At 30.6% G+C, this 71488-nt stretch overlaps 7 protein-coding genes and 2 long non-coding RNA genes across 13 annotated transcripts; 4 read left to right on the top strand and 5 right to left on the bottom strand.

Moving 5' to 3' along the window:
- Positions 1 to 488: 488 nt before the first annotated feature.
- LOC112710155 (protein MAIN-LIKE 2) lies at positions 489 to 3892 on the bottom strand. Of its 2 annotated transcripts, none has more exons than XM_025762274.3 (6): positions 3767 to 3892; positions 2885 to 2992; positions 2143 to 2709; positions 1889 to 2053; positions 1418 to 1810; positions 489 to 948 (listed from the first exon to the last, which is right to left on the bottom strand). In XM_025762274.3, exons 2-6 carry the CDS (start codon positions 2972 to 2974, stop codon positions 739 to 741), a joined length of 1425 nt encoding a protein of 474 aa, XP_025618059.1. In that variant the 5' UTR covers positions 2975 to 2992; positions 3767 to 3892; the 3' UTR covers positions 489 to 738. The 2 variants fall into 2 exon arrangements, with proteins under 2 accessions (XP_025618059.1, XP_025618058.1); XM_025762273.3 differs by having other exon boundaries at positions 2143 to 2778.
- A 707-nt stretch (positions 3893 to 4599) lies between these two features.
- On the top strand, positions 4600 to 7570 carry LOC112710158 (uncharacterized). The gene is made up of 3 exons (XM_025762276.2): positions 4600 to 5009; positions 6330 to 6426; positions 7138 to 7570. Exons 1-3 carry the CDS (start codon positions 4760 to 4762, stop codon positions 7208 to 7210), a joined length of 420 nt encoding a protein of 139 aa, XP_025618061.1. The 5' UTR covers positions 4600 to 4759; the 3' UTR covers positions 7211 to 7570.
- A 453-nt stretch (positions 7571 to 8023) lies between these two features.
- Positions 8024 to 11242, bottom strand: LOC112710157 (protein IQ-DOMAIN 6). The gene is made up of 5 exons (XM_025762275.3): positions 11039 to 11242; positions 10704 to 10958; positions 9791 to 10018; positions 9360 to 9473; positions 8024 to 9162 (listed from the first exon to the last, which is right to left on the bottom strand). The coding sequence occupies exons 1-5, from the start codon at positions 11102 to 11104 to the stop codon at positions 8458 to 8460; spliced, it is 1368 nt and encodes a 455-aa protein (XP_025618060.1). The 5' UTR covers positions 11105 to 11242; the 3' UTR covers positions 8024 to 8457.
- Positions 11243 to 16752: 5510 nt separating this feature from the next.
- On the bottom strand, positions 16753 to 21953 carry LOC112710159 (IQ domain-containing protein IQM1). Of its 3 annotated transcripts, none has more exons than XM_025762278.3 (9): positions 21809 to 21953; positions 20760 to 21214; positions 20204 to 20318; positions 19736 to 19801; positions 19058 to 19146; positions 18857 to 18944; positions 17969 to 18199; positions 17773 to 17874; positions 16753 to 17610 (listed from the first exon to the last, which is right to left on the bottom strand). In XM_025762278.3, the coding sequence occupies exons 2-9, from the start codon at positions 21206 to 21208 to the stop codon at positions 17194 to 17196; spliced, it is 1557 nt and encodes a 518-aa protein (XP_025618063.1). In that variant the 5' UTR covers positions 21209 to 21214; positions 21809 to 21953; the 3' UTR covers positions 16753 to 17193. The 3 variants fall into 3 exon arrangements, with proteins under 3 accessions (XP_025618063.1, XP_025618065.1, XP_025618066.1); XM_025762280.3 differs by having other exon boundaries at positions 21613 to 21898; XM_025762281.3 differs by lacking the exon at positions 21809 to 21953 and adding an exon at positions 21310 to 21466.
- A 6148-nt stretch (positions 21954 to 28101) lies between these two features.
- LOC140175036 (serine/threonine-protein phosphatase 7 long form homolog) lies at positions 28102 to 29331 on the bottom strand. The gene is made up of 3 exons (XM_072201934.1): positions 29235 to 29331; positions 28625 to 29126; positions 28102 to 28399 (listed from the first exon to the last, which is right to left on the bottom strand). The coding sequence occupies exons 1-3, from the start codon at positions 29329 to 29331 to the stop codon at positions 28102 to 28104; spliced, it is 897 nt and encodes a 298-aa protein (XP_072058035.1).
- A 12790-nt stretch (positions 29332 to 42121) lies between these two features.
- Positions 42122 to 43711, top strand: LOC140175266 (uncharacterized). The gene is made up of 2 exons (XR_011865303.1): positions 42122 to 42254; positions 43289 to 43711. It is a non-coding gene; the product is annotated as an uncharacterized lncRNA (long non-coding RNA).
- Positions 43712 to 49966: 6255 nt separating this feature from the next.
- On the top strand, positions 49967 to 50910 carry LOC112712873 (EPIDERMAL PATTERNING FACTOR-like protein 3). Its single transcript, XM_025765753.3, has 3 exons — positions 49967 to 50217; positions 50363 to 50415; positions 50519 to 50910. Exons 1-3 carry the CDS (start codon positions 50103 to 50105, stop codon positions 50753 to 50755), a joined length of 405 nt encoding a protein of 134 aa, XP_025621538.1. The 5' UTR covers positions 49967 to 50102; the 3' UTR covers positions 50756 to 50910.
- A 3289-nt stretch (positions 50911 to 54199) lies between these two features.
- On the top strand, positions 54200 to 58546 carry LOC112710160 (coatomer subunit zeta-2). Its single transcript, XM_025762282.3, has 6 exons — positions 54200 to 54437; positions 55419 to 55578; positions 56266 to 56413; positions 56524 to 56601; positions 56940 to 57024; positions 58297 to 58546. The coding sequence occupies exons 1-6, from the start codon at positions 54426 to 54428 to the stop codon at positions 58354 to 58356; spliced, it is 543 nt and encodes a 180-aa protein (XP_025618067.1). The 5' UTR covers positions 54200 to 54425; the 3' UTR covers positions 58357 to 58546.
- A 728-nt stretch (positions 58547 to 59274) lies between these two features.
- LOC140175267 (uncharacterized) lies at positions 59275 to 62175 on the bottom strand. Of its 2 annotated transcripts, none has more exons than XR_011865305.1 (4): positions 61060 to 62175; positions 60287 to 60809; positions 59957 to 60136; positions 59275 to 59558 (listed from the first exon to the last, which is right to left on the bottom strand). It is a non-coding gene; the product is annotated as an uncharacterized lncRNA (long non-coding RNA). The 2 variants fall into 2 exon arrangements; XR_011865304.1 differs by having other exon boundaries at positions 61047 to 62175.
- Positions 62176 to 71488: the final 9313 nt, after the last annotated feature.

Consider the following 71488-nt stretch of genomic DNA (forward strand, 5'->3'; position numbering starts at 1 on the left):
ATAAGTACACATTAAAAATTAATAACTAGCTTAATTGTATCAACAATAATTCAAAAAAAATTTATAACTTTATGATATTAAATATTAAATTAGAAATTATTAGAATATCAATGGTGTGAATTAAATTAAAAATAAAACCACAAGTAATAACCAAATAACTTCAATTTATATTTTAAAAAATTCTAAACATAATCGAAAAGAACTAAAAAAAAAAATAACAACTCAAGAAAAGACAATGTTTTCACTAAAATAAACATATGATTGGCATTATTCTATTAGATAGACTCTAAAAGGGATTCCAAAATATTTGCATCCAAATTCTCAAATTTCATTTTCAATCTTGATCTTTTTGCAAGTTTAGGTATCTCCTTCCACCTTCGAATCTTCCGACTCCGATGATAGTTGCTTAGTTGGTGTAATAACACCAATTCGGTTTAGTAATTGCACACATTCCAAATCAGGAAATAAAACTAAAAAGAACAAGGAAATGAACAATAAAACATTTAACAAACGCCTATAACATTGAAACATGGAGCTTTACAGTAGTTAACTATCTGCATCCCAATGTCTCAAATCTGTGTTCCCTAATAATAAATTTCATAATCTTCTATATGTTCTGGTAAAATGGTGTTGACCATTTGATTGTATAATGTATATCTTAGCTCCTTTTCTACCCCTAAGTTCTAAATATTAGTGACCAAAGTAAGAATTAGCTTCAGCAACTCCTCTATAATGGTTCTATTCATACTCCACACTCAGGTGGTCTTTTTGCCTCCGTTTTCGATTACCTTTCTTTGTCATTTTCTCCTTTGGTGTTTCGTCGATTTGCTCAGTTAAACATTTATGCACAATGTTCTTAACCCCATTAAGCAATTCTGTATTATAAGAATCCAATCCTTCTGTTGAGACTAAATCAGCAATGCTTGCAATTTCCCTCATTGCAGTAACCTGTAAAACATTTAGTTATCGATACATAGCATATCTTCTTTTAAGGAGTAAAACCTTAAAACAAATGACTTGTTAGCCTATGAGGAAAACTAGAAAACCAAATTCCTTTTTTAAGGGAAAAAAATAGAGCTTAATTTCTATACATTCTAAATGTAATATTTTTACATTGACATCTAATTAAGTGTAGTCATATAGACAAAAACAGTTTACTTCTCAAAAAGAAACCATTTTTATCATCTATGAGACAGCAATTTCCGCATTAGATGTCAGTATAAAAGAGTTTTGCAAAGTGAGTGTGTAGAAATTAAACTTGTAAAAGTATCTTATAAGAACTTATGGGACTAATAATTTTTACTTAGTTTCATTTATCCAACACCACTTTTTTCCTGAAGATAAACTCTAGGGTTTAGTACTTTAGTTTCATTCAAGTGAAAGATGAGTAATGATAAATAATTCAGCCAAGACTTACTGTTCTTTGATACTCTGACTCGAGAGATGATGTCACTCTTCCAATGAATTTACGAGTAATCTTCTGGTACCACTGCATATACCTGTCCTCGTCAACAATATCAACACCTTTGGCAATAGTATGCCAACGCTCTGACCATTGTTTGATAGCCAAGTCCATTTTTCCTATTAAATCGATCCCATGATCCACTATACGACCCTTCCTCTCCCACCGCTCTATATCTTTGGGGATTGTTTGATGCATGCCAAATTGCCTTAAGCATCGATCTGGAAGGTGTCTTTCTGCCTTATCAAAACACAACAGCATTGTCCTAGAAGCCCGTAAAATCAGACTAGATTTTATATCCTCTGGTATGGTCGTATAGTCCATATCCTTGTAAGGCAGCCAATGGACCTGTGCATTAAAACTAAAGCAGATTTACTCTCGCCTTCTACACAATTTACGAAATAAGCCACGTTATTAAGGACTTACGTCAGAAGCATTAAGAGAATCTAAAGCCTTTCTGTAGGATAATACATTACATTTTGTCCGGGTACAACTTTTCCCTCTCCATTTAAGCACATATGGAAAGGAGTTAATATAAGGCTCTTGATTAAATTTTGGCTGTCCAACGTTGAGGTGAGAATAACTCCAACACTAACATGATTAGAAATCTAGTCAGTACTCAAACTGAACCAAAAATGTGGGAGGAAAATCTCAATAGTAATGGAAGTAATGTTTGTAACCTGTACAAGAGTTAAACAGCCACTAATGGTGCTTTGAGACTTAAGGGAGGCATTGCCAAGTGCTCTGTACAAAAATGCCAATGCTCCTGCACCCCATGCAAACTTCCCTGCCTTTTCAAAGTTTTCAAACAGAGGAAGATACATAACGGGGACTTTGTTCCCCGTCGTTGTAGAAAATATTGTACTGCCAACAAGGTATAGAAGGTAAGCACGAGTACAGCGCTCAATTTCTTCCGGTGGTGCATCTTCAGGACACTCTGAGAAGAACTCCTTCAGCCAGGTAAGCTTCACCATTCCACCATTCAGGTCGTCCGGTACTCTCCCTAATAACTTTTCACAAACTGAACTTGGTGCGCTTATCGGGCCTATAACAGGTTCTCCATCGATAGCCAATCCAAGTAACAGCGCCACATCTTCAAGGGTTATGGTCATTTCTCCAACAGTTAAGTGGAAGGTATTCGTTTCTCGCCTCCACCGCTCAACCAAAGCAGCTATTAGTGCATTGTCAAGACTCATTGGAGGAAGTAACCTCAGGTAGCCAAAGCCAGCCTTCTCAACTAACTTAATCTGTATAGGCATAAGCTTCCACTGATCAAGCATTGAAGTGTGTTCATGACATCTAAGAACACCACGCTCCTATGAATTTGGCATGAATAATATGATCATACTACTATACTAGCCACTAAAACGAAAATTTAAAAACAAAACATAACATAACATTACAATAAAATCCATCATCCACCTGTCCATCCCATATTGCTGAAGAAACATGATTATCTTGATCATAAAGTACATGACTATCAATCGGCCCAGGATCTTCACTGACCTCCATTTAGAAAAGCAATAGAACCTGTCCATGATACATTAATAGCTATGGAATTAACTTGCTAGCATTAACGTTGACTTGAAGAATACCAAAGATATATGCACAAGGATCTATATCCATGCAACATTCATGAATCACAATGATAGTGCACTGCTACCTTATATTCCAAGACAACTTTCCTTTTAGTTTGACAAGCAATTTGTGATTGTAAATTTTGCCTAAGCCTCAGAGCATTAATCTATTTATCTACTCAATTTGAATATTGACTATCACTCAGTAAAACGCATCCAGAATAATTCCCCTGAGACATGGCATGATCAGTTCTTAACCTCCAAGACATTACTATCTCATGCCATAGAACATCTCCATTCCTTACTCCTAGAGCTTGCAAGTAGTTACAATGCTAAAACTCAGCCAACTCTATTTTCACGATTCCCTCACAAGTAATAAGGACCTCTTTCATAACCTTTTGGTTTTCCCCTTAACAAAAAGAAGCATGAAAATCCCCACATGTTGCTGGTAATTAACATGTTAAGCAAGCATAATCCCTCACACAGTTCTCTAAACTATACAGTAAATAGTTCTCATTGCCCATCAACAAAATCACTAGAAGTTTCAAATTCCATGGCATGCATTCCCTTTTAAAAACATTGAATCAATCAGACATACCCAGAAAGCCACAACAGTAAATTATGGACCTAAACTGTTATCAGGCAATCTAGTTTCTGTCAATAATCCAAACTCCCTACAACAAAAAAGCCAATACTTTATCCAATACGAGAGAGAGAGAGAGAGAACCTGAGGCGAGGGAAAAGTGGTGGGTGGTGCCAATACCGATAATACTCTCCGATTGAAGAATGAAGATGGTTGTTTATTCTTCCCAGCTGAACTATCATGGTTAGTTTCGAAAATGGAGAAATAAAAATACAATAATAAATAAAAACTAATATTTAATATTTCTCGGGTAAAGGATTTCAATAAAATACATGAAATTCTAAATTTTAAATTTTTTTTATGTAAGATGATAAAGATGAGTTTTTATAATTAAATTCTGTTGTCCTCAATTTTTCTAAAACAAGCTATAATCTTGTTAAACACATTTAATTGTAACAAAAGATGATCTTTTTCTTCTACTAAATATAACATCAATATTTCTTTAATCTCACTATTCTCTTTTAAGCTTAACTAGAGAATAAATTATTTAACAATAAATTTTAGCTAATTTTTTAAAGAATAAGATTTTATCTTTTACATTCACAATTTTCTTTTTTTATTTTTCTTTGTTGAAATCACAACACTATTAGTGACTTTAAAAAAATCAAAATAAAAAATTATCACATTAAAACGTTAGATACTTAATACACCATTAAAAATCTTCAAACTATTTATTTGAAATTAATAGATATTAAAATATAAAATATACATTAAAAATAAGTTAAAATTATATTAATATATATTTATATATAAATATATAGTTACCGATTTAGTAAGTCATTTTTAGTATGTATGAGTGAATGAAAGCGTGGGAAAGAAAAATAAGGAAGTGAAATTGGCTAAAATTGATTAAAAAATAGTCTGCTCTAGAAACTTTTTCTTTGCAAAAGACAAAAAATGTAGAAGTCCAATCTTCCGCTTTGGACCATTCCGGTCCAAGACCACAGCCCGATTGGGCCCAATTGTTCTATCATCCAAAAAAAAAAATGAGCTTCTTTGTTCTTCATCGTCTCCTTCGATGCAACACTCTCTAGGGTTTAGTTATCGCTGGCTCTCTGAAACTCCACGCACTAAAATATGGCGTCGAAAACCCTTCTCAGAAGCGGAGCTTCTCTCCTAAATCAGATTTCGAAATCGCTTCTCAATCAAACTCCACTACCGCATCTCAATTACCCTCAAATCTCGCCGCAGCTATTCCCTTCCCTCACTAGGATCCCGAGCTCTCCACAATTTCCCCAAAACGACGCCGAATCGATCAAGAAGCTTTACACCGAAGGTTTCGTTTACCCCTGCGGCCTTCCCTCTCTCCGCTTCTTCTTACCAAATGGTACACTTCACTCTCTATCAACTGTTTCTTTCTTTCTTCTTCTTCTCTATCACTTCATTTTCATTTGAAATGTGAATTCTGATTCGGTTCGTTTATTTTATCGAAGGATAAAATCGGTTCTGCAACACATTTTGTTCATTTACAGTCTTTTTCATCGTTTAATTTGTTCATTTTGTACACATTTTGTTCTAATCGGTTCAGCTTGATTAGAACTAGAAGACTAGAAATATTTGACTCTGGTTTTTCCTGCTGTGGCTTGTGGTTGGTCGAAATGTCACTTGAAGATGAAAAGATATGATAAGAAGAGGATCACTTCAATTCTGGGTTTTAGTTGTGCTTTTTAAGACAAAGTATATGAGAAAGGATCTTCAATGCTAAAGTTTTGGGGATTTTATTTTTGTTATGCAACAAATAAACCTTGTCCCACTTTGTGTGCTCTCAGTTACATTGATCAAATGATGCCAACCGTACTATCATACATCATACCAATGTTTAAACCATTCATTTTTTAGATCTCTGTTAATAGTTTCTTTTGATGTTTTGTTCGGTCTCCCTCCTCCATGTATGTACCTCTAGCTATAAGACTATCATCCATATGATCCAATTTCATAACTAGAGCCTTTACATGTCTTATCTGAAGATGTTCATACTTAATACCACCTAAGGCAAGATATTGTGGAAAATAGGCTGCTGATAGTTTGGCTTTTTTGGATTTATGTTGACGGTATGTGCATCAAAGGAGTATCCATTTTTGATAGAACAGAGAAGGAAATCTATATGCACCTGGAGCTGGATTGTGTATCACTGGTTTACTCAAATACAAATTTTATATATTCATCCAAGATAAGAGGCATGCAGCTGTGCCATCTCTTCGACAACAATAATTTTTGTGTACCAAGCAGATGGGGTAATGCCTCCTTGGATGACAGTTACTTTGGCTTCAGTTGCATTTTGGGAAGAAAAGACTGACGCTTTTTCTCATTATCTTCATGTCAACGTAGTGTTTGTTATGAGGAAGCACTCGTGGAACTAAAGTCATTGAGTTATTGTTATTTTGTTGGTTTAGGTTGCAAGCCTTGAGATAAGTGGGGTTAAAGGAGTTCTTATCAAGGAAAAAAGGGAATAATGTCACATTGGTGATCCAATTAGCCTTTATCACGCACTCCAATTGTCATGTCATGCTTTGCATATCTATTCAGAAGTATATTTCCCACACTAGGTTGACATTAACACTTGTTTTCTGAAAATTTTAAAGCAGTTGGTTACACTTATTCCAGCTTAAAAGATTTCTTTCTAATTAGTGTTTATTCTGTTCTGTAGGAGATGCTTCTTCAGATGATCCAATGATTTTATTCCCCAAAAGGACATTTCAACCTAGCATCATTAGACGAAAGAGGAATCATGGTTTTTTTGCTCGGTAAATACTTTTGTGTATGTCTCCTTTATAGAGATGGGAAAATATGACTATTTATCCTTTCTTCTTTCACATGAATGTACATACTCTATGCTAAGGCTAATGATGCATACACAAAGAATTTGGATGAAGTAGATTGTCACTGAATTTTGATACATCGTTCAATTTCATTCTATGTCCTTCTGCATATATCTGTTAGAATTCTTCAGTTGTATGCAAATTGTTTTATGGAATATGACACCACATTGAGTAATATTTTTCCTTGTGTTGCTTGTGTCTCTAGACTGTGATTGCTCTGTTTTTGGGCAAGCATAGGTTGATATTGGCCATGGGGGGCATTTAATATCATCCCAATTGTTTTTCTTAACTAAGAAAACAAAAGGTTAAATAAGTATAACATTTTAGATTATGACCACATAAGGTGGCATACCTGGTGTATGTTACTATTCCCAACTGCCAAGTACTACCTCTTTTTATTGTGTTTGTCATTGTTATTTAGACCCTTCCGAGAATCCATTCCATATGTGACTATGTGTGGCTCAACTCGAGACCATTAGTAAGTGGACAAGCCTGTCTTTCACACAACCAATCTAGTGTTGGTCCAATACTACTTTCTAAAATTTTCTTTATTAGAATTGTTTCTGAAAATTCACTCAAGTATCCTCAACAGATCTGTGCCGTGTTGATGAAATAATTTTTCTTCTACATGATCAGGAAGGCAACCAAGGGTGGCAGAAGAGTAATTGCAAGAAGAATAGCTAAGGGTAGGTTTAGGATTACAGCTTAACGTCGTTGACTTGGAGCAAGACATCAAATTTAGAACTTAGTGCAGTTCATGATATGATCCAGCAAAAGATGCTGAACTTTGTTATCTTCAGATCTCTTTTGAACAGGGATGGGGAACTGGGGATGTTTGTTGGTGCAGTATGCAAATGAGCAAAATATTGAGGCATCTATTATGTATGGATATTTTTATATTGTGGTTGTGATTCTCGAATATAGATGCAATAATTTGCAAGTCTAGAATGGACAAATTCGATAGTGATTTCATTTTTCGGGTCTCCCTTTTCTTATTGGACTAGACTTGTATCAGATGAATGGACGATCATGGTGATGTATTGATGTGTGAACATTTTTCATTTCCAAATGTGTAGTTTAAAAGTTAAAATTGTACACGCTTTTCGATAAAATGGCCATTTTTCATGTGATAGTTTTTGGAAGAAGAATGGCTCAGCCATAGCCCCCAGAGCCATGCAAGACATGAAAATAACAATAGTCATGAAACTTGCTTGTAGATGCTAATATCATGTTCTAGTAAACCCAAACAATTTAGGATGAGCCAAACGATGATATATGCTGAGGATGTTCTAAAGGCATGTTCTCTTTTTTGGTGTCAAAAAAAAAGAGAGAGAACAGAGATCTCTGGCAAGGAAGTGAAACAGGTGGTAAAGGCTTGGAAGTTGAAACACATCGTGAAAAATGATATGGATGTTGAATCTTGTGTCGCTGTGAGCATGTATTAGTATCACGCTACACTGAGTCCAGTGCATTCACATCATTGGCAAAATATTTCTTAGAAATAGAAGTAAGAAAGTGAACATTAACAATGAAAACAGGGCTCCATTTCATTCAACATACACACAGTCATCCTTACATCCAAACAAAATTACACAAGCTTCTAGTAATTTGAGGTAGGGAAGGGAGGGTTTCATCTTTTGCAGATTTTTTTTTTTCAAAAGAAAAAAGGGCAAACATAAGTTTTTTCCTAAAACAGAAAACTTGAAACAAAATGCTAATTTTCACATGTGAACTTGTGCACACATTAAAGGTGACAATGAACAACAAGCTGTTGGACTCATCAAAAGAACACACTTCTAACAGACTTATGTCATGCTTGGTTTAGCTTTCAAAACTCCAGAATCCTTATTCAAGCAAACATTATCATCAAAGACAATCTTTTTCCTGAATCATGGTTCAAAGCTTTCTGAATGCTAAACCAAACATCCTTTTATCACCAGCCACTGGAATGTCAATTTACTTATCATCCGAATTTAAGCGTTTCTGATAACTTGCTCTTGAAGGTGTTGCGTAGAGATCCCTCCACGAATTGACTGAAGGATAGGATCCACAACTGCTTCTATTGTCTCCATTTAGAAATTCTGATCTTGAGCAATGAGAATGACAGTCATCCATTAAGAGTCTCTTTGAATTCTGAGAGGAACACCTACAAGATTTCAGTTTAGCTTTGGTTGATTCTGTCAGATTCATGTAGGTTGGTTTATTAACACTTCTATCCTCTGCTGCTTCGTCCACAACATTGTTGATCGATGGCAGTGATCCAGATGTACAAGAGGTTGAGGCAGGGCTATCATCATACATGCATTCGGAGCTAACACCCGAAGAAGATGGAGTTGATTGAGTAGTTGTGAGAGACTTGGAAGAAATTCTTGTTATTGCACCGCTGCTTCTTGCTTTGGATAAGCCTCTTTGTTGATGTGAATTGAAGGTTTGTTGATGTGAATTGAAGGGAGCAACAAGATCATCACATTTTCCAGACACTGGAGTCATGTCAAGCGAGCCGAAATTGTTCTCCTCCATTAGCCTGCTCTCCCATGGCTTTGTTGCCATCCAGCGCTCTAACATGCTCAATCGTGAGCTCTTATTGTCTAGGCTGCCTTGCTTGAGAGGTGTGACTGGCTTGGAAGCTCTCGAGCGTGGACTAGCACACACTGTTGATTGCTGAAAGCAAACAATTTTAATCGAATTAAGTAATGAACTGTATTTCGTTCACCATTTAATCGAATTAAGTAATAGAAATCTAGAATAATGGAAATTATAATGGATAGTTAGTAGTATGATTTGAAACTTTCTTGAATTCTGAAAGTAACTTGAATCTCATCACATGTATATTTAAATTCTTAGCTCGAATACATTACCTTGGTATACATTGAGTATGCCATTGCTCTCTCCCTCTTAATTGCTCCTTCTTGCCTCATTTGAAGTTTTGCTTTAACTTCCTCTGCTGTTCCTGGAATGTCGCACCAGCCGTCCTGAAAATTTTCATACATTTGAAACATCTCAATATCAACTTGAATTGGAACCAAACATACAAGAACAAATGTGCCAACTGCCAAGTGATCCGCGAAAGATGTTAGTTTTGAAAGAAATTTGCATCAATTAGAACAAATTGATGTCTAAGAAAACTAAAAATTTATATCAATTTCAAAAAAGAGAGACTACATTGACATTTAAGATCAGTGCAGGACTAATTTGAGTGTTATGTATATATATCTTTGGATGACATGAGTATTTTTCTCCATTAGAGAATCTTTTTTGGGGGGAGGAATTTAAAAAGCTTTTACAATACCTCAGCCTCCTTAATAGGATCAGCTTGGTTGCGGTACTGATCTAATAGTGTCTGCACGGCTTTCCCTTCTGGAGAGTTCCTCACATTCCTAGCGCGGACGCGAGCTTGAACTCGAACAAGAGCCTGCATGCACCTTAGAGTAACAGCAGCTTGCTTCCTCACTAGCCTTCCGCGAAATATAGCTTGCAGCCTCACCACTGCCCTCAACGCCCTCAAAGCTTGTCTTGCCTGCAACATTCATCGCATAATTAAGGTAAAAAACTCAAAATAAACAAGTAAGAGAAATACAAATACAATAACATGGAACACAAGTTTAACATACTAACACAAGGATCAAGTTTGCAACTATGAACTACCTCTCTCTCTGGTCAAATCGAACCCCACCAACATTGTCCTCAAGCATTCCTTAGGAAACTAGAAAAAATTGTGGCTTGATGTCTTACCATGGACTAAGCTTCAATAGGTCAAAGTCTTACCATGGTTGAACTCATTCAAAATTAGGATCTAGTTAGTAATTCTTCTGCAAAAGATCATGCTGTGATCTTAGGAATCCTGATCCTTACCTGATCCGGAATTTTAGTAATTTAACATCAACTAACTATTGCATGTTAAAGATACTAGAATTAGAAGTTGAGAGTTGTGATTAAAGGAAAAAAAAAAAATTCAAACTTTCAATGCATTGATGGATTGGAAGATTTTGCCTTTTTTACGCAATAGTGTCCCCTAAGGCTACAGTCTAAATAGATGTGAGGCCAAATCAATGATTTTCATATTAAACAAATCAAGATTAAACACACATAATAACTAAAATAAATAAAAATTCCCTCGAAGAACAAGGAGCATCAGGATCACCATCATACAAAAAGTTTGAAATTGATCAAAAACATCAAAGCGTGTGGACACGGTGACTTACCAAGAAGCCTCGAAAAATAGCTTGAATGCGTATAGCAGCCCATTCCTGCTTGATCACCATGAAATTTTTGTGGGGCGCTCTCACCACTGTTGCCACCGCGGCATTAAAAGCAACTTCATCATCCACCAAAGAAGAAAAAGCCTTGTGAGAACCGTCACCCTTCTTCGTCGAGGATCCAAAACCAAACCCTTCTGAAGAACTTCTCCATAGCTTCCATTTCTTCTTGCTCTTATCACCACCACCACCACCCCTCTCCTGTAAGAAAATGATAAATAAGAATCACAAAAGCATAACCAAACACACACAAAGAAGAAGATTGTGATGAAGTTGCAAACTTGATCGCTGGTGGAGGGCTTTCTGTGAGATATGAGTGATTTAAACCATTTTCCTGAGCCACCCATTTGAGAAAAAAAACTTGAGAGCAAAGGACAAAGATCAGATTTTTATTGATGGGGTTGTGAAAAATGTGAAGAATGCAAAATGTTGTTGAGTTTGGTTGGTTTAATTAAGACTTAAGAGTGAAGAGGAGATGAGAAGAATGAAAGAGAAGTTTTTTTGAAATTTGAAATGTGTGCGAAAAAGTGTCCAAAAGAAACAAAAACAGAACATAACGGATACGAGGACTTTTCTTTTTGTTTTCTCTGTCTTACACCTTACGTGTACCGCTATGAGTTGACCTTTTCATGAATGCGACCTCTGAATGGTGAAAACGGTGCCGTATAACGCGAATATCTCGTACAAATATTCTCAGCTCAATGGGCTTCAAATTCCAACCTCAAAATCGAAAAACTCATCTCATAATTATCAAACACAAATGTTAAACAAATGTTAAACGGTCCGGTTGTATACTAATTGAGAAATGAGAAGCATTAAATAATTTAATATATTTAATTAAATTATTATTTAACTTTTTTAATTATTAATTTTACATAAACATCTGCATATAAATATTTACTTTATTAAGTAATCGATCATTTTTTCCATTCATCTTATATTTGAGTTAAAATTATTTTATTTTATTTTATTTTTAACTAAAAAAACTGACCTTCTAGCATTTTTAACAATAAACTCAATTAAGGTATTGAGTCATTACTTATTAGTTATTACAAGAGTCTAATTAAAAAAAATAATAGCTAACCTTAACATATTTTTTAAAAACTTTTTTTATTCTTATAATCCAATTAGGGAATTAATAAAAAAAAGTAAACTATCATTTCTACCTACAAAAATTGAAAACGGTGATATATCTATTTATAAAAAAAATTACTATTTGTATTCATCAAACATAGATTTTATACAACAAAATTATCCAAATATTAAAAAATTACATAAAAACTCCAAATTATCTTTATCATTCATCTACATCATCTTTTTCCTCCTCATTAACCACTCCATCATTCTCATATGCTCATCACCTTACCACCACCACCACCACCACCACCACTAACCCCATCTGTTGCCGTCCTCCTTTCACCGTGGCCACCCCTCCTTCTCTCCTTTCCTGTCTCGCCCTCGCCAACAAGGAGATCTTCGCACCAGCCCTTGTTTCGCTGCCGCCAACAATCCTAGAGCCACAGTGCCCTCCCTCTCATCTCTTCACTTAACGTGGCTACCTTCTCCTCATCACTAAATTATTGCCGTCGATGGGCCACCGCGCCAGCCGCCACCACCTTAGTCCCCTTTGTGAACTAAAACCACGGCGAGCTCTCTCTCTCTTTTTCTGTCTCTTCGCCATCTGTTTTAAACCACTGAACCCTAATTCACTTCTCCTTCTCTTCTTCCTCTTCTTCTTTCCTCTTCAAAAACCAGAGACCTCTGAACCACCATCACAGCCCTGTCATCATCGCCGTCTGCACTTCCAGCCGCCAGAACTGCCACGAACCACCATCGTCTCCACCATCTACAACGAACCCGAGCCACCCTCACCGTCCTAGTCGTTCTTTCTCTCGATTCAGACCACTGCTAGCGAGCCACTCACCAATCTCGCACCTCCTCCACCGAACCCTAACTCAGCCCCTATTATCACTCTCTCTTCTACTCCAAGGAGCTGCCGACGACGTCACCATCATCATCAGCTTCTCAATCACTGAATCTTTAAAGTAAATATCGTAATTAATGTCTCTTTTGCCGAAACAGAACAAGCTCACTCCTGCCTCTCAGAATTTGGCTTAGGTGAGGGTTGTTTAATTTTCCACATAGCGTGTTTGAGTTTGACAATTGATTTGTTGTATGGGTATTAGATGATAGCACTCTGTTCTGAATTCAATGAAAAGTTAAAAATAATGATAATAAGGGTAATTTAGAGTTTTTATGTAATTTTTTAGTGTTTAGATAATTTTGTTGTATGAAACCCATATTTCATAAATATAAATAGTAATTTTTTTTTCTATAAATAGATATATCAATATTTTTAACTTTTTTAAATAGAAATAACAGTTTACTCTAATAAAAAAACAACAACAAACATCAGCAAATAAATAGGCAAATCTAATGCAGTTTGCACTTTTTAAAATGTTTCAACAATCTACTCCCATCCATACAAGTCCCAATTCTGATGTCAAAAGACACCTTGCGATTGAGGAATGGTGATGGACGTGCCATCATATACAATGACAATGTGGATGATGACGATGAGATCTTCGCTCCTCCACTTCGATCAAACTCAAAATATCAGCATCTTTATCATTGAAAAAGATACCTAAGAATCGATGAACGCGCATATGAATTTGTGAACATAATCGAAAGATTTTTATTTTTGATTTGGATTCGGTTCTTGATCTCTATAATCATTTATTATTTCTAATTTTAATGTGGAATGCTTTAATATTTTTCAATAAAAATCTACTAAATTCTTATTGAGGTTGAATAACAATTCTCTTATGAGTAAGAGTCGTAATTTTAGTATATATAGAGACTAAAATCTTATTTTACTCTATTTATATTAGACTATTAATTTTTATTAAATTTTAAATTTTCAAATAAAAGAATAATATTGATTTTATTTTTATTAAGACTCCAACGAATAAGTAATATTGACTTATTTTTTTATTTAAAATTTAAAAGTTAAAACAACTAAGCAGAAAAAAAAAGTCTTAAGAGATTTAAAAGGGATCTCTAACTTTAAGCACCAAACAATTTATACATTCGACATTAGAATTATTAATAGGAATAAAAGTCTCCAGATAATTTATTTTACAAATCATCTCTTTACCATAAATTTTAGACCAAAAAAATCTTCTCCATATAACAAATAATTTTTCTTAAAAAATATTGTAACTCTCTATTATTCCAAATAGTTTCATTGCCAAATTGAATAATTTCTATTTCAATGTCTGTTAATACAAAACTAATTCGATCTCTAATTTTTTATTATTTAAATCAATACTAATATTACTTTATATAAGTCAAAATATAAAATAGATAATGAGACTTGCGAAACCCAATCAGGCATTGGGCATTGAGGCCGATTCCAGACCTGGTGCACAGATAGAGGAAGAAGAAACCAAGAGTGAGAGAGAGGAGAAAGAAGGGATGGAGCGAAAAGGGAACATAGATATGAGTGTGAATAGCAAGAATAATTGTTAAAAAAAAAAAGTAAAATATCGTTTTTGTCTCCAATATTTGGGATAAATCATATTTGTGTTCCTAATGTTTAAATCGTCCTATTTGTATCACTAACGTTTGTAAAAGTGATTCAATATTATTCTCCCGTCAATTACACATCATAAACGCTTTAGTTTGAGTTTTAAAAATCTCTTCTTGAAGTTAAAATCCAAATATCTGATATAGAATCGATGATCCACTCCGAAAAATAACCCATCAAAAGTTAAAATTAATTCCTACAATATTTACATAATTCACTTTTCTAGGGATATAATTGAATCTAAACACAAATAGTGGGTATAATATTAAAATCGAACACATCCAAGTGAGACTTAATTGAAAATGAATACATCCAAGTAAGAATAATTGAAAAATATAATATGATTTGTTAGTATAATTGATAGTAGGATAACATTGAATCACTTTTATAAACGTTAGAGATACAAATAGGACGATTTAAACGTTAGGGACACAAATAAGACTTATTCCAAACGTTGGAGATAAAAATAATACTTCACTCAAAAAAAATAATGTTAACAAAAAAGAGAAGAGTTAGCCAAGTCAAAAGTTAATTTTCTATAATTTTACGACGAAATATTAACAAAACAAGGACGATTGACTAATTAAAAATTAAATAACTATTATCTAAAATGAATATAAAAACATAATTCATTCATGCACCCTAAGATTCCCATTGTTAAAGATTGGACTATTCTCTTAGCAGGATGAGTAAGAAACATTAGTCAGGTTCTCCATCTAATCTGATTACCAGCTTTGACAATGGGAGATGCCAAAGTCAGTGCATCTAATCTATTAATCACCTTCAAACACGTAGCTAATAATTAAAGTTATGTAATTGTTCTACAATTCTAGTCTAAACTCCTATTAACGGATCACTAAATTGGTAGTTAAATAAATAATTCAATGCATGCTTTCATATATAGACAATTGTAGAGTTGAATGGGACTCCTGAAAGCCATAATTTGGTGTAAGACAACTCATACCTTGTGAATGTAAAAATTTTCTTTATTAAGTAAAATTCCCATGAATTAGGCACTAACAAGGGAAAATTACTATTTAGCATGTGAAAAAGAAGATTAAAAATAATATTGTGTCTAGAATCATTGGCAGCACAATGAGAATTTGCCAATTTGGTCAATTCAGCTCATGACTATGAAGGGGGGTTTTATGTCATTATTGAACCAAGCAAAATGTTGATCCACTTTTTAAAAAAAAGGTTTCTTTTTGGTTTGTCTTTTGGAAACATGAGCCAAATCTTGACTTCGATATGCTGAGTGAATTGAATGCAAATAAGTCGCATGTAACAGAGGCAGATGCAGGGTTCCAAGTTCCTTGTTGGTCTATGTTATTCGAATGTAGAATGTGAGACCAATTATGCGCATCACTGACGCAATCCCTAACTGCATGCGTGCTTAATGGCTACAATACTTACCTTCATCACAAAGAAAAGAATGGATAACCCCATTATTCTACTAAAAGCTGAATTATAGAATAAAGATGTAAGTTTACGAATTTTTTTTTATGGGATGAGATAATATTTGAAAAATTATGGTCTATACTTTAAATAATAATAATATAATAAAAAATAACTAAAAAAAATTATATTCTCTTTCTATATAATTTTAATCTGTATAGTAGAGTGTTCTTTACTAAAATCGGACGAATTCATTTTTTTTGTGTCCCGGTATTTTTTAACTCAACAACTAATGACTATTCTATCGCGTATCTGAAATTTATTTAAAGGTTTGTCACTGGCTAATAAATTGCTGCATGTGTAAAATAAAATTCAAATCAACGACACTTACTTAAACAAACGACTAAAATGAGTAAGATGGCCACACAAGTAACTCAAATTGGTTGGATAATAAATTCAATTTAATCAATTTTAGTATTTAACACATAATCTTGTAAAAATGGATTGAATTCGTTCTTATTTAGATTGGACATGATCAGGTTTCATCTTACAAATTAATTTTAAACGGATTAGATAAATTTAAATCCGAGTTAAAAAAAAGTTGAACTTGATCCAAAATTCACCTAATTAAATTTTAATTAATTTAGTACATTTTTTATTTAAATCCAAACCAAGTAACCAAGCTTTTAGGATTCTCTATTTGGTTAAGAATTGCATAAACAAAAGATATCTGTAAATATTTATGTATTATTGTATTTGTTTATTTAAAAATTTTTAAGAAATAGTAAATATATTTTTTCACTAATTTGCATGTGCCATAATACAATTTTTTTTTGCATAGTCAGTTAATTAAATTTAAACTTTGAAATGCCTATGCAAGTAATGAGAAAGAAAATAAAATAAATTATATTTACTAAAAAAAAGGATATTATCAACCCCTTTCATTAATTTATGCACCTATTTAAAACTAACCATTTATTTGGATTTGAATGGAGTACTTTGAGGCACAAATTAGAAAAACCAAAGGAAAAGTAATTTACATATTAAATTATTAATTGACTTACAAGTATGGAAGATTAACCCATCTCCTACAATACAATTTGGGGAGAAGGGGAAAAATGATACAATAGAAGCCGAATGACCAAAAGAACTAGCCAAGAAAAAACCAAATAAAAAAATCTTGGACCATCAAAATAAAAATAAATAAATAAAGGAAAAAATAAATCTTGTGTGGTTAGATCCTTTGTGCTGTATAAGATTTATGATCCTATTTTTCTGTACTAAATCTTATGGTCCAAATTAGAATATGGTTATTGATCACATTATGCCTAAAAAATGATGAATCACATAATGTAAAACCCTAACATATACAGGAATTAGGAACTAATTTTTTGGTTTCTTATCGCATTTTCCAACCCAACAAATTAAGAACTAATCCGTCGTGGATCGAAATTAATTTGTGGGAGTAGCATTTACCCTTGGGCTTGGAAGACCCATTTGTGCAAGTCTAGGGGATAGATGAACTTTTGGACTTGGTCTTGGAGATGGAATTGGAGCTTTAAGGTCAAACCTTCCATGGTTGACTCTTGGTGAAAAATTGAGTTGTTCAAGTGCCCTAACTTGGAGATTAGGAGGGTATTCTCTCACACAACCAATTCTAGGACCAACTCCTGTTGTCCATTTATTACCCAATAAATTCTTGCTATCTTTGGGTTTTGAATCTTCAACATTGGTACCAAAATGACCCACATTTTCTTGATTATTACAATTATTGTTGCCATTGGATGAGTCATCACTTGAATCAACATTTCCTTCTTTGGACTTAAATTGAGGTGTAGAAGGTGGGACATCATCATCAATTGCATATTTCTACAAATCAAAAACCCATCAAATTAACATTAAAAGGTTATGTTTAATTAAATTCAACAATATTGGGCTTGGTGACCTCAAATCAAAAGACCAAAATGAAACCAATGTCTATATACAAACAAAGGGATTTGTCTCAATAATGTGATTTAATGTATTATTCACCTTTACATTTGTCATGTCCACATTATGTTCCATCAAGAATCCTATGAATTCCTTGAAATTCTTCTCTGTAGGGCGGTAATGACCACTATAGGGCCAAATAGCCTGCATAAATATATAAGAATTATCATCAATTATACTTTTATATCATCATAACATTTATTAAAAAAATTACAGTTAATTTAAATGTATATCATACATGGAGAACTCCATTGTGGACAACCATTCTTCCAGATGCAATTGTTGCACCACCAGCTAGAAAACTTGAATGCTGAAATTGACCCTTTTTCTTCTCACCAACATACAAAATTCTTGATGAACTAAGAACAAAAATCCACTTTGATCCCTCAGCAGTGTGAACAAGCTCTTGGTTTTTTCTATAAATAAGCTTCCCTCTATTCAGAGTTACTTCATATGCCTCCCTCTCTTTCTGCAATTATAAAGAAATGAATTTAGCTAACATGTGCTTGATGTTAAAATTATTATTAGTAAAATTTTTAAATATTTTATTTTAATAAATAAATAAGAAATTCATTAAAAACTTAAATATTATTTGTTGTTATAGAAAAATTCATTAGTAATCTTAACATACATTTTAAAAGGATACCTTCATTAAATCCTTAAAAATTACTACTAAAATTTAAAAAGAATTTATTTGCTACTAAAATGCATCACAAAATCATTTGTCTCCTTGAAGCACTCAATACAAATTATATGTCATCATGTTGTTATTAATTAGTTACTCTAAGGTTTTTGTACCTAAATTGATTGAATAGTCAACAAAGCTAGTCTTCTGACTCTTTTCCCAAGCACCAAATAGCACTCTAGAATTGACCAAGCATTGCTTAGTCAACGCACTCAACTTCATCAATATAAAAAATGACATAATAATACTTAATTGCTTTGATTTGATAAATTACTAATTAATGCAAAAGTTTTATATATCACTCAATTATATACTACTTTCATTAAATTAATTAAAAGTTACTAAAATCAGACTTGTGGTTACACGTGATTAGTATATAATATATATATTTTTGTGGCATTGTGAATTTCATGAGGTCAAAATAAGTGATGAATAACTTACTGGTCCAAGGTACTTTATGCATTGCTTGTGTAGTTTACTTCTTGGGCACTCCTCAATATTTACTTCTTTTCCATCTCCAATATCCAACCTTCATTTCACCAATATAAAATTATGAAATTACAAAATTAATTAACTTATCACATAACAATAATAATAATAATAATAATAATAATAATAATAATAATAATAATAATAATTTACCAGTAGAAAAACGGTTGTGAACTCTGGCTGTGAAACCAGATGTCATAATATAAGTGTAAGTTGTGGCCATAACGATGACGAGGATCAATCTGCAAAAACAACATCAACATCATATTAATGAGACAAAATAGTTAAAAAATAAATAAATTACTTTTTTATTTTTATAATTTTATTAAATTTGTAATTAAAATTTTATATATTTTTAATTAAATTTTACATTATTTTTAATTTTATAATTAATTTTTTTAATATAAAAATAAAAATAACTGAATATTTATCTGTAAATTAAAAATATTTATTTTTAAAAATTTAATTAGATATTTGACTACATATATTTTTTTTTAAAAATATTTTATTAGTTTTAATATTTTTAACATAAAAAATATCTAATTATAAAATTAAAAAATAGTATAGAGATTTAATTTTTAAAAAAATATAAAAATTTAGTTATAAATTTAATAAAATTATAACAATCAAAAAAATAATTAAATTTTTAAAAAATATATTTTTAATAATTTTCACTTAATAAATATACTTGTTTTAATTTGTAGTCAAATCTTAATGCTTAAGCTAATAAGTAATAAGCATTGACCAATACCAAAATATAATAATATAGTATATATGGTAAAGTGAATTAAAAAGTCATATATAAGTCAAAGTTTGGACGTATGAGCTTACAGCTTCAAGCCAGTGCCTTAGAGCCAATTTTTGCGCCTTATCATCTTTGCATAAACCCTTTCCCACCTACCAAAAATGGAGCATAAACTTATATTATTGATAACTACATTAACCAAAGAGAAATTATGTCGGAAGAGAATGAAAACTTTGAATTCTTTTCTGTGGTCCCAGTCAAATATATAATTGTGATTTTAAAGGAAAAAAAAATCCGGACCCACAATTTTTTAAAATAAAATAAATGATATATATATTCTCTTAATAAATTTTTAATTATATTTTAAGTTTCTAAACATTGAAAATTTTATTTATTTATCATCATAAAAATAGAAAAAATAAATAAATAATTGTTTATTTTAAATATGATGATGATAATTTATAATATATATAAATTCCTCATGAAAAAAGAAAGATATTATTATAGTCATGTGACAAATTTATTCAAAGATTCTTAGGGGTTATAATATATACCTTAGCAGCCATGGTCCTAGCCCTTGCCCATTTTGAAACAGCTGTTTCCGATTTATCAGAGTCAAAGTGTGAGATTGAGCATCGGTTCAGAGCAGCAAAGTCCAAAGCTTTCCACCTACAATTTTTTCAAACAAAATAATATTAATAAATAATAATATGTTCTATATTCTTTATTAAATAGTAGTAATTAATCATGGTTCTATATATATGTCTCTCCTATGAAAATATATAAAAATTCGAATTAATAAGTTTTTATTCACTTAATGAATCTAAATGAATATATTTATTAGAATATGCAAGGCTTTCATGAATTTTAATACCCTATATATTTATATTATTAAAAAGTAAAAACATTTGGCTCTTATTTTAAAAAAATTAAAAAATAAATATATTTAGACACAAAATATTTAAGGTGGAATCATATTTTTTAATATAGCACTATGTCTAAGCAGACAATTAGTTAGAAATAGGAAGAAGACAAGGAGTATATATTAATATAAAACACTTAAAATATTGAAACTTTACCAAAATCAAGATTAAAATACTGAAACTTTACCATAGCTCTTCACAAATAACAGCACAATCTGCAAGATTTCTTCTGGTTCTGTAACTCTTATAAACTTTCTGAAGCTTTATTGCAGCAACATCAAGCTCCCTAATTGGCTTTGGTGATGAGAACCAAAATTCTGATTTTGGAACCACAATTGTTGGTTTTTGCTCATTATTATTTACAATAATGCCACCACCACCACCTCCAACTCTATTCTCATTTTTTGAATCATCACAATGATTCTCTGATGGGAGTAATAAGTACTTGAATGAGAATGTGGTTTGAAGTTTCAAGTTCCCAACTTTTCTTCTCTTCAAGCATGTTGTAGATTCTTCAGAATTAACAACTTCATCTTCATCCAAATCATTCCTTTGGGGCTCATAAAACTCATCAAAGTTTCTTCCTTTCTTGAAGCTCATTGTTCTTTCCATTGGTCTCAAAGTAACCATTTCCATTTTCCTCTGCAGAAACATTTAAACACAAGACACTTAGAAAATTTTCAAGCAATAACGTTCGTTAGTTTGCAATTTAATGAGAAGAGTTGTGAAGTACTAACTACTAACTAAACACATTGAATGCACCAAATTGAAGAAGGAAAACTTAGAATATATAGTAGCATTATTGTTTACATGCATGGAATACAATTCTTTTCCAGAATTTGTCAAATTATGAAACATATACAATACAATAATTCTCAGAAAATTCAATAAAAGAACCATTCACTACCCCGTAAGATAAGTAAATCAAGAAGAAGAGGAAAAATCAAACATGACCAAGTCAATCATTAGAATGAATAAAAAATAAATAAACATTAATGGCATTCGACCAACATCTTAATTAAATTGACAGCAACTCCTACCTCTGATCTTCATCACCCCATGATTTAATTCTCTATTAAATAATTACTCATTCTTTGATCATACCATAATGTTGAAGCTTTAGGTGACACGTATTATAATAAGTCATGTGAGGTTTTCAAATTAAAAGAAAAAAGGAAGGGAAATTTGACAGAAACAGAACAATGTAATGAAGTGGCAGAAAGAGAGGATAATCACCTTAGAAATTATACCAAGTCAGAATATTGTTCTGTATGTATGATTCACTTTTAGAATAGAAATTAAATGGGGATTGGTTCTATGTTTTATAATGCACGAGTTTGGAATTGGAAGACATATAAAAAGGGTTGGAATAGAAGTTCACTTTCTTGAGTTTGTAGTTTCAAATACGCAAGAGAACAAGACATTGCAGAAAATTGGTTCCCTCTTTGGAATTTTGTGGCACCAATGAACAGGTTTTTGTTTGAATGGAAATTTGTGTAAAGTTCTTAATTAGTCCCACTAAATGGGCTGTTTTGAATATAGGGAAAATTGAAAAAGAAATTATAGTGTGTCTTAGCTTGTAGAGCAAGTATTACACATAATATAATATATAATATAGAATTTAATTTTGATGTACAGTCACATGTGTAATGTCACATAGTTAAAATAATTATTTTACTACATGAATGGTCATCCAAAAGAACAGATGTAATTAAATGACTGTATAAAATACTTTATATTATTAGTACATTAAAATTAAACTCTATAATATAATATTTTTTTTTGGTGACTACTCTATAATATAATATAAAATAAATACTTAAATTGATAGTCAATAAATTTTAAATAAAATATTTGGTTTTTATAAATTTTTATTTTTTACAAGTCTTCAAAAATTATTTTTATTAGATAAATTGGTCTCTTTTGTCGTTTTGAATAGACATTAATCAATAATAATATTTTTGAGACTTAATTTTCCTTTAATAAATTTATTAGTGACTTGTTTATAAAATTGTATATTAAAAGTTTGATTAAAAGTGACTAAAAACTAATTTATCCGACGAGAATAATTATTAAAAACTTTTATTAAATAGAAATTTATTAAAAATTAAAATGTCTTATCTAAATTATTTTTAGGATTAATTTGAATATTTAATTTATAATATAATATGTTTTCGGTAATAGTGTTTTTATGAGTATGTGAAAAGCTTATGGTGTACGCGGAGATGTGAAATAATCACACAATCAGTCAAACTTAAAAGCTTAGAAAATAAAGAATTAAAATGAAGACTTTGTTTGTTCATGATGGCATTTTCTTTCACAGTTACTAGTGTAAGAGTGATGGAGAAAGATGTTGATTGAATTGAACTGTGTGTGTGTGTTTGCTTTTCGGAAGTTAAGTTGGTGAAAGATGCTAATTAAATAATTGAACATTAGTAATAATTAATATTTGTGTGTTTGCTTAATTTAATTTTGGGAATCAATTTTATTGATATGGAAGGAGTGTGCATGTCATTTCTGAATATGGCATTATGGGATTCCATACTAATATGTGGGGCAGCTTTTTTTCTGGTGTCAGATATATGAAGTCAGACTCTGTGATATGTTTGTTTTTCAGTTTTGGACCAACAAATCGGTTGGTCCGATTTGAAGAGGATGGATTTTTGAATCTTCTGATAGTGATAATCGGACCCTCCGAATTGTTAGTAGAGTGTATTTTTTTTAATTCGTTTAATCAAATCGGAGGGTACGATTAGGTTATTTTAATATATTTTTGAATGAAGCATACCTAATCGGAGGGTCCGACTTGTTGGTGACTCTAAACAAAAGTGTCTGAATGCAGGTGAGGACCTACTCGCGTCTTCTTCTCCTTCTTCAACGATTCTTTCCTCTGGTTTTTTTTTCTCTGTTTCTTCTTTACTTAGCATAATAGCTATAGATCTAGTTCTCAAATTTTTTATTTTGCTTATGTGATTAAGAGTAATAAGTGACAGAGTTTTATTGAAAGTGTATTATTTTAGTCAGATTTTGTTACAAACATCTGAAGGAGTAACATTTGTTTGTGAAAATCCGTTAGATGTTGTGATTCCTTTCACAATCTCATTTGAAGAGCTCAAAGGTGTGATCTGTGAAAAGATTCATTCTGAGAGGGCAAGATGAGTAGCATGTATTCTATATAGATACCCTATACAAGTGTTTAGTGGATTCGTCCAGTTTCAAACCAAATATGTAACGGACGAAGCGAGCATGCAAGAGATGTTTTCAATGTATATTGAAAATCGGAGTCAACTCGCGTTCATCGAGTTGTATGTTGAGTTTGAGCAATCTGAGGCCGACCGGAATATTCTGCGGGAACATTACAATAGCGACAGCGAAGAAGAGTTCGAAAGCAACTACGAAGTTGTTGGTTCAGATGGAGATGAAGATCAAGGTGACGGACCTGTGGCTCCGGATGTGTCAGATGTGGCAAATACACTGGCAAACGAAGTGCCGTTTGAGGAGCCATCATTCATGCGAGTTTTGGATTTGGAAGTCATGCATGTTTCGGAGTTTCCGGATTATACAAATACAGGTACGTAATTCTCTGTATTTATAAAATGTATTAGAATTTTTTAATAATTTATGTTGATAGTTGAACCAACTAGCTAAATAAAGTATGAAAATATACTGGATTAGTATTTAATTTTGTTTACCTGTTTGTGTATTTAAGTTTAAGAAAGTTTTTTTTAGCAAGTGATTGAATTAGTTGAATACAAATTAGAAATTATATAGAAATTATTAAATCAGTTAAATATCAGTTAGGATTTATGAATTAAGTTAGAAAACTTCAGTAAATATATAAAGGTGTATTTATTAGTAAATTAGTAAATTAGATTAATATAAATTAGTATTTATTAGTAAAATAGTAAACCAGTGAATTAGTTAAATAAAAATTAATATTTGTTAGTAAATTAGTTGAAAATAAATTCGCAGTCATTGTAAATAAGTCAATTAGTTAAATATAAAAAAATTGGAGCTAAGTCATAATTGATGCAGTAAAAAATTGTTTACGTTTATTTTCGATGTTACAATATTTGTTTTTTAAATATGTTTTGTATGGCTGTCTTTGTGGCAGAAATTCTTTTTGTCGCAGATGGTGAATTTGCTGTTGGTATGGAATTCAGTTTCAGGAAAGCTGTTATTAAGGCGATAAAAGAGTATACCATACAAAGAAGCGTAGACTACCGAGTGTATGAGTATGAGCCATTGACATTTTATGCTAAGTGTACACAGTATGGGTCAGGGTGTGATTGGCTTATTCGGGTTAACATGATCAGCCAGAAGTACTGTTGGGTTATAAGGAGGTATAATGGCAGTCACACATGTACTAGAGCAACAATTTCTCAGGATCATTTGAAGTTGGATTCGAATACAATTGCAGAAACAATAAAGCCGTTGGTTGAGGCTAACCCCGCCTTAAAGGTAAAATCGGCTATAGCAGAGGTGCAATCGAAGTTCAACTACATGGTTAGTTATCGGAAAGCATGGTTGGCTAAGCAAAAGGCAGTGAAAAAAATATTTGGAGGCTGGAAAGCATCGTACGAAGTCTTGCCTATATGGTTTGAGGCCATGTGTCATAAGGAGCCATCAGCTGTTGTTCATTTTGAGACTATGCCTGCATATCAAGGTGATTACTTGGTGACTGATATTCGGGTATTGCATCGGGTCTTTTCGAGTTATTACCCCTGCATTAGAGCATTTAGACATTGTAAGCCAGTTGTCCAGGTGGATGGGACACACTTGTACGGAAAGTACAAGGGTTGTCTACTAGTGGCAGTTTCACAAGATGGCAACAACAATATCATCTCAATTGCGTTTGCTATTGTGGAGGGAGAGACTTCTGATGCATGGTACTTTTTCCTTAGTAACCTTCGTCAGCATATTGTAACTCGGGATGGTGTGAGACTGATATCCGACCGTCATGAATCCATAAATGCCGCCGTGGAAAGGAGTGACGATGCTTGGTCACCTCCAAGAGCTTTCCATATGTTTTGCATCAGGCATATAGAATCGAATTTTCTGAGAAAATTCAAGGCGCCGTACTTGCAGAAACTGGTCGTCAATTTAGGTAACGATCAGCAAAGCTAATTAATACACTAACAGATTTACCTTCTGTAAGTGTGTTTACCTCTTTATTTTCCTTTGTATATTTTTATCATACAGGATATTTGAGGACGGTGCGGAAGTATGAAGTACGATACCAACGTTTACGAGAACGGGGTGAGGCCTACACTAACTGGTTAAACCGAATCCCCCGAGAATAGTACGCGTTGGCTTTTGATGGTAGATATCAATGGGGTCACGACGAATCTAGTGGAATGCATCAACTCAGTATTGAAGGGTGCTCGCAAGCTACCCGTTACTGCCCTTGTGAATGCAATATTTTACAGGCTTAACGAGTTGTTTACACAAAAAAGAGCGGAGGCGGAAGCCCGGGTTAATGCTGGGCATGTGTTTTTTGATGTCGTGACCTTGAAGTTGCATGCAAACCAACTTGCAGCAGGAAACATACAGGTTATTTGCTTTGACCGGCAGAATGAGGTGTTTGAGGTTCGTGAGATGCCAAGTGAACTGGAGTTTGCAGTCGACCTACAAGGCATTCGATGTGATTGTGGTGAGTTCCAGGTGGATAGAATCTCCTGTTGACATGTATTCACATGTTGTGCCAACCAGCGACTGGACTGGCAACTGTATGTGCATGATGTGTATAAGATGGACCAAGTTTGGCGTGTGTACCAAGCAAAGTTTAGGCCACTAGGTAATCCTACTACATGGTCTGCTTATAATGGACCTCGGTTCATGCCAAATTCGTTCCTGAGATAAGTGACAAAAGGTCGCCCCAGAATGACGCGCTTCTTGAATGAGATGGACACGCATATGTTACGTCGGCTTAGGCGATGTAGGCTGTGTGGAGCTGAGGGACACAGCCGTAGCAGATGCCGTCAGTCCGATGGTGTAAATGCCGGCGGAGATACTCAGTAGGTTCACATTCTAAGATGATAATACATATGTAGCATTATATAATATGACATGAGTTATCCATCTTAGTTAACAAATTATTTTATGTAACTTGACCTGCTCTATATAGCGTTATAAAGTATGACAAGCTAGTATTATTCTCCATCTGTATCATTATATAATATGACATCAACTGTCCAAAATGACTTAATTTGATATGCCATTCGTAGTAATATATTCAAAATTTTGAAACACTAATACATAGTCCAAGATCTTAATACATAAATAAGTTCATTAATACTAAAATATTATGAACATACAAAGTAATGTTACCACAGTCCAGGTCATTCATACATAATGTCCAACACATATAAAGTACTCTAAACATAGTCCACATCATTAATACACAAATAAATTTATTACACCGCAACTACTTTCTCATTGTCCACTTTACATCATTCACAAATTTCTTGCATATTTTAGCGGCCTTTTTGAACATGGATGGAGTGTAGCGATTAGCGCTATGATGTGGCGAATCAATCCTCAGATTGTAACCTTTGACTTTGTCATCCGGAGTGTCACAATGACCTGCATACAATTTAATAAAAACAATTAAATTTATGGTTTTAGGTAATCAAAACAAGAGAGATACCACATATCATTTAATCAAATCAGATGGAGATACCATTTATGAACACAACATGAGTCACTAATAGAACATGTAAAGCAAAATACACAATCATATTACCATCATTGCGCGATTCCTCATCCTCATCGAACTCCTCTATCTCATTATCCTCATCATCATCCTCGTCATCCAGTTCATCTACTAGATAAGCATTGGTGTCCTCTTCGAGTGTGTTAGCATCTTCTTCAAGAGGTACCATGGAAACACGGTTAGGATTTTGACTATTAAGAATTTCATGTCCACCTTCACTTCTACTAGAGTCAACAGACACGAATTCTCCAGAAGTAACCGATGAGGTATGGCATGGAAGCCTCGCATCCAACGAATACCTACCTGCCATGAAATCAGGCTGATTGCGATATTGTGAATGTTCAGCATCTGCAGCCATGAACCCAAGCAATTGGCTAAAAGAACATCCTTCTCCTGTTTCAAACTGTAACATACCCCAATATTATTGATGCATTGGAAATGACGGGGTGAAATGTGTCTGAAGTACATATTGGCCTGAGGATTGTGGTTGCTCTTGTGGAATCGGATTTGGAGGTGGTGGTGGCGGCGATTGCATCTCCTGTTCCTCATTATCATCATCCGCATCCTGACTACCCTCATCCATATCCTCATTACCCTGATCCATCTCCTCATTACCCTCATCCATATCCTGATTACCCTCATCATTCTCTTCTATAACAAGGTTCGACAAGTACAAGCGGTCCCCAAATTTTGATCGGTACCAATCCATGTAAGACTCCAATAGATATTGTGAGGGCAACGGAACCTCAGAAAGAATGTGGTTATACCTATTTGTCCAATGCATCACCCAGTATGAATGAGTCGGTGCCGTGACCTAGTTAAGATTCTTAGGACCTGTCAGGACTTCTCCATGCACCTTGTCCAGATTCCGTTCCTGATTAGGTACTCCCTGGACAAAACTGAATTGTCGCCTAATCCTATCGGTAGCATGCCACTCGATGCATTCGAATGACACCAACGGCACTGTTGCGCTCCAGACAACCGATTGCATGTAGATTTTAGGAGGAATTATATTCGGATCTACGCGATCCACAGAATAAGCAGCCCACACAAACTGCCAATCATAAATGAAACTCATAATTACAACCCACATCACAGTTACAATACCAATGCTTCATCATATTTAGCTAAACACTAAATCCGAAAGTAATGCATCTTTAATGAAAACTAACCTGGCCTTCCTAAAGTTCATCAAAGGCCTTCCTAAAGTGACTTAGTGTCAGATATCTATATCGTCGGTCACCACGCTCCCAGTTACGCCACCTAATATGATATATTTATTTAGTGCAACTGAATTCTAAATATCAAGAAACGGATACATTGTAACATAATATTACCTGTTTGCTAGCGAAAAACTGCGGGGTTCCCTAGGAAGCGGCGATAGATAAGGCAGTCGGATCCAAGCCCATCCGAGCAGAAGTGTTAGTGGACCATCGATTTTCTTGCAGTTAAAGCGAGATGCTCTGCATAATGCCCTGTAGAGGTATGCTAAGCATGCTGATCCCCAGCTGTACTGTCCAATACTACCGAAATCACGAAGCAATGATAGAAACTTCCAGTGCACAGTTGCCCCAGATTTATCCCCAAACAAGATCGTCCCGATCAGCAACATAATGTGGCACTTCACATACCTACGTATACTTATCTCATCAGTCAACTGTAAATTTTCTTTTAGATCGCGCAGCCACGTCAGTTTTATGCAACATCCTCTACACTCTTCCTTACACGGTGCAACTCCAAATTGATCCAAACACTCAGCCTGCAACGCTTCAAAACTACTCATTGTCATCCCCGTGACTGGAAGACCATCCGTCAGAAGACCAAGAATTAAAGCCACGTCTTCAAGAGTTACGGCACATTCACCAATGGGAAGATGAAACGTATGTGTATCTGGGTGCCACCGTTCGATTAGAGCATTCACAAGTGCTTTCTAGCACTGTACTACACCAATCTGAGATGCATGATAAAATCCAGTAACTCGTAAATACTCCTCCACCCGATCGTCGTACCGATCAGGAGGAACTGGATGGTCACAGGTCAACATTCTTAATTTATACAAAAAATATAACAAATTATTAGTCAACTAATTAACCATTACTAACTTACTACTAGGAGGCAAGAAATTTTTAAATAGAACAAATCATTAACAGAATTTGCATAACTAACTCAACAACACATATTAGTGGAAAGCAGACAACATTCATAAATTATTTGACTAAGTCAAAGTAAAACAAATATTTACAACTTCTAAATTGAATTATTAATCCTTGAAATTTTTCAAAACTAACAATTAATGACATCAACTAATAAATACATTCCTAATCAATTCTCAATAATATGACAACATTAGATTAGACATGCTGGTTATTTATTTATTTTGGGTAGATTCCAATTTTTTTAATATATAACATTATAATTTGTATTTTTAATTATCTATTAACTATTACTTAAGTAAACCTAAACACATATATGTAAATTTTAAAAAATACTAATAATCATTCTCATTATCTTCCTAAATGCATTTTCTAATAACAATAATGAATAATGAACTTTCTAACAATTATAATTATAATTAACAAAATCAAACTAAATATCTGTTAAAAATTAATACTAACCGTTCATGTTTTATTCTTACATTCAATTACTGACAACCACAATAATATTTAATTTTCTAACAATTATAACTAGAAAAAATTAAAAAATTTTCAAAAAAAACGTTCTACAAAAAATTTTATTAACCATCCGATTTACATTTTATAATTTATTTTCTAAATACTAATATTCACTTCACTTCCTAACACTAATAAATATATTTAAAAAATTAAACAAATTTAAAAAAATAAACTGTGTTTGTTTTACATAAATATAACATCATGCTAACTACATTTCCATTTTCAGATTCTATGTTACAACAATAATAAAAATTCAGGCCATAACAATAATAATTTTCAAAAATAAATAATAAAAGAATTCAGCAAAAAATAAAAAAATTTAAAAAATAGTTCTAACCATTCTATATATATTTCTAAACTCAAATCCTAACAACAACAGGAATAACTAAATTTTAAGAACAATATTTATTATTATAAAAATTTAACAAAATATTAAATAAACTTACATAATCAGAATGGCTGAGATAGTGTCTAATATGAAACTCAGGGTGATCAACATCTTTGATTTTATATTTCTTTGGCATTTTTTTTATTTTTTCAGCAAACACACCCACTACCAGCAGAGAATGAAGAAGAAGAATGGAACTTGGAGGTTGAGAGTGAATGCTGAGAGTGAAATATCGAATGGTGAGAGTCCCTACTTCATGCACTATGTTGGTAATCAGGGCACCGTTTGAGGAAGTGAGGGTTGCACGATGCGTGTCTACATAGCCACAAAACGGATCATCCGTGTTGTGAGCTACATATCGCAGGGTCCGAGTTGAGAGCAGCTGCATGTTACACAGTCCGAATTGCACACACCTACTCCCACGGTCCGATTTTCTTCTTAACTGACACCACCCTTTTGTCTAACATCCCTCCTTTCCATAATCGAGTTCAATCCCAGCCTTCCTTCCATATAGAAATTAAAAAACAAATTTAAGTTGGAGAGAGATGTTAATAGTTGAATTGAACACTAGTAATTAATGTGGTGTGTGTTTGCTTAATTTAATTTTGGAAAGTTAATAAATTGGAGAAAAGATATTGATTGAATTGAACACCTAGTAATTAATGTATTTGCTTAATTTAATTTTGGAAAACTAGAATATAGTTGGTTTGTATTTGTATTTTTTATATTTTATAAAAACTAAAAAATAAAAATAAAAAATATTATAAATAAAAAATTAAAATATAAACCAAACTCATCACCTTTAAATTAACAATGTTGTATTGCACTATATATTAGTATTACTATGCATGATAGGAATTTTGTAACTAATATTTTTAGATATTAACCAAATTTTAGTGTAACATTTAATTATTAGATTTTATGGTATTTTTTAAAATTTTAAAAACATTAAAAACAGAACAATTCGCAAAAAATATATTATACTTTTAATATTTAAAATATATAATACGCAAGAGATGTATTGTATATATTAATATTAAATATAGAATATATAGAAAGCATATAATAATATATAGTGAGAAATTTTTTAAAATTTAAAAAATATCATAAAATTTAATAATAAATTAGTCTATTAATAAAAATTAACATCTAAATCATTTAACAAATTAAGTCCAATTAAGTTGCTATAAATTAATTCACCTCCACATGATACTATCTCTAATAAATTTTTGACTTAACGTGCGAATATATATAAATACAAGCTCTTCATTCTCTATGTTTTTTTCGTTCTTTGCATTCTCTTCATTGTCGTCTTCTTCATCTCCACATTTTTTCTTATCTTTCTCTTTTATTATCGTCATCGTTACTACCACCATCTTTTATTTTCTTCTCCTCTTTTTTTCTCATTTGAATTTCTTCGATCTCTTCTTCCTCCTCCTGTTCCTCCTCCATCATCATTGTTATCATTGTCGTCATCTTCTTCTTATATGTATAACAAAAAGAAAGAAAAAAAGAAAGAAATAAGGAAAAAAAAAGAAGAAAAAATATAGCATTATTAAAGAAGATATTTTTGTGCTTTTATAGCAAAATTTTGGTGTAAAAACTAAGAAACTTATGTGCTATTGTTAAGAAATTTCGGTGTATTTATATTTAGATAAATTCTGCATAATTCAAAACTCTTCCTCTTCCTCTTCCTTATCTTCTATTGATTCTTCTTCTTCTTTTTCATCGTCATCTTTTTTTTATTTAATTTTTTTTCTTGTTTTACCTTCTCAAGTTTCTTCTTATTTTACTCTCTTAAAAAGAATAAAAATAAAAAAAATCAAACAAAAAAGAAGAAGAAACATAATGTTACAAAATTACTAGGAAAATGATAAATCTACATTCACTCACTAAAAGAAAGAAAGAAATAAGAAAAAATGCAGTATCAACGAAATATTTTTGTGCATTTGTAGCAAAATTTCAGTGTAAAAACTAAAAACTTTATGTGTTATTATTAAGAAATTTCAATGTATTTTTATTCTGATAAGTTCTGTATAATTTAAAACTTTTCATTTTCTTCCTCCTCATCCTCTGTTGCTTCTTCTTCTTCTTTTTCATCATTATCATTTTTTTTCTTATTCGTTTTTTTCTTCTTGTTTTACCTTTTCAAGTTTTTTCTTGTTTTACTCTCTTAACAAAAAAAAAAAAACACATAATGTTAGAAAATTATTAGGAAGAGAATAAACCTATATTCATTCAACTAAAAGAAAGAAAGAAAGAAAAAAAAGAGGAAAAAGAAGAAAATGCAGCATTAAAAAAGATATTTTTGTATTTTTATAGTAAAATTTAAGTATAAAAATTAAGAAATTTATGTGTTATTGTTAAAAAATTTTGATATATTTTTATTCTCATAAATTTTGTATAATTCAAAATTATTTCTCTTTCTTCTTTTTATCTTCTGCTGCTTCTTCTTCATCATTTTCTTCTATCATTTTCTAATAATTCTTTTTGTTACATTCTCTTAAGAGGAATAAAATTAAAAAAAAGAAAAATTAATGTTACAAAATTATTAAAAAGAAAAAATACAATAATAATAATAATAAAAGAATAACAATAAAAAAATATGTAAAAAAATACAAAAAATGATATATTTATATTAATAAAGCACATATATGTATATATTACGTATAATAAAAATAATTTTTATTAAATTTAGACTAATTTAATTAGAATTAGTTGCCAACAAAATTTAAATGCGTTAGCTAATATCTAAAAAAATATATGAAATTTTGTTCTCTATGTCACGGACAACTACATCTTTGGTGGGTGTTCACCTACTATTTTTTGGGTATGGAAATTCTCAACTTTTGTATTTATAAAATTAGAATAATCTATTAAAACTCTAATTAATGTTAAAAAATAAAAAAGAAGAAAAATGAAATGACCAAAAGGTCCTCGAGTAGAAATGTCTTACAAAAGTTCAACCAATAAAAAGTGTTGTGATGTGTCACCACTTACGTTTGTCATTCCATTTTAATACCTGTGAGACCTTTTTTAATATTTAATAATAAAAAAATTAATTAAAAATAATCAAAATTTATTTTATTTAATATTTATTAATTATTATAATAATTAATAAATATTAAATATAATATTTTTATTTTTTTAATAAAAAAGTCTGTATAACGATTTTAATCAGCCCCAGTAAAGGGACACAAAAAAAGATTAATCCTATTAAATGGGTAGTTTTGAACATAGAAAAATTTAAAAAAATGAAAAACAAATTGTACTCTGACTTAGCTTGCAGAGAAAGTGTCACATACACATAGGCAATTATTCTGGAATCATTTAAAAATTTTTGTATATTATTGTATGATAGGTTTGTTTTATATATATTTTTAATATATGAAATAATTAGATATTATTAATTTAATATATAGTTAAAATTTGGCTAAAAATAAACTTTTAAAATATGTATTAAATATATTGTAGAATTATGTAAGTATATATGTTTCAAACTTCATAGTCTCGTAATAATAGAAATGATGGGATAAATTAAGAGTTAATTATTTTTTATATGATGAAGAAAATGGTGTATTACGTTGGTATGAATTGAAATAGGTGTATTTCATAAGTATGATGCACAATACAAATTATTACTTAGGATTTACATAACAAAAGAAATCGTTATTCACAATTTCATAAATCACATTTTTTTTAAATTAAAAAATTAAAATCGTGACTCATAATTTTTTATTTTTTTGTCTTATTTAAAATTATAATTCACAATTTATGTTAATTTTATTTAATTTTTTTGTCTTATTTAAAATCGTTACTCACTATTTCTTTTTATTCCATATCATTGCATTACACCAAAATATCATAATATTAATGAAAAATACCAATAATAATCCAATATAAAAAAAATAGCCTTAGTTAGGATTCAATTTTAATATAATATTTTATATTCAAATAAAATATTTAGAGATATTTATTTGAGTATGTGAAAATGTTATGATGTACGCGGAGATGTGAAATAAAGACAATTAGTCAAATTTATAAGCTTATTAGAAAATAAAGAATTAAAATGAAGACTTTCAGTTTAGTTCATTATGGCCTTTTCTTTCACAATTAAAGTGATGGAGAAAGATGGTGATTGAATTGAACACTCGTAATCTGTGCGTGTGTTTTTGCTACAATTATTACGCGTCATAGGAATTTTGTTCTATTAGTCAAGACAAGTACATCTATTGTATTTATTAATTTATTTTAAACAGAGCAAGTACAATGAATTTAAAAATAATATATATTATAATAATAAGTTTAGAGCAAGTATTTTATACATAGCAAGTATATCTATTGTATTTTATTTATTTATTTTTAAATATATATTATTGAAATAATTTTAAAAATAATATATATTATTATTTATTAAAATAAAAATATTTTAAATATTTTATATAATTAAAAAATATTAAAAATAGTTAAAAATTATTTTATATTTTAATATTTGTCGTATTTTCTTGTCTTATAAGATTTTAAAATTTGTATATCCGCGTTTCCTGTATTGTGTCCGTGTCTGTATTCATGCATTATAGGTCAAATTAATCTTTAAAAGATGAATTATTTGTCAAATTTATTTTTGAAAAAATTTACTCATCAAATTGGTCTTTTAAAATTACAAATTAATTATTTTTGTTCTTTCGTCGTTTCATTAACAATTTTTCGTCAATAATCTAATATGATCAATTAGATACTAACAAAATTATAAAAATCTATCATTTTTGTTTCTTTCTCTAATCATATAAATCTTAGTCTTAATATAATCTAACGACTAAATTAATAAATTTTTATAAATATATTTATTTAATATATAATTAGACATTATAAATATTATGTATGTTAACAGTTAACATTTTATATCATTAATTATTGGCGAAAATTATTAATAAAGTAATAAAAGAATAAAATTGATTAAATTATAATATTTAAAAGATTAATTTAATTAATAAAATATTTTAAAAACAAATTTAAAGATCAAACTATCTTTTTATACTAATTTTACTATTAATCTTGTTAAATTATTATTATTCTTAAAAAAATTACAATTCTGGAAATGAATTTTTCAATTCATATAAAAGGAATAAAGTATCGTTTTGTTCCCAATGTTTGGGGTAAATCCTATTTGTGTCCCTAACGTTTAAATCGTCCTATTTGTATCCCTAATGTTTATAAAAGTGATTCAATGTTATCCTGCTGTCAATTACACATCATAAACGCTTTAGTTTGAGTTTTAAAATTCTCTTCTTGAAGTTAGAATACAAATCTTTTGGATAGAATCGATAATCCACTCCGAAAAATAGCTTATCAAAAGTTGAAACTAATTCCTACAACATTTACATTATTCACTTTTCTAGGGACATAATTGAATCTAAACACAAATAGTGGGTATAATATTAAAATTGAACACATCCAAGTGAAACCTAATTGAGAATGAATACATCTAAGTGAGAATAATTGAAAAATATAATTTGATTTATTAGTATAATTGATAGTAGGATAACATTGAATCACTTTTATAAACGTTAGGGATACAAATAGAACGATTTAAACGTTAAGGACACAAATATGAGTTACCTCAAACGTTGGGGACAAAAACGATATTTTACTCTATATAAAAGTATCGATGTGTTTATTATTTAGTCTGTCACCTCATCTTTATAAAGCACTACAACAATTCCGACAGATAGCAGTGAAAATTTTGTGGCGGTTTTATAAAACCACTGCAAAACGGCAACCTGCGGTACATATAGCGACGGTTATTAGTTGGGCTGCAATCCGATGATACATATAGCGGTGGTTCCAGTTTTTTTCGAACCGCCGTTATATGTACTGTCGGATGAGTTATTGTTTTATATTTTGTGGCGGTTTTATTTAAACCATCGCAAAATGTGTATTACCACATATTGCAATGTTTTATTTAGTAATAACCATTTGGGTATAATCTAATTAAGTAAACACTACTATCTTAATCTACATATGTTTAAATCATTGTTACTTAAACTCGTAATACTTTTTCTACATTCGTTTTACGTAAAAAAAAATTCACAAGTTAAATAAGTTATATATGTTAACTTATGTGAATAAATTTACCAAGAAGATTTTCTTATTTACTTTATTGGCATTTAAATTTGCATTCAAACATAGATGTAAAAGAAGAAAATAAAATCATACTCTGAACTAATTAAAAATCAAACATTTTTTTAAAAATAATAATTATAAATATTTTCTATAAAATATAAAAAATAATAATTAAAAATATTTTATACAAGTCATTAAAAATTTAAAACTTTATAATTTTACCAAAACTATAATTTTAAATTTAAATTTTTTTATTTTAATGATTTGTTGAGCATTTATTAAAATAAAAAATTTAAATTTTTTTTAAATAAGAATCTTAATTTGTATTCTTAGATATAAGAATTCATAATAACTAAATTCAAAATTAATTAATGTTTTATCAAAATTAAATACTAAATAGAATAAAAATATTTTTATATGAAAACTAATCCATCATCTGCATATTATTATAGTTAATAGATTTAATAATACTAACTGCCCAATAAAATATAATGTTTTTGGCAAATATTCCACTAATTCTAAATATTAAAGACTAAATTCTAAATTTTAATAAATATTTTTAGAAAATATTTAATTTTTAATAATTTATAAAAAACTATTTATTATTATTATTTTTTATTTATGATTGAATGTATTTTTTATTGAATTCATTATAAATATTATTAAATGTACTATTTATTGTACTCTTTATATACGCTTGGATCATATATAAATAAATGTAAATTAATTCGATCTACTATGGTAAAAAATTAATTTAAAATTGACCCATTCGAATTACTAGGGACGTCCTAGCATGCATAATTCGAATCACCCTGATTCGAACTACCCTAATTAAGACTATATGCAAGTATAATTTAAATTGGACAAATTCGAATTATTAACATTACTACTAATTTGAATAGGACTAATTTGAATTAGTGTTGCTTTGTCTAATTCGAATGAAACTGATTTGAATTATATAAGAATGTGCTTTTGGGAGATCTTGGTAATATTTTCAATTTGATAGAATTGTGTAATTTGGTCTTTCATTTGATTTAATTGTGCATTTTACCCAACATATAAGGGGCCTATAATAACTATGATTAGATATAAAATATACAATTAAAAAATTGTGTGGCAATCAAATGTGTTCATATAATATATATAATTATTAGCGCTATATACATCGAAGAGACATTTGGCTTGGTAGTAACATGACATTGTTAAAACTTTTCCTTCTTCTAGGTTCCATGTTGTGAGTCTATTGGCGGAAGCGTGGGTTTAACGATTGAGTCGGTTGGATCGATTCTAATAACTATGAACGGAAATACTAAAATTTGGAGGCGGTTCTAAACCGCCGCAAAACAAATGTTGTTTTCCTTCATTTGGTATTTAGTGGCAGTTCTAAACCGTCACAAAATTGATAGACGTTTAGCAGCGGTTATTCCAGCAATTAGCTAAAACCATCGCTAACCATTTATCCGTAACCTATCTTTCAGAGTTTAGTTTAACTGCTGTAATATGACTGCATAACCGCCGCTATCTGCTGGAATATGTTAACCCTTTAGATTAATTTATTCAAAAAAACTTTAAATATTTGTCAATTGAATAATATTCAAACGTGTGTGGCTGCGGTTTTTTATTTTTTATTTATGTCTAAAGTGATCTATAAAATAAGCAAGTAAATTTTTTTGGCACAATAATGTATAAACTATTATTTGATATATTAGGAGGGTATATGTGAAATTGTGCTAATGAAAATTTCTTTGTTTTATTAATAGAAAAGTAGATAAACAAATTGATTTGCATACTATACTTGGTTTTTATCCTAGTTGATGGCTTGTACTTAAAAATTCCAAAACATGCATTAAGTATTTAATAATATAATATAAATAAAAGAATATATATATATATGTATATATATAAGGATAATATTAGACAATCAATATAATTTATTATTTTTGTATTTAAAAGTACTAGCTAAAAAATAATAATAAATTAATAAACTAAAAATATTAAACTGTTAACTAAAAATACTGATTAATATAAATTAAAATTGTTAACTTGGACCCTTGAATTTTTTTAAGTATGTAAAATGATAGCTCAATATATGAAGATATGAATCAGACAATAAAATCCAAACACTGCATGAAACATCAAACATTGTGTTTCCGTGGACCAACGCATGCTGTGCAATCCTTTTCATATTTCTAAATTCTAACGTATTGAATAGGATGTGATTTTGTGGAAAGTCATGAAAGTTGAAAAGAACAAGTCTAAATCCTTCCAATATGTTTTTTTAAGGTAAAATAAAAGCCGAAAATTTTTTCAGTCTCAGATCTTTTTTTCATACAAAATAATCTTTAAAATTTAATTTGATTTAAAATCGTCCTTATTTTAAAGACTAAAATTATACAAAAATGACGACAAAAGAGAAGACAGAGGTTGATTGTGGATAACTTCTTCTTGTTCTCTTTTCTCTTTTCTTCCCTTTTCTCTTTGCAATAGTAAAAACATTCTTTTTCTCGTAAATTTTTTTATAATTTTTTTATTATGAGTAATTTGGTCTAAAATTTTAATATTTAAATAAAAAGAACGATTTTAAAATTTAATTTTAAACCTTAGAAATAATTTTGTATGCAAAAAAATATTTAAAAACAAAATTTTTTTTTAACTTATATCTTAGAGACTAAAATCATACTTAACCATTTTTCTAATAATAGTTTCTTTTGTTTTAACAATTTAATTTCTAACTAATTTTTTTATTTTATTTGGCCGTATATGTTGCTCTTAAGTTTTGTTGTACTTAAACATTTTTGTTTAACAAAAGCAATTAAAAAAGATGCAGTCCTTCTTCTTAAGGAATAAATTGAGTTATATTCTTACATCGATCAATAGCTAGAGTTTGATATAATCTATATTGAAAGAATTGAAATAGATTGATTTGAATTTCGGTCTCTCACTCTCTTTAGTTATATATTCTTTATGAATTCTCAAATAACTAATTTATTAGTAATTTATAGTATCTATAATCTATAGTAGATCACATTATTTTGAATTTTTATATTATATAGAAAATAATTAATAAAAATGAGGCTTGAATCTGGATGGATACAGTATTTCTGCCAAAATGTTAATAGTAATTGTGGTGACAGGGTCTTTTCTATAATATAACTTATATTTTTTTTGTTTTTAATAAAATAAAGGCATAAATATATTAATTAAATATATTTAAAAAACATAAAAAAAGCATCCAAATTAAAAAATCATAAATATATTTTCTAACTTTAAAATGAAGAAACAAAGTATCTTTTATAATATTTTATAACCTTGACAAGTTAATAATTAATCTATCATAAATTAGAATTCTACTTAAAAAATTATTTTTAAGCCAATGAAAAATTGTATATCTAGAATAAGATTCGAGTGAGTTAACTAATCCAAATTGGTTTAAACGAAAAAACAAAGTTGATAATAAGGAAATAAAATGAAGGAGAATCACGTTTGAAGAGTATATACTTCATCATATCCAAAAATCTAATTTAAAAAGAGATATTAACATTGTGTTCATACAAAGGTAGAAATTTATTTAATTTTCTGTCTCTGTTTTTGTAGTATCTACGCCGTTTGAAATAAGTTGTTGAAGTTCAACGCGGTTCATGGTTATGGTCCTCATGAGACTGTTGAAAGAAGAAGAACATGTTTTTCCATTAAGAAACAAATAAAGAAGAATGAAACAAGTACCCTAAACAAAAGGTAAAACCGTTCAACTGCGACAACGACCTTGACTCTGTTGTGTCTTGTGTGCACTACTGCGAACACAACACACACCGTCCCCTGTGAAATGTGAATAATATTTTTGTTGTTTTTCCATGAATCCCCTCTCTGTCTCTAGCTACTCTCTCGTGAATCATCATTTTTACTATTTAATTATTTAATAATGTTTACAAAATAAAAAAATAAGCTAAAACAGTCCAAACTTATTTTATTTAACTCTTATTAATTATCGTTATATTTTAATATATTACGTTTTACATGCAATTATATCCATTCTTTTGAATCATTATTTATACGGTCAACATGAAAAGTAGTTATTTTTAGTACATCAAAATTAAATTTATACTAATAAAACAAATTTTAGTTGTTTTTATTGTCCCCTAATATTGAAGCAACTATCAACTCTCAAGTGGGAAATTTATACATTGTTGTGACAAACTATGTAAGTGACATGATTGTTTACACATAGTGCTTTTTGTCCAGCATTATTGATACCTCTAAGAAGTTTTAACTTTTAACTTAAGTGCAAAATAATTTAATCATCATTATAGATCAAAGTGAGTAGGGAAGGGAATATACCAAGTAGAATTTTAACAATTTTATTGGTTAATAATATAAAAATGGCAAAGAATAATTCTTTTCAATGTAAAATATTTTAGTCATTATTGCTGAAAATGAATATCCTAAAAATATTTTTTTTAACAAAAAAATTGTTCTTACAATATTATTATAAAAAGAGAAAATACTATTTCCATCTTCCTTTCCATCCTAATTTTTAAAATTTTTTCTTCAAACTCATTAAAAGAATTGTGTTAACTTCAGAGTTAACCCCCTTTTTTTATCAATAATAATAATAATAATAATAATAATAATAAATTCTTTCAATTTTTTATCAAATATAATTTCTCAACATAGTTTATACACTTCTTTAGTAGGACAAAAAATATATACGAAAAGAATGTTAAATAATAAAAATCCACATTGTACTGTTTGGATCAATAAAAAATGCAAGGAAGGAAAATGCAAAGAGAAAAAATAGATGAAAAATTTTATTTTCTATTGATTGGATGACAATGAAAATTAGAAGGAAAGGAAAAAAAAGTGGCGTGGAACCACTCTCAAGTTTTCTTCTCACTCTTGCGATGAAAATGGATGATAATACACAAAGTGAAAGTCAAATTATTAATTTATCTATGATGTTAAAAAAAACAAAAGAAAAATGAAAAATTTTCATGTAATTTTATTTGGTTATGATTTTCTTTCTCTTCTTTTAGTCTCTTACTATTATTTATTTATTTTTTTGGATTGTGTGTTCTTGGTTTGTTAAGAGATTTTTCATTAGGTTAATAATTAGGTATTACATCTTATTTAAGAATTTGTTATTGATTAATAAATGATTTTTAAGCATCTTAGCTATTAATTTCTGGTGATTTCAATTTCAAGAAAAAATAAAAAAAATTTAAATTTTTTAACTCAAAAACACATCATTTTTGACTAATTAAAAATATAAAAATGTTTCTTACCTTTTAAAATATAAAACGTTTAAATTTTTCTGTCGAAAATATATAAGAATAAATAGATTCTCCAAAAAGAATTAAATGTCTCTCATTCTAAAATTTTTATATTTTTAATTAATAAAAAATTATTTATTTTTAAAATAAAAAATTAATGACCTATTTATTATTTTCTTGTTAATTTCTAAGTGAGCTCCGTCGGAGGATTCGTTTTGCACATGGGCTATTTTCCATTCACTTTTAAAACCAAAATAGTAAGACACCTTAAGAAAAGTACTGCTTCAGTTGAGAGCGGCTTAATAATTCATATTGGGCCTTACAAAAAAGCCCAAGATACAAGGTCCAATTCAGAGGTGGAAGGTCCATTTAAGCCCAGTTGGCTAAAAGCTACCGCTCCAGATGTAAAAGGAAAGAATAACAAATGCAAAAGTACATCGCCCTTTTCTTTCAACCAATCGTATCGTCGTAACTTAGCTTGTCGCTTCAATGGCAGAACCACATGACTCTCATTCAGGTAACCATCACCAAAACCTTCTTCCTTGCTTTTCGTTCCTTGCAATCAAAATTTCTGCATGCTATAATCATTCATACTGCTTTTTCCATCTATGGTTAAATATTCGTCCATAATCATTTTTGCCTTTTTGTTTTTTGATCTGTTTCAAGTTCTTGGTGAATTTCATTTCGTAAATGATCCTTTCTTTATTTGTGAGGGGGAATGTGTGGAGATTATTTGATTTTGATTTTTTTTTATTTTTTACGTTTTTCATTTTTTTCAGTAACATGATGTAATAGTTATTATTGCCTAATTGATTCTAGTTTTTCTTGTTATACATTTGCAGCATGTCTGGAATAGATTAATTCTCGGATATAATTGAAAAAAAATTTATTGAATTATAGGAAGGTTTAGATTATAGGCTGTTCTAAATTCAGAATAAACTTATTCAAACAAGGATTGAAGTACCAAAATGACCTTATGTTGCTGAAAAACCAGAGAAGAACAAAAAACAGATGTCCAGTTTATTCAAAAAATTTGATTCGTTCAACAAATCTACTTAAAAAGTAGGTAATATTGATGGTGACATGATTCTTGTCTAGGTGATTTTCTTTTAAGTGTTTGTATCTTTGTTCTTCTGTAGATAATATTGCTATCTACATGATATTTTTGTGGGTAATTTTGGTATCTTTTTCATTCTTTAAACAAGCGATTGTTGCACATGTACAAATTTAATAAGCTGGCTACTCACATAAAGATGACATAATTTGAAGATGATCTGACCATTACGTCTTAGCTATCATTTTCATATGAAGATGTTTTTATGTGAGTAGAAATCATTTAGTAACTTGTGTCTAGGCACAACAATTAACAACCACAAAGTAAGTAGGTCTCACCATTATGGCACTCACTTGTTTCTTAGTTCCATTAACTTTTATGCGAAATTGTGAATGTTTTTAAGTTTTCGTCTGCCTAAGATTTTTTTGAATCTTAAATACACCAATTAACTGGTTCTTGTAAGACCAATTAATTGATTCCTTTTTGAATCTTGAAAGAAAAAGATGTCAAATCACCAAACATCTTTGAGCGAGCGAAGGAGGAGATACAGGCGGTTTTCCATCACGACAAGATGCCTACCCATGACAAAGAAACTCATGGGAGAAACGATGACATTGACGAGGAAACAGATACTAGTGAGGTCAAAGCCCCGGGCGTTCTTGAACGGGTGAAGGAGGAGATTGAAGCTGTAGTTGAGGCCTTGCATCCAAATAAAGACTCTCAGGATCATGATTCATCATCAAAGTGAAGAGAATGGTGGAAGTAATGTCCCTTCAAATGTTTTGTAATTATGATTCTGAAAATTTGTGTCAAGGGTTTAACTGTTTAAGGTGTAAACCATGAAAACTATGAGGACTTTTGTGAGCTCTTGGAACAAATCATTATTTAATTTGCTATAATGTATCAATTACTCCTTGCTATATCAGCTCTGTTTTGGATTTGGATTCTCTATTAGTAAGGAATAATTGTAAAGTAAAAAAAATTAAGAAATTTATCAACATTAGATTAATAATTTCTATTACATGTATATTCCACCAAAATGATGCAGGAATGTTTGATCATTTACATTTTCATTTACAACTACCCTCATAACGAGGATCTTAATGTTCCAGCTTTGTGATAGTTGTCACAAATATGATGGTAGAAGTATTCAACAGATCAGAGTAATTAAGAAGTAATGTTTTGGATAGAGTGCATATGAGATTTTGGTCAAAAGTCAAAACTGTTATATACTTTTTTGGTTCAATTTCTTTTTAACGTGCTGAATCCATTCCTTAACAGATTAAGAAAGGCAGAGAAAGCTTTTACCCTTTGGGCAGGGACATTATTGATGTGAAAGTTCTATGGTAGATTCTTGCATGTAAATATGGTATATCTTCGAGATTCACGTTCATCTATATAGGCTGATAGCTGTAAATGGAATGAAATTTGGATATAATCATACTAATATTATTTAATTATTTGTTTGACAAAATTCAGCTTTCCCTCAATTGTCATAAAAAAACAAGAGTTTGCTCTATTTTAAAGGCTAGTGTTTGATTTGGGTATACTTGATGGAGCAGCTACATTCTGTTCTATGACCTATGTTTGGGATTATTATTAATAGCTCTATAGTTATAGGTTGATATAAGTTAGGTTTGTATGGAACTATGGATTATCATGGTTAGCCATCATTGCATAAATGTACTCATTCTATATTGATACATCTTATAACCTTTTTATATATTTATAAATGAATGTAACTAGATATAAATTGTATTTGTATACACTAACTTATAAATAGATAAAAAAGAATTAAAATAGGTGGAAATTCAGGTGCAGTCGATTTCACGTGAAGTTGATACTTGAGAGTTATTAGATGATTTAAATGATTTGACTAAATTTTCATTTAACGGCTCTCAGTCAACGTAAAGTCGACTTCACCTGAGTTTTCACCATTAAAATAACTTGTCAATATAAAATAAAAGGAGTATTATACATGAAATGAATAAAGTAGGATAGAGTTTTACTTTAGTTTTACTTTTATTATAATTCTATTTGCAAATTTAAAATATTTTTAAAATTCAATCTTATTCCATTTGTAAGTTGAAAATCTCTTAATTCTTTCTCCACTCTATCCTAATTCCTACCTGACTTTACCCACAACAAATTGATTTTTTTTTCAATCAAATACAATATTCAATTATTTCATATTTCATAAACATACTAATAAAATTATTATTGCCAACCCTAGTTGTAAATGAAACGAAATCTGGGTATGATCGTGCTAATATTATTTAATTATTCGGTTGACAAAATTCAACTTTCTCGCAATTGTCATCGAGTTTTCAATCAAAAACTACCTCGAGGTTCAGAAAAGAGTTTGCTTGATTTTAAAGGCTTGTGTTTGATTTGGGTATACTTGACGGAGCTGCTATATTCTACTCTATGACCTATATATGTTTGGGATTATTATTAATAGCTCTATAGATATAGGTTGATATTAGTTAGGGTTGTATGAAACTATGGATTGTCATGGTTGGCGATCATATCTTGTGCTCTCATGCTTTGCATAAATGTTCTCATTCTATGTTGATACATTTTTTTATATATTTATAAATGAATGTAACTAGAAATAAATTGTTTTCGTATACACTAATTTATAAATAGATAAAAAATAATTAAAATAACTTGTCAATATAGAATGAAAAGAGTATTACACTTCAAATTTTTTTTGTTAACTTGTTACCAATGAGTTATAATTCAAATGACATAGTCTTTTTATACTCAGTTAAGAAGTCGCGAATTCGAATCTTTCTATATTTGATGAAAAAAAAAACTTGTTATGATCATTCCCTTGGTCTAATCATTTATTTACATTGAGAATACTATCCCTCGTATATAAATGCAAAGATAATGAACAATAAATATTTAATTATGTAGACAGAAAAAGTTGATGCGAACAAGCATTTTTAAGAAATATATTATTTTATTTCATTTTTAAGATAAACAACACAAGCACAAGTTATTATTTTTATCTAATAGTTAATCAGTAACATTTAAAAGTATTAGATAAAAATATAAAGTTGAAAACTAGGTTAAAAATATTGATCAATATAAACTAAAATTGATGACTCTCTAATTTTTCTCTTTTAAGATATTAAACCTTACTTTTCAAAGGACTTGGTCTCTCTTTTTTGAGTTTTTCGAACATAACTTTTTACTTTATTTAAAAATTAAGAAAGTAATTGAGATAATATTGTTCCTTTCTAAGACTTAAAATTTAAGCCTATTTAAATTGCATGCAATGTCATGCATTAACGAGTTCTTTTCCTAGTTAACGTCACCCATAACATCTTAGACACTCTCATGCACAGGATCCAACCCATATATAACACCTCTATTTTATTTATTTATTTATTGGAATTTTCTCTTCCTTTGCCACAAATTCTCTTCTTAACTTCTTTTCAGCAGTCCTAAAAGTCTACACTATTTACTAGGCTTCTTTTCTGTCACTTTCTTTGGCACACTGTTTGTAGTGATCAGAGATAAGATAACATCTATCAATCAATACATCATCAGCTTCACACCTTGACCATATAACACATCAACTTCAACATATGAAAGACCCTTTTTACATAAAATCAAATCACACTGCTTCACTATAAGTAATAATTTCCAGTCAATAGTGCACACCCAAATTGCACATTACCACATAAGTGTTAAGTGTATATGTATGACTTGTCTATATATAGGTGGGTGCATTTGTTCTTTAGCTGTTCCTTCCTTCCCACAATTTCCATTTTAACATGATTCATTCATTCATGACCTAATCTTGTAATTTTGTTATCTTTTTTTATCTATTAAAAGGATTTTTTTTTTTAGTTTTATCACACAAAAAAGGGGTGCTCTCAATCAATTGGAGTAAGGGTTTGTTTGGGTGAGCTTCTAAGAAAAGATCTTTTTTCGAGTTATCTTTTTTTAAAAGATCTTATAGAGAAGTAAAAGTAATTTTATGTTTGGATATCTCATATAAAAAGGTCTTTTTATCTATTAATTATGTTTGGGTATAACAATATAAAAGTACTTTTTTGTTTATTTATTACATGAAAAACATCTTTTTTTTAAGGAAAAAAGATCTTTTAAAAAAAGATGTAAATTACAGCTTCTCAAAAAAGATTTTTTTTTTTTATTTTACTAGTCCTTTTATTTTTACTACTAGAAATTTGCCAAACACGTTAAAAAATAAAAAAAGATCTTTTTTCATTGGAAAAAGATCTTTTTTTAACAAAATAATGGCGCCCAAACATGCACTAAGAGATTACCGAATATTAATGGCATATTAATTAGCCTATACTAATTAAAGTTTGGTGTTTATTTATTTGACATTCAATTAAATTTAAGGGAGAAAAATAAGAAATTTGGATATTTGATTAAGAATGACACTAAAATTTAAGAATAATAAAGTGAATATTGACACATACTAAATGTTTACATCTATGATGCCCATGGAATTCTTTTTAATAATAATTCCTAAAAATAGAGAGATACTACTAAATAATATTTAGATCTTCTAAAATTTGACTTTTACTTTAGAAAGTAAAGTGTTATTTTTTATCATTTGTTTTATAGATGAAATCAAGAATAAATAAGAAAAAGAAACTATTAAAGAGTAGAAGATCACGCTTTATTTTCTAAAATAAAATTCAAATTTTAGAGTATTCAAATCTTATTAATAGGTATAACAAGCCTGATTTTGGGTGTGTTAGTTCGCAATGTTTGCGGTAAAGTGGATGTGGGAGTGTTCTAGTAAAGTGCCAGAAAACATCATTTTGAGAGCATAATTATTTGACATTTGGAGGGATTTAGTTATTGTTTGAAAAGTCAGACATCAATTCGTTCAAATTGATTGTCTGGACTCTGGATGCTTTTAATCTTGTCAGCTATTAGAAGTTATCAGAATCTCATGTAAAGATAAATGTTATCAGAAAAAATTTTGAGTTAAAACAAAAGAGATTATATGGTCAAATTCAATCTAATTCACTACAAAACTAATTCAATAATTTAATACTATTTTTAACTCGTATTACTGATTAGTAAAATCTTTATTAAGTACTTTATATAGTATTTTTTTTTAAAAATCAATAATATTTGAAAAATAATAAAAAATTAATTTAAAATTATTTTATTTAATATTTATTAATTATCGTTAGAATAAATATATAATTTTAAATATAATAATTATATAATTACAGATGTTATATGTATAAAATTATAAATGTTATATTATATAAAAACTTAACCTTTTATCACTAATAAACTAATAATTAATACTAACCTGATATTGTTCATCCGTACATGCCTTTTTTTCCGCTTAATTGGTTCTGATGAATTTTTATTTTTGTATATTTGAATTATAAGTAGTAAAATATTTAAAAATGATCTAAATTATGTATTATAAGTTATCGTAGATATTTATAAAATGTCAATCTTTATATAATTAAAATAATATTTTTTTTTTATAAAACATCAGTAATATTTTATTTTTTAATAATTAAAAAATATTTTTTTATACAATATCAATATCATCATAACAATATAAAATATTAAAATAATCAAATATTATTATATTTCACACTAAAATTATCTATATCTAAAAATTTTAACCGTCCTTGATGAATGTAAATTTAGATCACAATAAATGGTGTAAGTGGAATATGCTTTATTCATTGAATGCGGTAAAATAAAATATCCAGCAGGTGAAATGGACACCCGAAATTGAATGGCAACTGGTAAAGAGGAAATATGGAATAGCTGAAATTGGATATTTGTAAGAGGAGCTTTGCATGTTTCTCCAACAACCTACCCTTTTTACAATGTTGAGAATATTTAAGTACCTTATTTAATTCATTAACTAACTCATTAAATTATTTGCTTTTACCTGCACAACTGAAACTGCCTCAGAGCCTCATGCATTTTTCCCACTTCATATAAAGATATAACTGGCACTCTGCCATTGATTTCTTTCTTCCCTATGTGGCAATGAAATCATCAAGAAAAAGGAAAGGCTCTGTATTCTAGGTCTCTAAAGTTTTATTTTTTTGTCTATAACAATTAAAAACAAAAAAGTGAGATATTCTTCATGGTAAAACCATCAGTTTAGCTTCTAAACATTAATAATTTAGTTCTCAGAAGAAGAAAAGGAACTTGCAGTGCTAAAACGTTTTCTTAAAACTTTGTCTTAGTTTCATTTTCGGTATTTGTAAGAATTTAATATTGATGTATTGTGAATGTAAAAAATATACAGAGAATCAATTATATATTTTCTAATGTAATTAATTATTTAAAAGAATTTAGGAAATGAAATGCATATTATAGGTATTGGATTTGGATCCTCTAAAGTTTGAATTTCACTTTAGAGAGTAAAGTGTAATCTCTCACTATTTATTTCATAGGTGGAATAAAAAATAAATATAAAAGAAAAACTATTCAAGGGTAGAAGATCACACTTTATTCTCTAAAGTAAAATTCAAAATTTAGGTATTACCTACTTGTATAGTTATTTTGAAAACTAATTAATCATTTTGCTTGAAAAAAATATTTTCTATTTTAAAAACAGAAAAATAAAAATATAATGCATGTTGACCCTAAATTTTGAGGGTTATAATATTTTAAAAGAGAAAAAAAGAGTGATTTCCAATATGAGATCAATTAATAGTGTAAGGGTGTTGCAGGGAAGTTCAGACCCAAAAAGGGTGCTGTTATTCTGAATTTATGGACCACCTTAACACTAGTACTATTTTTGATTGATTTGAGAAAAGGTTTTGGCTTGTATTGAAAGGTAAGTTATCCAATATTAGAAGCAGGAAAAAAATGACTAGTCTTAGAACTTAGAAGTGATGAGTTGTCATACATGAAGGTGAAAGTTGCTGAAGGTTTTTTTGTTTTTATTTTTAACTGTGTGACAAGAAACACATCACTTGCTTGTGAAGCAAAGATCTCTCGGCCAATGCAAAGGTTTTAAAGTGTGACCATAGAATGTTTTGTGGTCATGGCTTCTGCTTTTGGGGACTTTCAAGAATGCACCTTCATTTGGTTTTTTTACTTTTTATTTTATGTATATTATTTTAATCTCTTCATATTTATATATATGTATGTATATATTGAAGTTATAGACTTATAATCATTCATGCCTACTCTCTTATTGGTCTGAATCATTTCAACATCTGCATTCTTCACCCTCTCTCACACAAACATTATTATTACCAATAACAAATACCAACAACAAACATCATCATATTCTACCTCTTTTTTTGTAGAAAAAGAAGAAGAATGAAGGGGAGATTCTTGGGTTTGTTAATAGCTTTGCAAGTTGTGAACTTTGTTGTTGCTGTAATAGCAAGGAACCCTTTTCTTCCAAATGATCATCATGGCTTTTCACATCCAGGTTTGTTATTCAGAAAGGAAAACAATTTTGAGAAATTTGTCTTCATTAATTCTTCTGTTACTACTTGCTGAAACTTCACAAACATTTTATTATAATTAAGTATCTTTATTTTATCTTAACTATTCTCACCTTTCATCTTTATCAGGACATGAAAATCCACTGAAGTCTTTAAAAGTAGATACCACAGAATCAGAAAAAGTAAGTGTGTTGTTACTTGTTACTTGTTACCCTTTTCTTTTTGGTTTCTTTGGTGTCCTAAGTGACTAGTAATCAATGCTATTTTCCCTTTTTATTCTTAAAGGGTATGTTGGGAATAGAAGAGAGAAAGAAGCAAGTAAGAAATGAAAGAGGAGGAGTGAGCAAAATAGGATCAAGTCCACCAATATGTGAGAACAAATGCTATGGTTGTGTTCCATGTGAAGCAATCCAAGTTCCAAACACAAGCAGCAACAAGAGAAGCCATTTGGGGATTCAGTATACAAATTATGAGCCTGAGAGTTGGAAATGCAAGTGTGGCCCTTCCTTCTACAGCCCTTGAAAATTGAAATTAAACATTCTTCAATAGAGTAGTTATAGATGTATTTATTTTACATTATGTAAGTTCATTTGATACTGAGTTCTGCATCACTCTTTTAGTTAGTTTGTATTTTGTACAAACTTTAATTGATTAGTAAAAATTTTCCTTGTGATTACAATCATTGCCAAGCAGCTAAATCTCATGATGTTAATCTCAGAACAATGATGTACCACCTGAAAAATATGTATATTTGTTGGTTCCCTTAAAGATGATACTGAAAAAATTAAAAAAATATATATATATTTCTTTTACCCTTCTTCTAAAATTATTTCTAATCCCCTCAATGAATTTCCTATCATGAAAGTAGGAATTTAGAAGTGAATTGAGCAGAAGGGGGATGGATCCATTTTTTCTTTAGATAAAAAAAATTTTACAACATGTATTAGATATACATCAAAATGCAGCCACCAAATTAACTAATAAGATAGAATATATATTAAAAATAAATTAAATAATGATGTAGTCTATGGTGGCCATAAGTTTTGGTATCTATGGTGGCTATGGATTTTACAAAATGATATTTTCAACTAAATAAAATGAAAAATTAAAGCACGTTTTAGTTCTGTTAATAAATAATGACATGTTTATGAGTATAAATAAAAGAAAAAAATTAGACCATTTATCATATTTTTTGACAAAAAAATAATTTACTTAAATTTTAATATTAGAATAATTATCTGCACACCTAGTAAATTGAACATCCGATATATCTATTATTCATATTATTTAATATTTTCATTGTCTACTTATATTTTTCTTTTTTATAATTAATAATTTTAAATTTCACTTGACTAATATTAAAATTTAATTAATAACAGTAACTTTAGACTTCAAATTTTTTATTGCAGAATAAAATGATTATTTTAATTAAAAATAAAAGATATAAATAATTATTTATTAACGTGAGAAAAAAATTAATGCAATGTAAGTATTTTTAGATACTATCATTTTTTAAATTTTGGGCATTGGTAGTAACTCCATTTTCAACGACGAGAGAAAATGATAGATCATTTTTTCTGTCAAAAAATATGATAAATGGTCTAATTTTTTTCTTTTATTTACACTCATAAATATGTCATTATTTATTAATAGAACTGAATTGTGCTTCAATTTTTCATTTTATTTGGTTAAAAATATTATTTTATAAAATTCATAGCCACCATAGACACCAAAACTTGTGACCACCATAAACTACACCTTAAATAATATATCTTTATACACAAATATATAATACCTTATCTTTTTTAGACATAGTGTTTTTAAGAAATTTTAAATTTGGATTTATTGTCCTACTTAATAAAGGGCCAACAAACTAATAAGAAAAGGATAAGCACTAATGCTTTACTATACCAGTAGACTAGTAGAGTATTTTCTTACACTTATTTATTTTCTTTTATCATTTTAATATTAATTCTTTTTCTTTAAAAACACATAATAAACTTCATTATACTTTCCATAACAAACTTATTCTCAAATTTAGTCTTCGTTGGACAATAAGAGTTTATAGAAACTGGAGAATTACATAAGACAAAATTGGAAGGAGAAAAAAAAATGAAAAAAGGAGATGTTTATAGTTGATAAGATGTAGATAAGTAATGGCATGGGCGCAAACTATGAAAGATACATAAGCAAGGTCTGACTCAAGTCGTTTGCTTGGTCTTAACATCGCAATCTTCATTTTAGGAAAAAAGATTTCTTGGGATAGGAGCTGCAGATTCTTGAAGTTCCAATCTATGATGCACTTTCCAATCTTCTTCCCCAATCGCTTAAAAGTTTTACTTTTACAGTTTTACCTGCTTAGCTACAATAATAATAGGAACCAGACTAAACAATACTTTTTTTTATGACGTATGCATGTGATTATAAATTTATATAATTGTAATAGGCAACAAGATTAGGGACATGTACTTTCATAAAAAAACAAAAGCTTGGAGACATTATATTCTTATATTTTACATGGGAAAAATAATATAAAAAATTTTTTAGGTTTACCGAAAACATTTCAGTTGTTTTAACCGTTGATTTTAATTAATATATTATATATATTTTTTATAATTCAGATCAATAGTTAAAACAACTAAAACATCAATATTTTCAATACACTTAAAACTCTTCCAATAATATATAATCCTTTCGCATACTCTAAGGTTTGTGATAACGTTAATCACCTGTAAGTAACTAACTCAATGCCTTTGGATCAGAGCACACAATTAAGGTTATATGAGAATTCAACTGCATATTAAAGTTGGGAATATTGTTAGTTGTATATAAAATATCAACCACTAAATTAATAATTAATATAAAATATATATTAAAATATAAAATATATATTAAATATAAATTAAATTATATATATTTATATAAATATATAATAATTAGTTTGATGATTGATTTTTGTTGTTGAGATAGTATTTTTGTAAAGTTGTTCTATAACAACCTTGTATAATAATTTAAGTAAACAAAATTAATTTGTATTTTTGTTTTTGTTATTGATATTTAGACTCATTTAACTAATAATAGAAAAAAATGTAACTATCTCTTCTAATATGTAAATTTCATAGATTATTCAAACTCAAGATTACTAAAGCTAAATGCTTATTTGTAGGGATGAAAAATAAGTTGGATTGAGTTGAGATTTAACTCAAATGAACTTAACTCATATTGTAAATGTGGTCTAAATCTAGGTTTATTATTTGTGGTAGATCTTTTTTTGGATTGAACCGAATTTGTTTAAGTTAGATAAATCCACAAATTTATTTAAAAACATATTTTATGAAGGAAAAAATTTAAAAACTAATAATTTTAATTTATATTGGTCACCTGTCCAAAATTTTTAATCTAGCCGTTTAATACTATGATTTTAGTCAACACTTTTAAGTATTATAGGCTAATTGTTGATTAAAAATAAATGTGGGTTCAAATTTCGTATTGTATGTGCAGTAATTTATTGGCTATCGACAAATTTTAAACGGAACTCAGTATCACAGCGGATTAGTCTTTGATCTCTTAAATGAAATTCAGTATCGCGACAAATTAGTCTTTAAACTATTAGATTGGGAGATACTGTGAGAAACAAAAAAAAATTATTGACTAAAAATAATTAATTATACTTATCCTCTAATATTATTCTTTTATGAATTATAACTTAAAAAATAAACTTAAATTATATTTTGCATTTCCTTATAAATGTTGGTTATATTTTACTCATTGGCAAAAAAAAGTTTAGTTACTTAGGGTGAGTGTTGATTAATGTGCTCGAGAAAACAAAAATAAAAGGTGTAAAGTAAAAATTTCTTAAAAAATAACTTGTTAGTAACAAACAAATTAATAAATTTTGGATTTTTATTTCTTTTATGATCATACTAAAAAATATTAATCTATCTAGCAGATTATTTTTTTAAATTTGGATTATAATAAACGAAGAAGGAAAAAATAAAAAAATATAGCATTATTGATATTTACCGAATTACCCTTCTCCCCGGGACACTGGAAAGATGAAAAATGAAGAGAAGAGAGTCATCCCTGTTGAGTTCACCCGATTTTATCGCAGATCTTCAACGTGCACTGCAGTTGCTGAATCTTCTTCTTTTCTTTTCTCTTCTCTTCGAGTCTCTTCTCTCTCTTCTCAGATATGGCGTCTCATGTAAGCATCTTTCTCTCTCTCTCTCTCTCTGCAACATTTGTTGTCACTTCAACTTCAGTGCATCGGATATAGTATCAATATCTTGCTATGTGCACAAATCACAATCTAGCTAAATAATTATTAGGTTTATGAAGAAATGAGCTGAGTGAAGATTTGATCTTTTTATGTTGCAGTGGATCTTGTGTGCTCATGAATCATAGTGTAGCTTGTGTCAATGATTCTCAGATTTGCGTTTTCATGACGTTCCTGATTTGTTATTGTTTGTTGGATAATCGGGTGATTTGGAGTTTGAAGTTCTGTTCCTGTAATTAGCTGTTCAAATCGTATCTTTCTCTTTGTTCTAATATCAGATCTGTTCAGAACAATGATTACGAGTGTTCATTTGTGGTGCTTCGCTTAATAAACTTATCTGGCACCAATGTACTAATTTGTAGCTGGGTATTCATCAGTTTGTGGAACCATGAATCATTCTAATGGAAGAGATTCTTTCATTATTATTACTATTATCATTATTATTTTAAAAGCATTATAGTGTGATGCAAGGTTTCACACTCTTGAGTTGAACTTTAGGGGATTCCAAGTTTGGATCTCCAAATAGAGTTTGAGTTGAGCTCATAATTCAAGTTTGCCTAAGTTCCATGAGTTTAGATGAACTCTCAACTTTGATTACTTTGGTCTAGTGATTAAACCGATAATTGATGTTAATACTCTATATATGTGCTATGGTTCCTACATTGAAATCCTTGTTTGTGACTTTTGGGGTTTTTGTGGCTTTTACAAGTTCAAATGCCGTAGATATTGAAATATAGTGGATTTTTAACAGGAAAGTGTTGAGTACAGAAGTTTGATTTTCCTATGAATGCTGTGAAATTGAATAAGCTAATTTTCACAGACCCTTTTTACCTGCCCTTTGATTTTATTTTGTCAATTTTGCCTCTCTTTGCTTTCTTTTTGATTTATTGCTTTGTTTTTCATCTATAGGGCATGTGTCCTTCAGTGAAGAACATTCTTCTTCTAGACTCTGAAGGGAAGCGTGTGGCAGTCAAGTATTACTCTGATGACTGGCCAACAAACAATGCAAAGTTAGCTTTTGAGAAGTTTGTATTCAGCAAGACTGTTAAAACAAATGCGCGTACAGAAGGTGAGCAAAAGAGCTTGGAGATATATAATAAGAAGTCACTTAATTTCTATTGGGTTTTAGTGCCACGGGGGTGGCTATATCGATCTATCATCTATCTATTATCTAAAATTATTCTTGATGCAACAGATATGTAGTTTTTTGAAGAGGTTATTCAACTATGCATGTTTGTCCTTAAAACTGTTTTTCAGTAGCCATTCTGCTTATAGATTCCATTTACTTTCACTTCAGAATTAGTTTTTTGCACTCACTTGTTAGTTGGCCATAATCTTCGACCTTGGAGTAGACAATTTATCAAGTGTGTAAGTAGTTAAGCATAAATTTTCAACATCCTTGCTATTTGCTAGTATATTAGCTAAAAAAAATTAAAAGGAAAAGAAATTAATAGTTCGAAGCCCCATTGTTTAACTGCACGCATGTGAGAACTCATAGTAGATATTTATCGAAAAGGGTAGTTATCGAGACACGAACAGTGATATCAATTCTCTATTATACTGACTAATGATATGAATATCACTAATGAGTAATGACCTTAGTTATGTTTGAATATAAGTTTTCCAACAATCCAAATGCTGTCAACAGAAATTCAACTCTAATTATTAGTGTCCTTGTCCTTGATGTTATCCACTAACTTTCTCATGGAAATATTTTGCTATAGAAGCTGATAATGTTGTTTACAATCATCCGCAGCTGAGGTAACACTACTAGAGAACAATATCATTATCTACAAGTTTGTACAAGACCTGCATTTCTTTGTCACTGGTGGTGATGATGAAAATGAGCTCATTTTAGCGTCGGTTCTTCAGGGTTTCTTTGACGCGGTCACCCTTTTGTTAAGGTATTCTTTGTTGTATTTTCCTATTTAAATTGAAACCAATGATGTGAATTTATTTTGCCATATACTCATCATCCTCTGTTTCTTTTATCCCTTTGAATGTCTTCTCACAGGAGCAATGTTGACAAGAGAGAGGCACTTGAGAACTTGGATCTAATTCTTTTATGTCTTGATGAAATTGTTGATGGAGGGTGTGTATATATTTCTTTGCCACAAATTCTTTCCCAATAAAGCTTACAACCTGGCTTTAGAAAACATGTTTGTATTCATTTCATTTTTAATCACATAAATGGTGCATCTGATTTTCTGGGTTAGGATCTTATAAAGGAAATAGTAAAAAACAAGTTTTTAAATGTTCTTACTATTTCCTTTACAAAATCCTAAAACCAAGAAATGTTAAAACAAAGTGTCCATTCTTGTAATTTAAAGTGAATAAGAAATGAAATCAGCAATATCCTCATGAACCAACGAGGTCCTTACTCCTTAGTAATCTATGTTTCTAATAGTTATTTGTTTTTTTCCCTTGAAGGATCATACTTGAAACAAATGGAGCTCTTATTGCTGAAAAAGTGACATCCAGTAGCTTGGATGCGGATGCTCCCTTGTCTGAGCAGGTAATGCATTTCTCTTTCATCTCACTTCAGTTACTGTCACCAAGTTGTACTCCTTTTGACTGCACATTGAGTTTAATTTCTATTCTCTTGTATGCTAACATCTAATCATGCTATCATATAAAAGAAAACTACTTTGTCTATGTAACGGCATAGAGCATAAATTCTTTTGCAACTGATAATAGTGCATAAAAGCTAATCTCACATATTTAAGGCACAAAAAACATTTTTGACAACATAAACCAAAGTTTGCTAGAGTAGTCAAATTGTAGGGTTAGAAACAGGGCAAGATCAGGCCTTACTTTTGTTAGGCCAGGCCTGTTATAGGTTTTTATAAGTATTAATCTTGACCTGTTATTAAACTTGATATGGTCTAAATCCTGTTAGAAGGTCTGAAATTTAAAAATAGAAAATAAAAAAATTTAAAAGAACTTAAATTTATAGTATGGTTCTGCAATAATAAATAATTAAAGGTACCAAGAGAAAAGATATATTTAGAGTAATGTTTGTTTAATTTTCATCCCTATGGTAGCTATGGTGACTTAAGTGTTGCTAAAATTAAAGTAATGTTTGTTAAATTTTCATCCCCAAGTCCAAACCTACATTACTTTCTGAATAGGGGTGTTTATGGATCGGATCCAATCTGCATATCCGTGGTGTTTATCCGAATTCGATAAAAAATTGCAGATATGGATCCGATCCGCAAGGCTATCGGGTCAGATCAGATCTGATCCGCACACTAATAGGATCAGATTGCGGATTTTGTAGATATCCGCATATCTGCGTATCCGCAAAAATAAAAAAATAAATTAGTAAATATTTTTTTTATGTTTTATTTCAACTAATAATTATCATATATGTTGTATTATTTTAATTTATTAAGAAAAGTATGTTTAATATTATTTTAAGAATAAACATTTAAAAAAATAGAAAAAATGAATTTTATTGATATTTTTTGATAAAAATAAGTTTTTAAAAATATTTTTGTGTTTTGCGGATATATCCGATATTCGATCCGATCCGATCTGCACATTTGCAGATCGGATCGGATCGGATCCAAGCTAAAAAATTTGCGGATATTGGATCCGATCCGATCCGATCCGATGATTTTAGTGCTGATCGGATCGAAATTTTGGTTATATCTGATCTCATCTGCGTTCACCCCTATTTCTAAACCTCAAACATAAAATAAGTGACATTTTTGTGAACCCCAATTTGGTTGTGCATTTTTTTCTCTAGAATAACAGAACGCATATTATTTGATCTATTTTGTAGACACTAACTCAAGCATGGGCTACAGCCAGAGATCATTTGACAAGAACCCTTTTAAAATGATCGAATACACTAGAAACGAGTTACTTGTATTTGGGTAGTTTTTATTTTAAATTTATAATTTTTATGTTGATGAGAGTTTCGTTTCCTGTCCCCCTAATTTGTCTAGCCAACGAGAGCAATGATATGGTTCCATTCTCTGAGTGTTGACAAAGGTTTTCCTTTTATCATATCAATTATTTTTTTTATTGCACCACTGATTCACTATTATTATTATTTTGTGGAGTGCGGTAAAGAAATTATTGATGCGAATGGTAATTTAGGATAATTTGTTATGCTTAATATACACGAAAATGACGTGACATTTACACCAATTTACGAATTTGAACAACAATTACGATCATTTCATTAGAGGTGTGGAACTAAAGAGACATTAATAGAAACATATTTGAAGAATTATACTTATATAGAAATAGGTAAGATATATTTATGTTAGGACAGAATTTATTTAATTTTTTATTCACAGAATATCTGAATACACTAATACAGTAAGACAAAATAAAGACCCTTTTTTTTGGAAAAAAAAATTGTTCTGTTTAACTTATTAGGTTAGAGGACATGTTAAGAAAACATATTCATTATTCTAAAAGACTGCTCAAAGCTTTCCCATATTTGGGTGGTTTACAAGACTTAGAGTTTGTTTGAAATGCTAGGAATTAATATTCACTCGAGAGTTGAATTCTTTTTCTTATTTTGGAACAACTAAAAATGAGTGATTTCAATTCTTTTGAGAATTTAAATTTTCATCTTTCTTGCATTTGTAAATGAGACCAAAATGGATCTGATTTTCAAATCAATTTCCATTCTCTTTAAATTTGGATTCTATTCTATTAATATATTATAGTTATTCCAAATCACGGAATTAAAATTCAAATAGAAATTAATTCTTTTTCTTAAAGAAAATAGAATTCTTTTCTCATCTTAAATGGTTTCCAAACAAGCTTTTAATCATCAGTATCTGAAGATCCTATTAATTGATACAAATAAAACTCTCTCAGTACCATTTTCATTTCTTTTCATTCACAAGAGACAAATCTGTGACCTTACCTTAAAAACAAACAGTCCTCAAACAACCAAATACATAGAGAGTTGAGCTTGATTTATTTGATCTTATGGAAACTTGAGAAAACCAGTAGTCTCACTAATCAAAATGCCCCTGCTTCGTCCTTTGAAGGTGAATCTCTGCTCCTTGATTTGTAAGGTACCTATTAACCAAAAAGTAAAAAGCAAAAAGAATTACCAATCCAGAAAAGAAAAGAAAAGAAGATGACAAGAAAATGAGTTACTATTTATTTTATAAAAGATATGTATCAAACCAGAAAACACAGATAACCAAGCCGACATCTCGACGCTGAGTCATCTGCATTTCTGTTTGGATCTGTCAATAGTCTTGCTTGCAGTTGCACTGCATATTAACATTGAACTTACAAGCTTGGTTGACAACAATTGCAACCGTAACTAAAACTTGTAATCCAAATCAACTATAAATTGAGATTTGACTATTGGAGAGAGAATAATTGCCAAGTAAAAATAGGACTAAAAAAAAGCAAGCAAAAACAAAAATTCAGAGGCACAAACAAAACCTGAAGAGAAACAACAATACCTTCTCATCTTCAAGCTACTAGGTAACTGGAGTTGCCTTGTCTTCTCTTTGTTTTTTCAACTTCTCTTACAAAATTAAAGCCATTACAGCAGATATTCCTGAGATCATGATCATGATTAATGCAGTGTCACCATTCTAAATCATGATTAATCTCCATAAGTACCCAAGGACATCTGCTTTCTGCTCAAATAAAAATACAAATGCCTTATTACATAAAATATAGAAAAAGAAAATTGAGAAACATTAACTCTCAATAAAAAGTCCCTCACAGTAGAGTTCTGTGTAAAACAATGTGTTTATTGAAATTGTGAGTGTTTTTATTCTTCATACCTAGTAGGCAGCCACATGAACATGAACATTTTTCACTTGAATCACATTCTTGAGCGGGTAACTTAGTTTCCGTTCCGCTGCTTTCCTTCCCTATTAGCATTAACACTGCTCTACTTCGCGATTCAAAATCCATTTTCAGTTGATCATCCAACTCGAATCCATTCTCCAATGCAACCAATAGTTTGTACTCATCCACATCTTTGTGATTCATGATGTCAATTGCCAAATTCATCTTCACGCCAAAGTCCAATTTCAACTCCAAGTTCAATTCCACTCCCTGTAGAACACTCACAAGGCCTGAAAATACTGGGTGCACCCCACATTCTTTCACATTAATTAGACCATCATGATGTTTCATTGTTGTTATCAATTGTGGCACTGAATTCAAACCACACTTTTTGCCCGCGACGTCTGCAAATGCTGTCCCAATGGAGTGGATCATACCATGCAAAAATAGGATCCGAATTCAAATCCCTGATGGCATTGTAATGCCATGTACTTGTATTCCCAACCTCTTTAACATCTGCCAAGTAACATCGACATTGGATTTTAACTCCACTAGAATGAGACCGGGACAATACATAAAGAGGTAAATTAAGAGAAAATTTAGAAAAATAATAATGATTGTAAATAATGTCAACAATAAATTTAAAAAGAAAGGTAAATTAAAAATTAAAAATTAGATTTTTAATTAATTATTTAATTTCAAATTTTAATTTTAAAAAAAATTAGAATTAACAATTAAACACATTCATGCAACCTTTCAATTTTACCATAATCTTCCAATTTCTGGTCCACACCTAAAATTTGCCGTCATCAATCTCCGGTCCACCCAAAACTCGTCGTCGGTGTTAGAGACAGCTGTTCCGACACATCATAACACGGCCGTTCCCCTAACGCCGTTTAGACGTAGTTGAAACACTACTGTCCGTGCACGCCGCAGCCTCACCACGTACCGCTGTCCTCCCGCAACCCGTGTAGACGCCGTTGCACTCCCACGCTGATACCGCCGCAGCCTGACTACGCGTCGCTGCCCCTCCGCAGCCCGTGCAGACGCAATCGTGAAGAGCAATCCCGCTCATTGCCGGTCGTTGTTTCACCAGATAAGGCATTTGAGTTTGTATACGTTAGTTTTTGTTCCGTTAATGGATTCCTCAATGGGTGAAGAATGTTTTACAGCTTCATCTTCCTACGTCAGTGATCATTATACTCACTTAGATGACAATATTGTAGAGGCGCAAATCTCTCACAAAGTATTTATTGGAGGTTTTATTTGCATTGAGATGTTCATTTTAGATACAAAAAGATAGTTATTCATGTTGCAAATCCATTATTATATTTTATTTTACATACAAAAGAAAAATGGACCGATTTCTTGGCCCACCAAAAATTAAAAAAACACCCCAATTAAATAAAAACAACCATTCCTTTTGTATGTAAAATAAAATATAATAATGGATTTGCAACACGAAACAACCATCCTTTTTACATGTAAAATGAACATTCGCATGCAAATAAAACCTCCAATAAATACCTTGTCGGAAATTTACACCTCCACAATATTGCCATATGAGTAAGTATAATGATCATTGATGTAGGAAGTTGGGGATGTAGAACCTTCTCACCCACTGAGAAATCTATTAACGGAACAAAAACTAACGTATATAAACCCAAACACGTTAATAAGGATGTCCGGTGAAACAACGACGGCGATGAGTAGAGTTGCTCTTCATGGTTGCGTCTGCACGGGCTGCGGAGGAACAACGGCATCGACGCGGGCTGCCGGGACAGCGGTGTAGAATGAGGCTGCGGTGTCGTGCAGCGGCGTGTATAGACAGCGGTGTTTCGACTACATCTGAACGGCGTTATGATGCGTTGGAACAATTGTCTCTGACACCAATAACGAATTTTGGATGTGAACCAGAAATTAGGAGATTATGATGATATTTAAAGTAATCGTACATAATGTGTATGTGTTTAATTGTTAATTCTAATTTTTTAATTTTTAAAATTTAAAATTAAATAATTAATTAAAAATCTAATTTTTAATTTATCTTTTTTTTTAAGTTTATTGTTCACATCATTTATAATCATCATTGTTGTCTATACCTTTTCTATCCTAAATTCTTGTTGAATTGAATTTTCGCCAGGACAATCTTTGATATTGTTAATTGGCTTTAGTTAATGATTTCAATGGGTTGACAGCATCATAACACATTAAAGATCAAAAATCCCCCTAAAAAGAAGAGGTTAGAATGAACTAGTGCTCTATATTCATTAAAAATGTTTATTTATAAAATATGTGCTATTTTTTTTTTGTTTTTTACACTATCTCTCAATCTAATAGGTCAAGGATTAATCCGCTGTGATACTGAGCTCTATTTAAAAATTTGTCGCTGGCCAAAAATTTGCTACATGCACAAGACGAAATTCAAACTTTAGACACTTATTAATAAAGCATGTGCTTTAATTATCCCACATTACAGGTTTACTAATAATAAAACCCATTTATCCCAAATTACGAGATTCCAAAACGCTTTATATAGCATCAAACGTGTAAATAAAAAATCTATAAAAACCTGTATATATCAATCCCAGGCCCAACATTAAACACACAAAAAATATTCAAAAGTTTATTTCAATACTTTACAACACAAAAACGGCTATTTACAGAATACATCCTTAACTGAGTCAAGTTACAAATTCAAACAAAATCTATTCAACCATTTGTTTTTTATTATCAAAAATAGAGAGATTTGTATTCGTAATCTCTAAATAAATATGAAAAGATTATACTGTTTGAGATATAACTTGTTGGCAAAACTTATTCAACCATTACCATGTCATAAAGGAAAACACGCGTCCTAATCTCTAGCTTCCACGAACCCAAAAAGGAGGTTATTGTTAGTCAAAATAATTATCTTCGAAAGATTAAGTTGATTCGAAATGCTAGTGGAGGGTCAAGAAGGGGCAGAGGTCGAAAGGACGCACATGCAGGCATTTAATCGGAAGTTATTTGACACGGACTCAACTTAGACACTTTGTTAAATCGAACAAGTACTTGAATGAAGAGTCGAACAGTTGTTCGAATAGAAAATCGAGCGGTTACATAAGTAGAGAAGTCGAAGACTTTATCTGAGTGAGGAATTTATGGGTAACGTTTGTGGGCAAAAGAGCGGGAACAGTTATCTAAGAATTCGCATACAAGGCAGCGTCGTGTAATTAATGGGAGGTTACCGATATGAGTTATAAATATTAGTAAGTTTTAGGAAATAAGGGTTGGAACTTTTCTTCAAAAATACACTTAAGCACACTCACATCCCCAGCAAATTTTTGAATCTGCATTCGAGTTCGATTTCTGTAGGGTTCCTTCCATTGCCTTTAATTTTCCATTTACAATTTCTGTAAACTTTATTTTTTCTTGTTAGATTTATCTTCAAAGCATCCTTTAATTTTATTGTCAGGTTTACATTCAAAATTTCTTTTACTTATTTGCCCAATTTATGTTTCAGTATCTTTAAGTTTTCTGTCAAAAGTCCTTTGATCAAATTGAAGGCATTTTAATCGCTTTCTTTATAATTCAGTACAAGTCATTTTGATTTCATCCAGTTTACTTTTCAAATATTTTCTTTTACACTTATTTTATCCTTTTTGCACTTTTCAAACTTATTTCCTATTTTAATACTCGTCTAATTCGAGAACCTTTGATGCATTTATAGAACTGGTACATGCAAAAGAGGAGTAGGTTTTGCTCCCAAACCATTAGAATCGAACCACCATCGATTTACTAAAAATTGACAAAATAAATTGGCACGCCCGGTGGGACAATTTTAAATTAAAGTGTGTCAAATAATTTTTTGGTGTCATTTGGTGTATGCAATTGAGAAGTGGAAGGATTATTCACATGGCTGATGAATTATCAAATGTGAATGGTGGTTCGTCCACCAATGACAGCATACTAGTAACTGTGCAATCTTCGGACGTTGCTTCACGTTTGGAAGGTTTGGTTGTAAGTGAAAGTATGGTGGTTACTAGCGTATAAACTGGAAATATTGGACGTAATATTCGTCCACGTGGTAACTTACTACCAGTCCAGCCTCCATTAACCACTGGATGGCCTCCTTATGGCCTTCCTCCTAGTTATACTCCACCAGTGAGTGGTTTTGTTCCTTCTGTTTGCTTCAGGAGTGTAAATGGAGTAAATAATTCTTAAAACCCACAACAACATTCCAAGTTCTCTCGTGATTATAATGTGGGCTCTACATCGAATGTTTCTAATTCCACGGCGGTATTTCGACAACATGTAAAGGAAATTCATCATGATTTAGTCAACTTATTGACTCAACAAATGACCATAATTCTAAATCCCATGATGGCTGATCACGAATCGAAATTTGAACGCCTTACCAGACAAGTTGAATGGATTGCTCGAATCGTTGATTATGATGAAGGTGAAAGGCATGATGCCAGGGGGAATAATGAAGGATTTGAAAATATATTTCAAAATGAAAACAATGTTTTAAATAGAGAAAATCCTCATATAATTCCCTGTGGTCAGAATGCAGATGATGTTCTAGCCCGATTACGTGCTAATCATGGTGGTGAACGTTATCAAGTCACAAGAATTGTAGAAGAAGTGCTTAATCGAGTTGGTTTGAATGTTGGTTTTATGAACCGACCCCATTTTGTGTCTGCTTTTCCTCAAGTTGTTTAAATGGCTGAAGCGCCAAGAGGGGTAAAAAATCCAAAGATAATCACAAAATTTGCAAGAGAAGTTGGAGAGTCAACCACTGAACATGTTGCTCGATATTTGGTCGAGATTGGAAATTCAGCCAACGATGAGAATTTGAAAATGAAGTTTTTCCTTCTTCGTTAACGAAGAATGCGTTTACTGTTTTCGAATCTCAGACCAAATTCGATAACGACATGGAATTAGTTGGAAACTGCTTTTCATGCTCAATTTTACCGAGGGGAGTTAAATGTAGCAGTTACTGATCTAGTTGCTTTGAAACGGGAAGATGGTGAAACCATCAGTGACTATATGATACGTTTCAAAAATGCTAGAAGTAGATGTTACGTGTCATTACCCGAAAGTGAAGTGGTGAAAATAGCAGTTATGGGGTTAGGATTTTATATGCGTCGGAAACTGCTTAATGTGTATATCCCTGACTTAGCACATTTGGCTGAAAGGGTTCGTCAGGTCGAACTTATGAAAAAAGAGAAGGAGAAATATAGGAATAAACAGAAGTTAAAGAGTAAATATTTTACTTGAAAGGATAAGGTTGCTTATGTGACCATGGAGTCCTCAAAGGAGGAATTCGATCTCGAAGCAAAGGTCGATTTGGTTGAATTTAAGAAGGGTCCTCCATATGTTTGCTTCTTACTTAAAAAGCTCCCTAGTAATGAAAAGTCGGATGATTCAAAACTAAAGAGTGGGAAAAAAATATAGTTTTGATATTTCGAAATCTGATCAGATTTTTGATGTGTTGCTTAAAGATAAATAATTAATTTTGCCTGAGGGTAGAACCTTACTTTCGGTGAAAGATTTAAAAAGGAAACCTTATTGTAAATTTCACCAAGCAACCAGTCATTCGACTAATAGCTGTGTTTGTTTCAAGGACTTAATTCAGGAGGCTATAATGGAAGGGCGTTTGAAGTTCGATGATGGAAAAAAAGAAATGAAAGTTGATGTTGATTCTTTCGAAGCTGAAGCTGGTTTTGTTGAACCATATTTTGGAGTAAATATGGTTGGTATGTCTTATGACTTTGATGTGGCTCTCGGTGATTTCGAGTCACAAGTCTGATAAGTGTATTCTCAAGCAGGGGATGGATTACTGGATTTCTTAGTGCAGCAAAAGATCAAAGATCAGAATGTATATCTGTGTCCTTGATGTAATGCTGTATTTAAGGCTGAGGCTGCAGCGATCTTTGAGAAAGAAAGGATGAAAAAGGAGTTGGCTCATAGGGAGGAGCAGGCTTGCTAAAGGCAACCCGTTAGACAAGTGGAAGGAGAAAGTTCAAGGGCCCCTCAGCAGAATGCTGTCGCACCGATGAGTCGCTCCCAGGCTATTGGAGTTCAGTGGATTCGGAATTGTTGAAAATTCCAGAGTCGAGGTGCGCAGTATCGGCGAAACCCACAATGGGGACATAGAGGGCCTCCTCGAAACCAATATCTTTATCAACGTGGTCGAGCCAGAGGATATCTGAGGGGAAGAGGAAGAAGGAGTTCACCTCAAAATAAGAAGCCTCAGGTTAACAAAGGCAAAGGGGCAACACCTTCGGTGCACTCCCGAATAGTTTCCCCCTCTGATGGGGAACCATGCCCAAAGAGTATTCCTTCCCTTGCGAAATTGGAGAAGGGCAAGGCAATAGTTCATACTCCAAGGGTTGACAAAGGCAAAGAGGTTGATTTGGATGAAGAATACTTCGAGGAAGGAGATGATGAGATGGTTGGAACTATTTCGATTATTCCAACTGAGTATTTGGGTGAATATGAAGGCGATTCCGAAGAAGATTATGACATGGATGCTGAAGAGGCCTTTTTCTTCATCCGATCTGAGGATGAACCAGGGTATTTTCTGAGGCCCACTGAAAAGCAAAAGTCTTATCTTCGCCCACTTCACATTACTACTACTTTGAGTGGGATTAAAGTGAATAAAGTTTTGATTGATGGTGGAGCAGCAATTAGTCTCTTACCAGAAAGGATGCTGATGAAGGTTGGTAAGCATCCTGATGATTTGGTCCCCACCAATATTATTGTAACAGACTTTAGTGGCTCTTCTACTCCTGCGAAAGGTCTGGTTACTTTGGGAGTGAAAGTACGGTCATCTGAACGAAATACTATTTTGTGGTGGTGCCATCGAAAGCAAGTTACAATGCTTTACTGGGTCGAGATTGGATTCACAGAGTTGGAGCTATACCATCTACTGTGCATCAAAGTGTCCTTCTTTGGACAGAGGATGGCAAGCGTGAAGTTGTTAAGGCAGATTCGAATTTATATGTCAAACAGCTGCATGTCGATTTCAGGGTATATAGTCCGAAACTGAAGCCTTTAAATGTTGATAGGGCGTTGAATTCTTATAAATGCGAAGGCTGCTACTTGTCTTCAGAAGGCTTGACAGTGAAATTGCGCCATCCACAGCTGAATGTTACCCCAATTGGATGGGATTGTTCATCTTAAGGGATCTGTGGCATTATTCGATGGAACGGGTGCAAGATGTCTCGGATTATCTGGTAATTTTAAATAATTATTTAAGTAATTTTCATTCTGTAGAAAATAAAGGTGGTTCTTCTGATGAAGTGGAATCATTTAGGAATGCAATTTCTTCTCTTAGTGGCAACAACTCGATGTCTTCAATCGAGTTTAGTCATGGTTTAAGTTTGTCTTCATTATGTAATACAAATGATATTGTTAGTCGAACTGCTAATTTAATATCAGAAGTCCATTATGTTGAAAATAAAGCTGATGTTAATCCATCAAATGATCAAGTTCATTTTATTCCTAATGAATCTGTTGATTTCTCTTTCGATTGCTTCTATGATTTAGAACCTTTGGGTTTCGAAAAATATTCAGTAAAAGATGAGGATCGTTTAAAAGGATTTGAATCTCAAGATCCCTTAGAAGAAATTAATTTGGGGTCTCTTGACGATGTTTGAATTACTTATATTTGTAAAGATCTTGTAGATCCCTTTCGAACTGAATTTTTCCATCTTTTATATGAATTCAAAGATTGTTTTGCTTGGGATTATCATGAGATGCCTGGTCTCGATCGTTCTCTTGTAGAATATCGATTAGCATTGAAACCAAATGCTCGACCTATGAAGCAAACTCCTCGTCATTTTGCTCCAGAAATCAATCAAAAGATTAAGAAAGAAATAGAACGGTTGATTAAAGTAAAGTTTATTCAAGCTGCACGTTATGTTGAATGGGTATCGAATATTATTCCTGTAATGAAGAAAAATAGAGAGTTAAGGATATGCATTGATTTTAGAGACTTAAATAATGCTACTCCGAAGGATGAGTATTTTATGCCAATCGCAGATATGTTGATCGATTCTGCAGCGGAAAATGAAATTTTAAATTTTATGGACGGTTACTAAGGATATAACCAAATCTTCATTGCAGAAGATGATGTGTCAAAAATTGCCTTTCGTTGTCCTGGGGCATTAGGCACTGAATGGGTAGTTATGCCTTTCGGTTTGAAAAACGCTGGTGCAACTTACCAGCGAGCAATGAATGCCATATTCCATGAGTATATTGGGATATTTATGGAGGTGTATATTGATGATGTTATGGTCAAATCGATTTCGGTGAATCAACATATTGATCACTTTAGGAAAGCATTTGTTACTATGCGGAAAAAGGGGTTAAAAATGAATCATTTGAAATGTGCTTTTGGTGTATCGACTAGGAATTTCTTAGGTTTTGTTGTTCATAAAAAAAGGGGATTGCAATCGATAAAAGCAAGGCTAATGCAATATTAGCACTGTCTTTGCCAAGATCGAAAAAGGAAGTGCAATTATTCTTGGGGAAAGTTAATTATCTTCGAAGGTTCATTTCGAATCTTTCTGATCGAACCAGGGTATTTGCTCCTTTAGTGAAACTAAAGAATAATTCACAGTTTGAATGGACCATGAGCATCAACAGGCATTTGAGTCAATCAGACTTATTTATCTAAGGCTCCAATAATGGCGAATGTTCGTCGTCATGAGCCCTTGAAATTGTATATCGCAGCATCTACAAACACAATTAGATGTATGCTAGCCCAAGACGATGAAAATGGGCATGAACAGGCAGTTTATTACCTTAGTTGTGTTTTGACCAATATTGAAACAAGGTATTCTCAAATAGAAAAATTGTGTTTATCCCTATACTATGCATGCATGAAATTAAAATGCTACATGGTGGCTAAATTAGTAAAGGTTATAGCACAAACTGATCTCATCAAATATATGTTGAGTTTTCCAATGTTACGAGGTCGATTAGGGAAATGGATGTTAGCAGGGACGGACCCAGTAGCAAAGAAGAGGGGGCACTTTCCCCCACAGTGTTTTTAACTTTTTTTAAAAGAAATATAGTTATATATAATATGCCCTCACTTTAAATTTTAAATGACCCCACTATTAATAAATTAAACTCAATTAGCTAAAGTTCCAAATTCACTTTTTTTATTTCTCTATCATTTTGATTATTATTTAACCAAATCAAATTTAATTTTTGTATCGTCACTCCTTTATTCCCTTAAACCCTCTTTTTATTTTTATATTTTCAACCTTTTTTCTATTTTTTATCTAGTGGTCATCTTCTTTTCATCAAAAAATAAATTTTAATTTTTTTTATGTTTTTTATATAGTTCTCCATGACCCTATGTATCTTTTAATTTTATTATTTCTCTTTTTGATATTTTCAATTGCAAATTTTAATTCAAACAATTGTAGTTTAGGTATTAATCTAATATTTTATTTTCTTGGTGACTTTATATATTTTATTTTATTTTCGATTTATTCATTTTTATTACTTATTTTTTATCTTTTGTTCTATAATATGTACCTATGTTGCGTATAAAATTTTAAAATAAATTGATTAATTTAGAATATATTTTTTATTTTTAGAAATAGTAATAGAAAAATATTTTAATTACAATACATAATTAAACAGATGTATAAAATTTTTCATCTGACATTATATCAAAATTAAATTAAAAAATATATAACAAATTTAATTATTTTAAAAAGAAAGAAAGAAAAAATTGTGAATTATGTTTCTATTATTTTATATAAACATACTTTTCGTATACAGATTTAAACTTTTTAGTATTTATATATAATTCTAGTTTCAAATTATAAATATTAGTGTATCATTAGCCGCTAATATACCAATTAATTCAGTCTTTTATTATTAAATGTGTATAAAAATTAGTTAGGATAATAAGGTATTTATAATTTAATTAAAATATTTTAAGTTCAAGTTTTAGAAATAAAAAATATTTTTTTATAAAATATATATAATGAATAGTATTTTAAGAATGAAAGTGTTCACTAACTCTTTAATTTTTATATCTCTATATAATTAATAATATTTAACAAAATTTATTTTAATATATATTTTTTTGTCCCCACTTTTAAAATTTTCTGGGTCCGTCACTGGATGTTAGCTTTGACAGAATTCGATTTACAATATGTCCCTGCCAAGGCTGTGAAAGGTCAAGTCATTGCAGATTTTTAGTTGATAATTTGAATAATCTGAATGACCAGGAGGCAAATGTACTCGACATTAAAATCGATTACTGGAAGTAATATTTTGATAGATCGAAGCACAAAGATGGTGCAGGGGTTGAAATTCTAATTATCTCACCAGAAGGGATTCTATCAGAATTCCTGTTCGAGTTAAAATATCCTTGTTCGAATAATATGGCAAAGTATGAAGCTTTAATTTTGGGCCTTGAAATATTGATCGGAAAAGGGACTTTGGAAGTCTGAATCCTAGGGGATTCTCAGTTAGTCCTGAAACAATTATCAAAGGAGTTCAAATATAATAATGAGAAGTTGCAAAAATATTTGGCAACGGCTTGGGAATTGTTAACCGCTTTTTGAAAAGTTTCTTTAGTTCATATCCCAAGGATTCATAACGAGATCGCTAATGAATTAGTCCAAATTGTTTCGAGATATAGAATTGGCCCAGAAACTTTAAGAAAATTAGCCAGTATCCATCAAATTTTGGTGCCTGCAGATGCAAGGGAAGCTTTGTGTATAGGCAAATGGGAAGATGATGATTGGAGGAAGCCTATTGCTGAATATTTAAAGAATTCCAGCATCCCAGTCGATAGAAAGGTAAAATTACAAGCAATGAATTTTGTCTTGATGGCTGATGAGTTGTATAAGAAGGGAATCGATGGAAGTCTGTCGAGATGTCTAAGTCAAGATGATAAAGACATTGCTTTAGGTGAAGTCCATAAAGGGATATGTGATGCTCATCAAGCTGGGAAGAAGATGAAATAGGTGCTATATCAAAATCACGTATATTGGCCATCCATGATCAAAGATTGTATCTAATATGCAAAGGCGTGTCTAGAATGTCAAAAGCATGGATCGATACAATAGATCCCATCGTCTGAGTTGCATTTGATTATAAAGCCATGGCCGTTTAGGGGTTAAACTTTGGATCTAATTGGATTGATTCATCCTCCTTCATCGAAACATCAT

Source organism: Arachis hypogaea, chromosome 9, assembly GCF_003086295.3.
Source record: "Arachis hypogaea cultivar Tifrunner chromosome 9, arahy.Tifrunner.gnm2.J5K5, whole genome shotgun sequence".
NCBI classification, from domain to species: Eukaryota; Viridiplantae; Streptophyta; class Magnoliopsida; order Fabales; family Fabaceae; genus Arachis; species Arachis hypogaea.

Coding starts and splice junctions, on each gene's coding strand:
- LOC112710159 (XM_025762278.3), bottom strand. CDS start 21,208: ATGGAAATGGTTACTTTGAGACCAATGGAAAGAACAATGAGCTTCAAG. Junction 18,945..19,057: donor TCACAACCGTTTTTCTACTG/GTAAATTATTAT, acceptor GGTGAAATGAAG/GTTGGATATTGGAGATGGAA. Junction 17,875..17,968: donor TCCACAATGGAGTTCTCCAT/GTATGATATACA, acceptor ATATTTATGCAG/GCTATTTGGCCCTATAGTGG.
- LOC112710158 (XM_025762276.2), top strand. CDS start 4,760: ATGGCGTCGAAAACCCTTCTCAGAAGCGGAGCTTCTCTCCTAAATCAG. Junction 5,010..6,329: donor CCGCTTCTTCTTACCAAATG/GTACACTTCACT, acceptor TCTGTTCTGTAG/GAGATGCTTCTTCAGATGAT. Junction 6,427..7,137: donor AATCATGGTTTTTTTGCTCG/GTAAATACTTTT, acceptor CTACATGATCAG/GAAGGCAACCAAGGGTGGCA.
- LOC112710155 (XM_025762273.3), bottom strand. CDS start 2,974: ATGGAGGTCAGTGAAGATCCTGGGCCGATTGATAGTCATGTACTTTAT. Junction 2,054..2,142: donor GCTGTTTAACTCTTGTACAG/GTTACAAACATT, acceptor TAATCATGTTAG/TGTTGGAGTTATTCTCACCT. Junction 1,811..1,888: donor ATTCTCTTAATGCTTCTGAC/GTAAGTCCTTAA, acceptor TTTAATGCACAG/GTCCATTGGCTGCCTTACAA.
- LOC140175036 (XM_072201934.1), bottom strand. CDS start 29,331: ATGTTGACCTGTGACCATCCAGTTCCTCCTGATCGGTACGACGATCGG. Junction 29,127..29,234: donor TTATCATGCATCTCAGATTG/GTGTAGTACAGT, acceptor TAACTCTTGAAG/ACGTGGCTTTAATTCTTGGT. Junction 28,400..28,624: donor AGTTTTTCGCTAGCAAACAG/GTAATATTATGT, acceptor AATATGATGAAG/CATTGGTATTGTAACTGTGA.
- LOC112710160 (XM_025762282.3), top strand. Junction 55,579..56,265: donor AACAAATGCGCGTACAGAAG/GTGAGCAAAAGA, acceptor AATCATCCGCAG/CTGAGGTAACACTACTAGAG. Junction 56,414..56,523: donor GCGGTCACCCTTTTGTTAAG/GTATTCTTTGTT, acceptor GTCTTCTCACAG/GAGCAATGTTGACAAGAGAG.
- LOC112710157 (XM_025762275.3), bottom strand. CDS start 11,104: ATGGGTGGCTCAGGAAAATGGTTTAAATCACTCATATCTCACAGAAAG. Junction 10,019..10,703: donor CTATTTTTCGAGGCTTCTTG/GTAAGTCACCGT, acceptor TGAATGTTGCAG/GCAAGACAAGCTTTGAGGGC. Junction 9,474..9,790: donor ATCCTATTAAGGAGGCTGAG/GTATTGTAAAAG, acceptor GAAAATTTTCAG/GACGGCTGGTGCGACATTCC.
- LOC112712873 (XM_025765753.3), top strand. CDS start 50,103: ATGAAGGGGAGATTCTTGGGTTTGTTAATAGCTTTGCAAGTTGTGAAC. Junction 50,218..50,362: donor TCATGGCTTTTCACATCCAG/GTTTGTTATTCA, acceptor CATCTTTATCAG/GACATGAAAATCCACTGAAG. Junction 50,416..50,518: donor ATACCACAGAATCAGAAAAA/GTAAGTGTGTTG, acceptor TTATTCTTAAAG/GGTATGTTGGGAATAGAAGA.